Genomic DNA, 61,021 nt, shown 5'->3' on the forward strand with positions numbered 1-61,021 from the left:
AGGTGAGCGGTGTGTTGACACAACGGCACGCTACTAGTGGGGCAGAGGAGAACAGTGTCTCAGGTGTTCTGGGCTGGTGGGCTCCCTGGGGCAGGGACTTTGGGGGGGGGGGAACATGCCCCTTCATTTGTACTTGCTCCAGGAAATTGGAAAACAATCACGAGTCCAGAAGCCAGGCTGGTTTTGTGCTGTTCTGGCTTCTTTTTATCAGTCTGATAGGCCAGTCATTTGAACAGTCCACTAATTGAAAGAGGACACTGAGCATCCCTGACCCCAATGGTCGCAGTTTCATTTACTTAGGCTGTATGGGGAGGGGCTGGGGGCACAGAACAAAGGGATGGAAGGGCCCAGTGGTCTATGGTAAAGGATTCTGGGTATTTGGTGGGTGTGGTGTGGTAACACATCTAAAGATATGAAAGCCTGTACCCCTAAACAATGTTATGTCCATAAAAAATTTAGCACAATGAGACAGGTTCATAGGCTACTTGGATTAATGACAGCAGCCTCAGTGGGACTGGTAGATTAACCTGGTAGTTAGTCCTGGGCCTGCATCCTGCGGGCAGCCCCGAGGGAAAGCACAATGCCAGAGGTGGTTCCAAGATACAGCCAAACTGTCTCCTGCCTCAGGCTCTCCTATTTGATTAGGTCTCCCCTACTTGCCTCAGCCTAAGATTTCATATCACTGTGGCAGCAGGAGATGAGAAGCTTCACTTCTCTTACACATTCCTTTTCCGCAAAGTTATTACTGTGGCTAGTCCTCACCTACCTCGTTAAGGCCTGGATTTTGAAACTCAAAGGCCAGGAGATTATGTGTTCCCTCTGCATTCTGCATCCCTGAGGCAATGAAAAAAGTTCTGCTGACTTAAAGGGCTGTGCAGGATAAAGTGTAATCTAGAGACACTAGATAAACAGTCCCTGCCCCAGGGACTCATAGAACCTCACACAAAGAACCTCACACAGACAACCTCGGAGGGCCTGGGCAGGCCGTGTGCTTAGGAGTCAGGACTGGCTCCCTCAGGATAGCTGGGAGAAGTTTAGAGCAAGTGGCAGGAGATGAGACAGGAAAAGTAGATAAAAAGGGACTTCACACACAAAGTTTACTCACTCAGATGTCTGATTGCTTCCATATTATTTTTGTAAAGTGGGTGGCAAACTCTTAACTTTTTGAGTAATTGTCATCAATGTACTATTTTTTTTTTAAAGATTTATAAAGAACTGGGGTACAGGCCAGAGATGCGGAGGGTGAGAGAATTCACCAGGGACAGAGTTGGGAGCAGAATAGGCAGATCAATGAAGTACACTGCTGAGGAGAGCAGTGGGCGGGTCAGGAGAGGTCTGCCACGCCATGTGGCTCTCCTCCTGGGCAGGCTAGGATCGAACTCATGCAGAAGTGGCTTAAGCTTCTTTTGCAGTGCATTAACCCACTGCGCCACCAGGGAGGGCCTGTCATCAATGTACTTTAAAGTGATTCTTCAAAGGGTTTCAGAAACCGTGACCTGGAAGCCATGTCTATCACATATGGGAGGTCTTGCTCTCTCTACACAAAGTATCCAAGTCAACACAGGTTGAATTCATTTGAGGCTATTAAGTAAGCCCACCTTCCCCACAGACATCACCAAGCCTTCCTGTGTGTCAAAGCTGTTTTCTGTCTGTCCACCCCCACTCCAGCTCTCACTTCCCCACTTCCCCAGACTTCATCAAACTCTTCAAACTCTTCTTTCCCAATCATCTTTCTGACTCTACCCCTCCTTTGGTTTTCTGACCTTGACAACCCTGTTTTCAATCACAGATCTCCCCAGTGTCTGAGTGGGAGGCTGGAATTGATATGTTCATATATACTACCTCTAGACTGTTACGCCTTTTTGCATTCAAAAAAACAACCTTAGGGTTCACAATGTCAACCCCCAAGCCCTGTCTCTCTCCATGTCCACCTCTCTACCCCATTGTCCTAAGATAAATGTCTTTATGACTATTCTAACAATAGCTGGCTAAAGAGTTCCATGATGGCCCTCAATGATCTTCTCCCTCTACCTCAGTACCTCCTGAGTACTGCACTTCCTCTGAAATCTTATTTTCACCACCACATCCAACCATATCTGCAGTGGTCCTCCACCTTATCTCTATCTATGAACCTTCTCTGATCATTCCTTCCTTCTATATCCAGCCTCGAGGCCATTGTTGTCCCCAATGGGTTAAAAATAGTGCTATATTGGCCCTCCCTGGTGGTGCAGCGGATTAAAGCACAGCACAAAGAAGCTTAAGCCACTTCCACATGAGGTCGATCCTGCATGAGTTTGATCCCCACCTGCCCTGGAGGAGACCCACATGGCGAGGCAGACTTCTCCTGACCTGCCCGCTGCTCCCCTCAGCAGTGTACTTCATCAATCTGTGTGTTCTACACCCCACTCTGTCTCTGGTGAATCCTCTCACCCTCCGCATCTCTGGCCTGTACCCCAGTTCTGTATGAATAAATAAATAAATCTTTTAAAAAAAAATAATGCTAGATCACTTGTGACCTCATGACTATTCTGCCTGGCAAAGCCCTCAGACTTCTTCAAGTCTGTGCTGGGCTACTCAGGACGACTGGAGAGTCTGACGCACGGGACCTGTTGGCACGCCTCTAACTTCTCCAACTTCATTTGGCCCAGAAGCCTTACTATTTTTTACTAGAAGCTCCCACTGTTTTCCTACAAAAAGCATGACCAAACTTCAATGCCAAGAGCTGCTCCATAAGCCCAACCACCACCTGCCCTCAGAGAGCACAGATACCTATCTACCTGCACAGGCTTTTTGAATAACTTGAACCTTTCATCACCGTCCTTTCTCCAGATTCAAATATACAACCATCTTTTCATTGTTGCAAAATAGGAACCCCCAGCGATCTCCTTGCTCAAAATGGAGGGATGCTGTATTAATAAGAATGCACCTAGCATTAAGAGGTGAGTTCCATATCTTTTAAGCAGAGGAATAACAAGGTGAGCTGTGTATTTTGGAATGCTGTCAGCAGTAAATAGATGAAAGGAAATGGCAGGGACTGTCATGGGATTCTGTTTCAGGAGAGTGCTGATAAAAGCCTTAGCTCACAGGTGGTATGGAGAATATATAGCAAGTGGGAGAGAAGAGACTTTTAGAGAGAAAACAACTCAATATGTGGGCAGGATGGTGGGCAGCGAGCTGGATCTAGTACTTACATCATCCTCGTCAGTGGGCCCCCACATGCGTGCTGCTCTCCCTGGAAGGCCTGCCCCACACTGACCCTCTGAGGATCCTATTCCTCCACCATGCTCTCTGGAACTTTCCTTGATTACCTCAGGGAGAACAATTATTTGCTCACATAACACTTTGCTCCCTTGGGCAATGTTATTTATTGCCAACTGTATGTACACATTATTGATTTATGAGAGTGAAGGTGATGAAAGGGCTACTTCAATCTAGAACAGTTGGGAAAAAAAACATAATTGAAAGAAACTTTTTCACTGTCTTTACTGCCTTGCCTGGTAATTAGTCAAAAGCATCTCTCTTTTTCTGTTTGTTTTTTTTTTTAAACAAAGTTCTGGTGGAGGCAGGTTCTTATTTTATTCTGGTAAGATTTATATAGAGATTGTGGGTGACCCTGGCCTGCTCCTCCTTTTGGTTCTGGAAGTAAACTAACTCTGGAGTAGCCTGAGATACCACCTCTGAACTTCTAAGGGATACTTGCATTCTGGAAACCTGTGATCATCACATGCCAGTTCAGCTGGTTCTGCTTAACCTCTTCCCAGACTGTGTGCCCAAGCGTCAACCATGTCGCCTGATGGAAGGGGTTAGATTTTTTTTTGGAGGCCTGATCCAAAATGGTGTTCTAGCAAGACAACTAGGTGCAGGGGAGCCTGGGCTGGGGGCGCTGAAGGGGAGGCGGAAGGACCGGAGGCTTACCAGCAAATCATTGCGCTTTTTCTCTGGGCTCTCTCTGGCTATCTCTCATGGCCTTGCCTCTCGTGTCGTGACGCGTCCGCCCACAGCCGTCTTTCTGTCCCCACAACACTAGGCACAGCTGCGCACACTTGCACAAGCACCACATCCATGTCCAGGTGTCCACAATCAGGCACGTGTGCCCACACCCACGTGCCTTCTACGCTAACAAGATCAAGGCCGCAGGTGGTAGCCACAGAAGCCAATGGCATCAAAAGCCTGATCACCTTGAGTTACCCTACAGTAATATACCAACATACAGGCTCTTGGTTGACTTACACTGACTTCATAATTAGCTACTCTTAAATTTTCCCAGCATTCATGAAGAGTTAGTAGTGTTTTAGAACCAAAGCCTCCTGTGAAAGTACTCAAAACACTGAGGTCACGTCTTAGAGCAGCATCAGGAGTGCTCTGCCATCCAGTTCCAGCAGAATCCTAGTGATGCCGCAAGTCCAGAAAGACTACCTCCTTGGGAGACAGTGACCCCCAGATCCCGGCTCTGAGCAGTCAGTCTGTTGGGTCACCTTTACAATGCGCATACTCCTCCTGTGGTGTTTTTAGCATGAAGTCTTGATATTTCTATCTGTATCCGTGCCTTTATCTCTACCTACATCATATGCACCTTAAAGGCAGAGACAGTATTTGTGGTCTCTCCCTACCTATTTTGTCCCCTGCTCCCATACTGGAACCCAACACCATACTTTGCACTTAGGTGGTGTCTAGGGTTCCTGAAAAGCTAACGAAGGCACGCTAATCATAATTTGAGTCACTTTTTCCATGAAATGAGTAACCTGTCTTTGCCCGCATTTCAAGTCCTTCAGCCTCTTCTCCACCCTTCTCCTCCTGGCTCCCTAGAGCTCCGCCCTGCTGGGTGGTGTGTGCCTCTACAGGGCTTTCTCATTTGCTGCCACCCTGGCAATTCCACCATCACTCCCCCTTTTCATGCATTTTTGAAGCTGCTTAATGGCACTGGTTTTAGGAGTGAATACTTCATTCAGAGAGCTGTCCTATCACTCTGGTGTTATCAGGTGTCTCCACCCCACGCCCTCACCCCCAAACCCAGACAGCTCTGCTAGGAAGCCTTAACACAGTCCCTCAGTGAAGGAACTGTTTGTCCTGGAACCAAAGGCAGTTAGATGCAGTATGCAGCTCACCCCCTAAAATCTCAAAACTGAAGAACACCCTGCGTTCTCTTTCTGGGTTCTTTCTTTCTACCATCTTTTCATGCAGATAGTCTAGAAGGTTACAGCTGCCTCCAGATTCTGAAACTCAAGTCTGGAAACAGAGGGTTGTATAATGCACATTGGAGATAGCAAACCTAAACCCTAACTCTTACTAGCAAGATTCTCAGGGTGCTTTTCCCACCCACCACTCCCTCTGCTGACTGCATTCTGCCCCGAATGGTGGGTTAACAAGGCTATTAGGCCCATATTACAGATGCACAATCTGGGGCTGGGAGAGAGATTCTGTGATTTTCCTAAAATGCCACACCTCTACATGGTAGGGATTGGCTTCCTGAGACCTTCCCACTGTCTCATGCTTTTGTCACATTCGTTGTGAGCAGTGTCTGCTGCAGTCCACTTTGCTTCCTTGGACGTCTAGTCACCCACTTAAACTGGACCCCTATTTTTGTAATTTAAACTTTTCTAATTGAGTAAATCACATTTACAGTTGAAAGAGAAAACTACTCTTATAGCCCCCTTAGTTTTTGGAAAGCTTTGTAACAATGTCAACAGACCCTACTTCAGAACCAATTGATTCTAGATACATACTGAACTACTGAACACCTCCTGTTAGTCCTTTTTGCTAGATAGGCCCAGCCACTCTGTGTGTGTGTGTGTGTGTGTGTGTGTGTGTGTGTGTGTGTGTGTGTGTGTGTGAAGTGGGGAAGGAGGGTGGCAGGAGGACCCGGGGTCCAGCCCTAGCTCTACTGAAGGGGCACCTTTTGCAAAATTTATCCTCCCAGAGTGAAAGGCTTTTTCTAAATCATTCAACTGTGCTGCACCAACTAACAGGGGTCCTCTTGGGAGGAGGAGGAGTGTGGGAGAGAAGGAGGGTGGCTGGCAGTCTTAAGTGGAGAGTTAAGCCACATGCTTTAAAAGCCCCTGGGTTACACTGAAATAGAGATGTGCAGGAAAAGTGAGCAGGGATGTCCACCAAGGGCTGATTGTGATTATTCGCGATAAAGTAAAAGACAGACGAGGGAGAGGTGATTACAGGCTGGAAAGAACCGGACAGCTTTGCGGAGAGCAGAATATGACTTGGAACAAATGCAATCTGAGCTAAGAGGAAGGAAACATAGTCCCGTTCCTCAAAAGGGCCCAGAGACCTACCTAGTGCCTACTCAAGGAGCACTAGGTCCCTGGAAAATGGGTGGAAAACAAAATGTTAGCTACCTACCACAAAGGAGAGGAGAGAGGGGAGCAAGAAGTACCAGAAAAGAGAAAAGAGAGTTTCTAGCCTGGATCTGAGTCCTGTTCCACCACCCAGTGGCTGAGTAAATTACATACCAAGTGTTTAGAACAGGGCTTGACACAGAGGAAGTGTGCAATAAATGTTAGCTGTTGGTAGGACCACACAGACCTATGTTCACGGGTAGATTTACTGATATGTACACATATGTATGCAAGAAATGCCACCTATGAGCCAAAGTCCTATCAGGAGCTACAGAATGAGAGCTGTTATATTCGAAAGGACACCTTGAAAAGTGGGGGAAAGAGGACCTGACCTTCGTGTGCTGCTACTGTTTTCACAAGGATTAGCACTTTGAGACAACATTTGGAGAAAAATGTCGCAATGAAAACACAGCAGTTTGGGACTAATCTCAGCACTCTGTCTCAGGCCAAGGCCTTTTAGGGTTCCTCATGCCATGACACGGAGGCAAAGTTCCTATAAGCCACAACCTAAGAGTCAACAGCCCTGGAACTTTTTGGCTGCCTGGACAGGTGTCTGTAGTCCAGACCCTGGGACGCATGGGTGATTAGTTTCCTTGCTAATGAAAATGTGCAGAGTGCCTCTCCTCAGCCTTATAAAATCACCACCTGCTTTTCCCTGCCATAGACTAAAGAAGGGGACACACAGAGAGGCCTGCTATTTGGTCTAGCCCTGAAACGCAGTAAATTGGGGCTATCACCACATTCCACATATGGTGAAATCTGGCCTCTCTGATGAGTTGCTAAATCTCTCGAAGCCGTATCTATAAACTGGAGATAAGAATAAAATCTCTATGAGACCTATTATGAGGTTTTCATGTAAGAAGGGCAAGCTTGGCATTCAATAAGAGGTAGTTTTGTCGTTACGAATAGCTGACCTCCTGTAGCATTAATGCCACAAGCATAGAAATTGGGGTGGCCGCTGCTAAAAACACACCTGAGACTTATAATCAAAGCGACTGCAAAATTTATTGTCCAAACCAGGGCACTTTTGAGAACAAAAGGATGCTATTGATTATGGTGTTGAGACACCAGGTATAAATTAGGACTGTTTTGAGAAAACCAGTGCCTGAAACTCTACCCACAGCACCCCCTCCACCCCAGCCCCCATCTGTATGGCAAAGCTCTCAACTACCCCTCTTCAAAACATAGTTCTTAGTGGAATATTTTTCTTTTTCTTGACACCTTTTATCTTTTGAAGGATACTTATGGTCCCTTTAAGGTGAGTTATCACTTATTGGTACTAGATGTCTCAAAGGAAGGGAGCTCTAAAATCCTCACAATGGTCTTGGGAGGTAGGTGCCACCTTCTTTAAGCAGCTATGGAATCTGAGGCTTGGGGAGGTTAAGTAACTTGCCCAACCAAGCTTAATTGAGATTTATCACAGAGACCAAAGCCAATGACCTCCCTGGACTAAAATGTTAGCAGTAAGCCACAGATGACTTATGTGGAACCCTCACTCCCACCCGCACTTGCTGGCCTCATGGGTGGCGGCTAGGCTGCACATCTTCATAATGACACATACCAATCCCAAACCTTCAGTCGGAACTGGGGTGAATAAGCAGCAGCCGGATGCCCCCGGTTCTCCCAGAAATAGGAGCTCCACACATGTAGGTCACTAAACTTGCTCCTGGTTTCTTCTAAATGGAATCTTGAGTCAGCTTTATACAACTTACTAAAGACTATGCAAGGGCAATTTGGTAGGGCAAGCAGGAAGCAACAGATTTTATCCTTTTTCCATTTCAGGTCCTCCTAGGGTGGGGGTGGGGCTTGAAGAACCAGGTCTCCTTCAGGATCAACAGTGCAGAAACACTGACTTCGGGAATGCCGCCGTGGTAACACAGACACACTGCTTGAACCGCGAGGGCCCGTTGGTGGAAAACATGAACTCTGACGTCTGGTTCCGTGTGAACCAAGTTAAGGCTGCTAGAAAACCTAGGGCTCGAGAAAAAAAAAACAGCTGAACTATTTGGGCAACTTCATCATTTCTGGGGCCATACTTTTCAGGAGGTTGGTTCTCACAGTATAAGAAAATCACTGCTCTCCATAGTAGGACATGTTTGAGAGACTTCACACTTTACTCATCCAGCGATATCTACTGAATCTGTTACCTCCAGGGTATCTGTCCACAAGTAAACTGATTACTTACATCATCATCTACAAGAAGAACAAGTGGAAAGTTTCCCCTTGCACCCACTGGCTGGTTTTCTATGACTTCCATGTAACAACTTCCATGTAAAACTTGGAATCAAAAGTTGGCAAGTCACAATTTTTGTCTTCACTGGCCTTGGGCCACAGGGACAGTTTCTACCTGGGAAGGTTGAGGGCTTCCAAAGCTGTCAAAAGTGTAAGGCTGATGCCAGCCCTGAGGAGCAGGAAGACTCCAGAAAGTCTTCCCTCTTGCAGACATAACAAACTAAAAAGGAAATCTCAAATATCCTGTAAAGATTCCTCTGAGTTACCATAGTTGGGTTTTTATGGGGGGGGGGGAGCCCTATGTCATAATCAATTAATCATTTAATAAGAACTGGTGGAAATGTCAACTGGGGAGAGCCCAACAGCACATGGGGCAAGCCCCCCACTTGACTCCCCCAACAGTGAGCCATGTACATTCCAAAGAATTCCAGAACAAGGCATGTCTGCCCCCAATGATGGGAGTAATTATTGCATAATTTGGAAAGAGAGTGCTCTCCCAATTTTGGTAAGAACACTGTCTTCTTTACCATCAGGCCCTTTTTCCACATCATCCCCACTCCCTCCCATCGCCACTCCCTGGCCTTGAAAACACCTACCGCCTTTCAGACTCAGCTTAAAGTGCCCCTGGCATCCTCAGGGTGGTGTGGAAGTGGCTTTCATTACATTCTCTCCCAGGATCTCATATTCCCTTTGGGAAACCTGGACCCATTTTTACACTTACTAATTCAAGGCCTGCTTCACACCTAGGTCATGAGCTCCGGGGACAGAGCCAGGCCAGCTGTGTCCCTCCTGCCCGCCCTCCACCTGGCATGGACCTCGCCCAGGAAAGCCCCCAGTGAAGGAGGGGAACATCTGGGTAAATGCACCTGCATCTGGTCCACCGACTCTGGCACTTAGTCTAGGAGGGTCCCTGGAATGCTGACCTGAGGCTGGAGATGCTTCCTCTCGGGGCACACTAGATTGTACATTTTTGTTTTGTCCCTAAAGTCTAGGGGCATTAGAAGGGAACTCAGGCAAAATGGTGCCTGCCGCTTGTATCACTTTAGGGTTTAGACAGATATTCAATCTTAAGTCATCTCAAGTTACTACTCTCTCCATTTTACTAGTGAGGGAACTGAAGGCTCAGAGTGGTGTAACCTGCCCCAGAAGATGGGGCAGAGCTGGAAAAGGAAGTTATTCCTCACTCTGATGCCACTCCACTAATGTCAGAAAACTATAACAATGCTAATTATGTCTCCCAGTTTCTAGGTGATCGCAAATCACTTGAGGCCTTTTCTCATGGCTCTTTTTTAGTCTGCCTAGCCTTGTACAAATTTTGATTATTTTTATCAGAATCCTTACACTTGTTCCCAGTCTGCATGTTCTCCTCCACTCATTCTCTGAGATGCCATTTTTATTGCATTTGCTCCTTTTTTCTCCAGTTAGGTCACTGGCTGTCATGTCTCGCCAATATTAGTTCTTTTGGGATCTCTTGTCAGTATCTATCCCATAACGTCTCCTCTGTTTATCACATTCAACTCTGGACCCACTGGGGGTGGGGGTGGGATCTAGAGCTCCTCTGACATCCATGATGCTGCTTTGTTATCACATGACCAAACAGATGACTTTCTGTGCCATCTAACTGCTCCCAGTTCAAGGAAATCAGCAAAACATCCCCGGAGCCCTTTCTCTGAAGTTGCTTTCAGAAAGACTTATGGCCCCTTATTTATTTATTTTTTAAGATTTATTTATTTGTGCATACAGAACTGGGGTACAGGCCAGAGGCTCAGTGGTGGCGAGAGGCTTCACCAGAGACAGAGTGGGGAACAGACAGGCAGATGGACGAAGTACACTGCTGAGGGGAGCAGCGGGCTGGTCAGGAGAGGTCTGCCTCGCCATGTGGTCACCTCTGGGGCAGGCGGGAATTGAACTCATGTGGAAGTGGCTTTAGCTTCTTAGTGCTGTGCTTTAACCCGCTGTGCCACAGGGAGGGTATGGCCCCTTATTTTTACTATCTTCAGTAAACTTCTGGTTCAAGATGGTGGATTAAACACATGCTGCTGACTTTGTCACTCCGAACCTCTGGAATTGATAGAAAAGATATCTAAAAAAATTCCAACTATAAAACAAGGAGGGGAACTCTCCTTTGTCCAGAAATTCTGGTAGAAACCAATGACATCAGTGTGATAAAGGAAACAAAATGTACATAAGAGAGAGGAGTATCCCTAGAAAGGCAGATGGCTCCATGCCTGGGAACAGAGGACTAGGCAAGTAGGAGGAGACCCTGACGATCAGCAGATTGGGGAACTTCAGGAGTCGCTATACACCAAGCAGTCGCTTTCTCTTTACACCAAGCAGCAACTAAAGTGGGGGTTCTACCCAAAGAAGCTACTAGAAGATGCAGGCACCCAAGCCCAAAATCCTAACTGCTACAATATTTTGAATGGCCGAGTGTCTCCTCTCTTCTCATTCTTACTGAATACAGATGGAAGTATAGGCTGCAGCGGAGTGTCCTGCCTCTTCCTCGCCCCAAAAGGCCAGCTGATAGCAGGGAACTTCAGTCACAAGAATGAGTACATAATTCAGACTCCCCACACACTTGATGAGTGCCAATACCATGGAAGAGGATCAAAAACTGCAAACGAAAGAGTCTATAGCTGGGGAAACAAACTTTACTAATTAATCAAAACAAGATGCTAAAATATGTTGAATTAGTAGCAGAAGCTATGGCATCCATTAGAAATATAAGACAAACAGACATTGATATTTTTATTTTTTTGAAATAAAAATGTGTGGATAGCCAAATACCACTGAAGACCTGGGAGTTTTGGTCAAGGAAATAGCAGCACAAAAAGATAAGCTATGGGATTATGATGGTGCAGGCAAGAAACATGAAGGATGATGATTCATAAGACCCAATATTTGTCTAACTGGTCATCAAGGAAGCAAAAATAGAATAGCGGGGAGGTCATATTCAAAGACACATTAACCAAGAATACCCCAGAACTGAAGAGGACTGCCTGAACACAGAAAAGTCACATGCAGCTATCTCAGTGGGGCCAACTCTTCATTCACAAGACAGACTTGATGTGGAAAGAAGAGATGCGTCGTTTGAAGCCGGGGTGGTGGAAAAGACAGGATCAAACTCTGTTCTTATTGGCAATGAGACATAAGTCAAAGTATCAATAGATCTTTAAAAATATCAGTTATTTTGCCTACCCTGGCAGTTATGGTTGGTAGGATTTTTCATTTTCTCAAAACTTCTTTTGCATTTACTGTATAGGGAAATGTGGATGCTAATTTTCTGGCACAGGAGCACATAGATTAGAAGCCGGGGACAGAGAGCAAAGCCTGCCCTATATGTTCCCTCATCACCCCTGCCCCTACTCACAGTTCCATTAGCAGATATTTCTGCTTCCCAGTGGGAGTCTGTAATAGTTTCAGTCTAATGTTCCCCAATAACCTTTCATTCCTACCCTCAAGTCCTAAGGAAGCCCTCTCCTCACCATTAAAACCCCCAGCCATGCTTCAAGGCCCACAACAGCCCTTTCCTGCAAAGTGTTCCTTGGCCATATGTCTCTCTCTGTGTCGTCAACAGTATCTTGCTTACTGGTTTTTCTCTCCTCCAGACTGCAGGCTTCCACAGAGCTTGGAGAGTGCCAAGCATTTTTTTTGTGCCCTCCAAAGAACTGCTCCAGACACTTGTTAAAATTTCCCAAGGAGGGAGAACTTGTTGAAGGATTAGCTCCTAGGGACTAAATTTTTGGTGAGGAAATTTCCTCTGACTGGGGAGAAGAAAATGTGGGGGAATGACACAGAAAAGGAAGTGTGGGTGAAGAGGGCACTAGAGGCAAATGTCAACTATTCCACAATGCCATGCAGGCCCTCCGAGTCTCTCCCATGAACCCATATTCCCATGACAAAAGGCTCACGGAGTCACTGACCTGCAGACTATCCTACTCTCTCTCTCCCTCAGAAAACCCAAGAGATATGGTCACCTGACTCGTTAGTGACCCTGAGGATACTTCTCCAGGCCAGGGCAGAGCCTCTATTCTACCAGCCACTATCAGGACTGTCCCATGTTACCGACACCCTGGTTTGGAAACAGATGAAAGACTAGTAACATGTGCCTTTTATTTTTGAAAATTGTTTTTTGAATGCTGTGCTCAATATTCTATACTGTCCTAGCCTTCTCTATCACATTTTCCCTCATAGTTACCACATCACATACCAACAGGCACTATAGTGCCTGTTTTTCTGCTGAGGAAAATGAGTTAGAATTGCAGCAGTAAGTGTACACACAGGAGTGCACACACAATCATTTTGATGCCAGGAAGGCAAAAGGGTGAGGGGAAGATGCAGGTGTGAGTTCTCATTTCCCCTGTCCATTCTTTGCTCATTTGCTCAACCTCAGTGCTTCTCCCTCAGCTCATTACCTGATAGAATAACGTCTTCTTCAAGGCCTGCTGATGAAGCCACTCACATTTTCCAGGATAACCACTTTCTACTCTCTTCCCACAGCTGTTTAGGCCTCTGGTTAAATACTTGTTGCTGGACTTATATTAATGTAACATGGTGGCACCTTCCCACAGCTGTTTAGGCCTCTGGCTAAATACTTGTTGCTGGACTTATATTAATGTAACATGGTGGCACCTTCCCAAATAACCTGTAGCTCTGGGGTCCAGGTAAAACGTAAAATGTCCAAAGGAAAAGTCTTTTACTTTGAGCCTGGGAAGCACATTCTAATGCCCAGTAAAGGTGACTTTGCTCTGGAAATTCTCTGGGACTCTGGGAAAGTGAGGCCAAAGGTGGAGAAAGGAACAGCACCCAGGAGTTAATCTGAGGTCTGTGACAGGCCTTTTGGGCTACTGAGCTGAGTACTGTATTTAAAGCAGGGCATGGTGATTCCTGAGTGTGCTTCTCCAGAGTGAGTTTCCGATGCTTTCCTTAGGTTCTCAGAATGGATCTGGGGCTCTAAAGAGAATGAGAAGAGCTAGAGAGATTGCTGAAAGCTGGTCACTTACATTCCAGGCTTCCTGACATCCCAATTTAGCCTTGGACTTCCGGGCCTATCTGCAGCACAAGCTGCCCTGAGGCAACGGTGCAGAAGTAAAGAGAAAAATGAAGTGCGCAAGGAGGAGGGAGAGGGCTAGAAAGAATCACCATGATAAAGTGTGGGAAAGCTGGGCATCAGACATAGACTGAAGGGGTCATGTGCTCGTTCTCCTTGTTTTTAGATAAGGAAATGTGGGTCCAAAGAGGTTAAGTAACCCCAACATATGGGGTCAGTCAGTAGCCTTCTTGCCAGAGACTGGTCCTCCTCTAGGACATCTCTGTGACCTCACAGTTTGTTCACTAAACAACAGATAAGAAAGGCCAATGATGCTACTGTTATCTGACTGTTTGGGTGGTGGCTGTGGGCTACTGCATTGCTGGAACTTGGCATTTGGAACCACAGATAGGATAAGGAAAACATTCCTCTGGGGATATGTGAACACAGGTCTGAAGTCCTTAACATGCTAACTTCACTCCTTCACTTCACCATTTACTGAGCACTTACTAGAGAAAAGGCACACACAGCAGCCTCTATGGGGCTGCAGGGAGTAGTGACGGCGAGTCTTTGCAGTGGAAGAATTAAGCTGTGGTAATGGTGAAAGACACTGTCACAGCAGAGGCAGCAGATATGTGTGCAGGAGGCAGGCTTGTTATTGCCCTTAAAAGAGTTTATCACCTCTAGGGGAATGAGGCAAAGCAAGACCACCTGAGATAGCAGTGTTGAAAATCTTGGATGCCAAAGATGCAGTGTATGGCTAAGATTTTGCAACTTGCCATAAGAAGGAGGTTCTGGCTGGTGGCATGAGGGCTGCCAAGCAGCCCCACTTGGGGAATTTGCATTGCTGCTCTCAGAGCCAAGGAGTGTCACAACTCTAATGCCACAGAAACTTTAAAGCCTGAGGAGCAACAGCCAATACATGGTGTGTGGCTCCTGAGGTGTCAGAATGGTCCTCACCTCACCCCTGAGGTGGAGAGAATACCTAGCCCCAACCAGGACAGGGGCGGTCTCAGAGCTACTAGCCAAAGAGCTGAGGCCTAAACTCAGGCCCCCAAACCCAAATTCATTTCCTGTGATACTGTCACTCTGCCTTTTGCCACCTCAGGTGAAAATTGGATGGAACAATTCCACTAGTTTATTTCCTTCATGTTAGCATGACCAGTGTTAGAATGACCAGTGAAGTGGTAGGAAACCTGCTACATGAGAATGTTCCATGGCTGGGCCCTTTGTCTCCTCACCCAGCATGTTGAGTGAGAAGCTGTCAGGCAGTCCCACTGTAAGGCGGGCCCTGGCACCCCAACACCCACGCCCACTTTGGCTCATGGTCTGAATGGCCTATGGGAATCAAGATCCAGAAGGTTGGTCAAGGGATCACTGCTGACTATACATTAAAGCAAACTCTTGAGCAAGGCTATCAGATACAGCCCATTGGAAAAACAATGAATTAGGTCTCGAAGGGACAGCAGGGGCTAAGATTAGGAGAGCATAGATGAAGGCTGAAGTTAAAGGGTCCCTAGGGATGCTAGTGGTTGACCATTAAGCTGCTGTGAGAAGCTTTTCTACAAACATGCACAGAAGTCACATGACCTCAACCGTGAGCAAGCGAAGTCTCAGCCCGCCCAGTGCCCAAGAAGTTTGGGTGTGCATGTTCAGACCCAACTATAATGTGGCTTTGGCTGAAAGAGGAAAACACGTCTTTAATGTCTGCTCTACGCCCCTGAGCTGCCAGCAGCTGAGCTCGCTGGTGGGCCCCGAAGGGGAGTCCAGGCCAACCATGTGACGTTTAGCCCTTGGGCTCCTGTTGTGTCTCCAGGCCCAGAATAAGAAATTCCTTGGGATTCACTTGGAAGTTTGCTTGGAAGAACGACTAGAACCTCTAGTGTCATGTGCACCTGGGTAAACTCTTCCATTTTAAAGTGACCATTGGCAAGCGGCCTTACGTGGCTAGAGCTCACATGCTTTGTTCATTTCTCCAAGGAGAGAACTGTACTATGAGAAGACAGCAGTGTTTTTTTCCCCCGCTCTGGTAACTTGTGCCTGCTTGCTGTGGAAATTTGTGGGCAACGCGCTTTATCATCCTAGAGACCTGTGGTATCACGTCCTGACTGACAGCATGTTCCTGGGAACTTGCCTTATGCTTTTCATGCCTGTGTGCAGACATGAAAGAGTTGGATATATTGTTTGTAAGTTTCCTCAAGTCTCTCCCAGAATATGATGGGGCATTTATTCTTAAAAGTCTGCTGCTTCCTTTTCTCTCTTATCCTTCTAGAAGGTTAGTTCCTCAAAGCCAGGGGAAACTTATTATTCCAACTAGTTAAAGAATAAATGTTTGTTTAATGAAACTTTCCAGACTTGACTTAGAGTGACTTGGTGGTTACAAACAAAGAGTGGTGGGATTGCAGGATCCTCATCAAAGGGAAAGGGGGGTGGGGGATTTCTACTAGGTAAAAGGGAGCTCAGGGAAGGAAGGAAGGTAAGGGATGAGCAATCTCTCCCGGGAGACTGCAGGATAGACCCTGCTGAGGTGGAGAGTTCAGGAGAACTCAGCAGGCAGGCCATGATCAGGAGTCAGAGTGTGGGAGGAGACAATTGAGAAAGATGAGGGTGAATTTGGAAGGCAGGCAGTCAACTGGGAGCAAAGATGGGTTTTTAGGAGGCTGATGTGATAAAAGCCAGGTGGGAAAACCACCTGGCATGGTGTGCAGACTGGGCGACTGACTGAAAAGAATGGTCCCAGTGAGGTGACCGAGGGGAATACAAGCAGACAAACATAGACCTGCACAAACCGGGCAACATATTTGTTGTAAGAACACAGAGAAAAGACCTGGCTGCTGTTTTAGGAGCAGGATATAGTCACAAAGGAGACAGACACAGATCCCTGGCCTTGGGGAACTCACCTTCTAGAGGACAGGAGAGAGAAGGAAGGAGAGGACTTTTAAGAATGAATGCCCCAGGGCCTTCCCTGGTGGCACAGCCGGTTAAAGCGGTTAAAGCGCAGCACTCGAAGCTAAAGCTGCTTCAGCATGAGTTTCAATTCCCAGCCAGGGAGGTGATCCACATGGCGTGGCAGACCTCTCCTGGCCCGCCCATTGCTCCCCTCAGCAGTGTACTTCAATGATCTGCCTGTTCTGTTCCCTACGCTGTCTCTGGTGAATCCTCTCACCATCCCTGTACCTCTGGCCTGTACCCCAGTTCTGTATGCATAAATAAATAAATCTCTATTTTTTAAAAAAAGAGAGAGAATGAACGCCCCATCTTATTCTGGGAGAGATCTGAGGAAACTTACAAAAATATAGCCAACTCAGGAAGAGTAAATGTAAGTGATTTTATCTATTGCCCTGACAATACCTCTTTAGAGACCACAGAGATCCAGTTGCATATGGCTCATAGAGTGACTCTTGTCCTGGCACCAGAGCACAATCAGGCAAAGGCAGTTACAGAAAGGACACAGCTGGGTATAAGGATGCAGCTCCCTGAAGGCCATGCCATCTGGCTCAGAACCTGAGTTAAGGCTACAGGTGGACTGGACTCTAGAGTACGGCCACAGCTACTTGTCTGCCTGATGCTCTGCGAGAAGTGCTGTCTCCTGTGAGCTGCCAATCTGCCCACCTCCTCCACAGTCAAGTTTACCGGCAGCCCCTGCAGGAATCAAAGCTTGGGACTACCAAGAGGACCGAGCATCCACTGGATTTTTTTGTGTGTGTGAATTTTGAAACTGTATTGTGAAACAAAAGTTTTATAACTCCTGAAAACAATGGATATTCAAGAGTTTGAGGTGATTCGGGCACCAGCATCTAGAAGGCAGATTTGAATTTGCCCTCTGCTGACCACTGAGAAATTGCTTTGATCACAGACAGAGCACAGTATCCTGTAAAGGACTGTGAGGAAAATTATGATGTGGACCAGAAGGTAAAGAAAATTCAGAGAACTAAAAAAGAGAGAGAGAGAAAAAAAATTCAGGAAACTAACTTTAAGGACCAAACATGTTTAAGGACTACCCCAAAGCTCTGTGACTGGGGTGGGGGGTGGGTCTGGATAAGAATGCAAGGGCAAGAAGTTGACTTGATAACAAGAGTTTGAAGTGGAATGGCAGGGGAAAAAAGATGTGAGGAGGGTGGCATGGAAGGAGGAGGAAGCCAATGGGTTGGGCTTTAGACTAAATCAATGAGGTGTAGTGGTGACGTTCACTAGGCGCTTGGGGCTTCAGAGACAAAGACAGTGACAAAGGAACAGAGGCCCATGTGCATAGGCTGCTGTCTGCCCTGGGACTTGAAGTTTCCCCTCTTACGCCTGACAAGGTCCAGAGGCCTCTCAGCTCTTCTTCCACTCCCAACACCATTCCCCATCATTTGTTTTCAGCACAGCTAGAGAGATTTCAGTTTTCAAAATGCAAATGTGATTTTATTGACCGACCTCTTGCTTTGTCTGTCAGTGGCTTCTCATTTCTGTGAGGACAAATGTGCCCTAAGGACTTTGCATGTCTTTCTCTCACCATTTCCAGCCCAGTGCACCCCACACACTGCCTGAGCCCTGGGTCACTAGTCTCCTTTCTGTCCCTTGCTCATCTTTTCTGCTTGGTTTCATGTTTACTCCCTGCCAACTTCTACTACTACAATCCCCAGTACCACTCAGCAGCTCCCTATCAACAAGCCTTCCTGCCTTGAACTGGAAGTTCATACTCCCTTGCGCAACCCTTCAATAAGTCTGCACTTCTCCATCCAAAATCCAGTATATCAGTCCCTGAGGGCTGAGGTGAGATCTGTCAACAACCACCAGAGGCAGCCTCCTATGTGGGACCCAATAGAAGGTTAAAAGGTTAGCTGGGTAGATCTCATCTCTCATGGAATGGGTGTGACAGAGGGATGGGCCAGATGTGTAGAAAGAGTAAGAAGAGGGACAGAGTTTTGCACTTGGCTCTCTAAAGCCAGGTCATCTCTCTGCTGGACGGGTGGCCCTTTCTGCAAGGTAGGATCTGGGACCTTCTGGCCAGACTGTACTTCTGTACTTCACTGTGTGAAGGGTCATCCCTCCTGGCACTTTCCCAGCGTTTAGGTCCCCAGGGGTCTGCTATGACCCCAGTGGGCTTTGTCTCAGTTCAGACGGGGGACTCGAAGTGAAACTGGAATTTCCTCACCCTGAGGTTAGTGAGGCATTAAGCCAAGGTGTCTGAATGCTGTGTCTCCACAAGCTGCACAGCAGCACAAGCCTGGGTCCAGGTGGCCCACATCCTGTGGGGTGCCAGGTCTACAGTGGGGTGCCCCAGCAAGTGAAGAGTGGACAGCACCCTGCAAACCTGGCCACTTGCGCATTTGAAATGGCTTTTTAAAAACTATTTATTTATTTAGGCATACAGAACTGGGGTACAGGCCAGAGGTGCAGGGGCAGTGAGAGGATTCACCAGAGTCAGAGTAGGGAGCAGAACAGGCAGATTGATGAATTACATTGCTGAGGGGAGCAGTGGGCAGGTCAGGAGAGGTCTGCTACACCATGTGGATCACCTCCAGGGCTAGGGATGGAACTCATGCTGAGGTGGCTTTAGCTTCTTAGTGCTGTGCTTTAACCTGCTGTGCCACCAAGGAGGGCCTGAAATGATTTTTGAAGACACTCTGAAGCCATCCATGGGTTGCACAGTTGTATTTGTGAGTGAAGAAAAGTATTCCTGATACAGAACATATATAAGCAACCTCTGCGAAGTTCCAGGACCTTTCTACATTCTCTTAACATAAGTAAAGGCCTTTTTTTCCACCCTGTGAATGTGGCCCATCAGAGCATTCTACTGAACAGGAAAAGCAACAAAAGGAAGAGAGACTAACTCCAAAGATCTTTCCGACTGTGGCACTCAGAAGTCTTAGTAGCTTATCTCCTTAAAGGGAAGAATCTGAAGAGCCTAAGAATGAACATACATGACTTTCTTAGGCTGAGGCAATCCAATTGTAAACTGAAGGTTGCTCAAAATATTTTGATATTATGATAATACAAAAAAGGGAGTTCATAACTTAAGTTAGCGTGGAAAGTCTGATTTTTCAGAGCACTTCCGTCTCTATCCGGAATACGTCAGTCAGTAGAGGTTGCATAGCTTGTGTCAATACATGACTAAAACATTCCTAAATTTAGGAGCCAAATGAATCCTATAAAAAGCAGCAAAGTGACAGAAGTAAGAACATGGGGGTTCAGCAACAGAACACATGGACTACAGCAAGCACGCTGGGACTCCTAAGGCAAGCCACTTACCCCTACCACAGTTTGCACGTCTGCAAAAAACGGATAATCACACTTAACTCATAGGGTGACTCGCTTAATATTTGTAAAGTTTGAAACAACGATACATCACAAATATCTTGATAAGTGTTCAATTCTCATCCCGCTGGGACCTTAAAGGGTGCTTTTTGGGGGTCTCTATGACATATTTCTGAGGAAGATCAGGAACTAGGCTTTTTAGTGCCTTTAAACATTTAGGCATGCAGGCAGCCTTCACTTTGCACTGTGGTGAAACTGCAAGGCAATTTTTTAAATCAAGAGGAAAGTTACAACTGCTTCATGAGAGCTTTAAAATGTTTTTCAAAACACTAAACCCTTTCTTGCTGTTTTAATTATAACAGATTGTTTTCAAAAGAGGTAATTTAATATACCAAAATTTGAAACACTGAAACTCTTTAAGTGTTTCCTTTTTAAGATTATTTAATTATGTATACAAGAGCTGGGGTGTATGCTGGATATCCAGTGTGTGGGGGTGTGGGTGCGGGGTGGGGTGGAGGGGGTTGTGTTTGTGAGAGGATACACCAGAGACAGAGTGGGGAGTACAACAGGTGGATGTACTGAAACACACTGCTGAGGGGGGCGGCGGATGAGACAGGAGAGGTCTGCTGCCCGTATCTTCACAGTGCTGAGGCTAAAGCCTTTGTTCCAACAGGGAGGCCCTAAGTGTTTTTTCTTTCTTTGAAAAATTCCTCAAGTATTTAAGGTCATGGCCAGTGTCTTAACTTACCTTTCAGAAACACTGCCTTCGCTGTGCTGTCAAGGGAGGTCATGTGCCTTCATATAGATGCATAAACTTCCAGTATTTTCTCCTTTGTGTTTTTCAATGTTGTGAAATGTTTGGTGGGAAGTTTCCTGTTGGCATAACTTCCTCTGGAACATCTTCCTTCATCACTTTCCTCATTCATGCTTTTAACACTGGTTGCAGGTTTCACCAACATAAGCAGGACCCTTGGGGGTCCTTTCCATCAGGGCCACAAAGAACTCATTCAGCTCAACCTGTTCAAAGCAGCAGTTCCTCATTAGAATAACTAGGAGGTAGATGATAAAAAGACACAGTGATGACACGTCTGCTTCAAACTTTATGTATTAAAAACTGCATTTTGTATGTATATACATTTACTGCCTAAGGATCAGGCATTTTCAGTGCCTTGAACTCAACTGTTCATAGTTACTCACATTGGTAGACCAGTAGAGCAAATCAGGCAACTGTGTGAATTCAATACACTGTAAAATTTCTGTAGTTTCCCCAAATGGATCCCAGTACCAAGTAAGACCCAGGCAAAGTTTGTTTTGGGGCACCGGGTGGGGGGGGGGGTAAGTCATCTGCCACCGCACTCAATGGCTGCTCTCTGCTCAGTTTACAAGTTGTTTCCATCTAGGTCTCTTCAACCAACACCATCCCTGAAACTCTCCTGTGAGGTGTAGGCACTACACAGCCTTACTGAAAAAACAGACTCAATGATACATGGTGGGGAAAAATGTAACCAAAACCAGCAAATCAACCTGAAATTGCTTCTCTGCGGGAGGTTGCTCTTGTGGGGAGTGAAGCTGCCAGAGGCCCCTGAGCTGCTGTTGCAGGCATTCTCTGTCCTCTCTTCCCTGGGCCTTCCCCACTCCTCTCTTTTCTCTTCTCCCTCTATCATTCTTCCCCTGATCTTTGTTCTTACTACTCCTGACGTTGACTCCCATGGACACCGCTTACTCCAGCCCAAGTCCAAAAGATTTTAGAATCTCATTAATAATAATAATAATAATGTCCTGGGTGAGTTGCATTGAGCTCAGTAGACACCCTAATGGGAGGCTGAGAATGACTCAACAATGCACAAAGAACACCTTGCTAGAGAAGCTTATTATTTTGAAGGAAGTAATTTTGAGCAAGGAAGCTGGTTGGGGATGGCTTTTTTTTTTTTTAATTGATTTGGCTTCAGGGGAAAAAAATTGCCTAAACAAAATATTCTGATGAAGTCATGAAGTGACTCCACCTCTGGAATGTGCTTCGTTTTCTTGTATTTTGGTAAGAAATTTGGCTCTTAATTGGGAATTTAGTCACTCTACCCACTCAAGGGCAAGATGATAACGTTCTATCAGACCAAGCGTCTAAACGAACCTGAGACTCTACCAAGGTCAGAAATGCTGCAATTCAGGCCAAAAGATTTCTCTTGGGCTTGCTTGTTTTGACTTGTAACCGCAAATTTGTCTTGGCCATGTGGCCAATCACATTATAAAATAAAGCACCAATCTCTACAGTTAGCATCCTCTGAAGCAACAGGAGTCTCTGATGAGGATGCTCTCATTTTTTTCTGCCCCTTTGATTTCTACAGGACTTGAGATTTCTTTCCCTGGAATCCAAGATTACAAGATAGTTCTGGAAATGCTGACTCTAACTCACTATAACATCACCAGCATGGTGACTGAAGCCATGCCGGTGGCCACCATGCCCATCCTGCTGCTCACTGGCTTCCTTATCCTGGTCTGGAATTACGAGGGCACATCCTCAATACCAGGTGAGTCAGTCTTTAGTCCTAGGAGGTTGCTGATGTATGCATCTGGTCCCCGAGCATGAAGAGTAACATTGCAATGGCAATTTCGCATTTGCTCAAATAGAAATTTTTATACCAGTTATCTGCCTACTGTAAATGAGAGTATTTTAAAACTAGCTTAGAGAATTCCTTCAAATCTGCATCTCACTCTGGTAGACTTGACACAACTACCTTTTAAAGTGGTGTGGGGTGGGGTGGAGTAAGGTGAAATTCCAGGTGGACTTTATTCTTCTTCTTCTGACTCATTTCAATTTTTCTCTGAAAGTGAGAATGTCTCTGAGATGCCTTCTATATTCCTTTTCTTTTCCCTTCCATGTTTCCTGATTCATGCCTGATCCCTTTCTTGAGCTTAAACCAATTGTCCTTACTCTACTCTTTTCTTTTATTCTTGAGGGAATGTTATACAACCACAAGGGCTGGATGTGGAAGAAAAAGGGGGACCGCTAAGCTTCCCTTAGAATATCACCCCCCGACAGGATTTTCAGTGTGGTCTGTGGGCGAAAAAAAAGTAGAATATAATAGAATCATACAGATAATTTCAATAGAAATCACATGCCACTCTACCACTATCAGACTAATTCAGAATTATCAGAAATATCAGACTGTTTCTTTAGTTTCTTGTAGTTTAGTTTCAATTTTAATTCCTCAGGCCAGGTTTCTGTGCCCAGTCCCATAAGAGGTCCCATAAGGCTTTATTTCAAGAACATAGTCATTATACACTTTAACTCTGGTGGGCCCATTCACAGCATGGCGGTGGGGGAGAGAGTGGAGCTGATAAGAAAAAAATGCCCAGTCTGGATCTTTGAAAACTTTCCAGAGAACTACCTGCCTCTCTCTCTGACTTGGTCTTCAATTTTAGGTTACTTTTTTTTTTCTTAAGTTTTTCTTTTTTTTCATTTTAAGATTTATTTTATTTGTACATACAGAACTGGGGTACAGGCCAGAGGCTCAGGGGCGGTGAGAGGCTTCACCAGAGACAGAGTGGGGAGCAGAACAGGCAGATCTACGAAGTACACTGCTGAGGGGAGCAGCGGGCGGGTCAGGAGAGGTCTGCCACGCCATGTGCTCACCTCCGGGGCAGGCAGGAATCGAACTCATGCGGAAGTGGCTTTACCTTCTCAGTGCAGTGCTTTAACCCACTGTGCCACCAGGGAGAACCCAATTTTAGGTTACTTTAATGTGCAATTTAAATTTTAAAACTAAAATTTAAACTAAAAATTTTAGTTATTTTTGTTCTCTATTCCTTCATAGGGCTGATGGAAGACACTTCCATGGTCTTTAACTCGAACCCCTTCCCCACCACCACTAGGTCTCTCCTGCTCCTAGGAGGCTCCCAGGTCACTATCCATGAATGCTGGGGTGTTTTTGAACAAGTCCCCCCCAGATGTCTATGTTGCAAGTGGTGGTGAAACACCCCATAACCCTGGAGTAAGGAGATCAGTCTCCAGGGACAAGTGTGAGAACTGGATCCCTGGAGCTCCACTTTAGAGGGCTCAGTGGCAGTCCACTCTGTCTGCCACTCCTGGGCCGGGTACATCATACATCAGCATGTTGTCACGCACTGACCGGTGTAGGTCACATGGTATGGTGGTTCTCAGCCCTGTCCCAGATGGGAGCCCTATCATGTTTGTTTGTTTTTTTTTTCTTTTCTTTTAAGATTTAATTACTTATGCATACAAGAGCTGGGTGTAGGCCACAGGTATGGCAAGTGGGAGGATTCATCAGAGATGGTGGGAGCAGACCAGGCGGATCTACTGAAATACACAGCTGAGGGGAGCAGTAGACAAGACAGGAGAGGTCTGCTGCATCACGTGGGTCAGATGCCTGGCCAGGGATGGAACTAAAGCTGCAGTGGCTGCTGATAGTTTCACAGTGCTGAAACTTAACCCTCTGTGCCACCAGGGAGGCCCATGTAGATTGCTTTATTTTTTTTTTTTTTAAGATTATTTATTCATACAGAACTGGGGTACAGGCCAGAGATGCGGAGGGTGAGAGGATTCACCAGGGACAGATTGGGGAGCAGAACAGGCAGATCGACAAAGAACACTGCTGGGGGGAGCAGCGGGCGGGTCAGGAGAGGTCTGCCACGCCATGTGGTCACCTCCGGGGCAGGCGGGAATCGAACTCATGCGGAAGCGGCTTTAGATTCTCAGTGCTGTGCTTTAACCCGCTGCGCCACCAGAGAGGGCCAGATTGCTTTATTTTTAATCTCCCAGGTGATACTTCATGGCAACTAGAGTTGAGAGCCACAGATAAGAGTCCAACTGCTCCATTTGGCAGAAAGGGAAACTGAGCATGAGACTGTGATGTGCGTTGCCAGCACACCATTATGACAAGTTTGAGAAAGCATGGAGTTCAATTCTTCATTTGACAGAGAAGGGAAATGGCTTATGAGCTCCCCTGCTATGTGGGTGTGTGTCTGTGTGGGGGAAGCAACCAGGAAATTGTAAATCTCAGCTTGGTGGTCATCTTGCTACCCAGAGAGCTTCCAGTTCCATGTCTTCCCTCTGAAAATATGAGTTCTGGTCATAGTGGTACAGACTCTGAGACTCTGAGTCCTGGCTGGGAAACGGACTGAAAAAATTGGGTCTTGCAGGGATGCTCTTACTGACCAGTACCTCTGTATTCCTTTTGAATAATCTGAGGGAAGTGAGTACTTAGTTCAAGTCTCTGAGTTCTGAGTTCTCAGTTTTATAGGTTTGGGGAAGCTGAGAGTCAGTAGAAGCTGAAGGGAGTTAATAATGCATGGCTTAAAGCCTTGAAGTAAGCTATAATCTACAAAGCAATTTCATTACTATTGTCTCTGAACCTCTCTGGTATGTGTTTATGCGTATCTTGCAGGGGAAGAAATTGAGATTTAAAGAGGCTAGACACAGTGCAGTACATAAGTGATGGAACTTGGCCTCAGATCTAAATTTCTTCAATCTCTATTTCCTGAGAGGCCCTGCTCTATCATGTATGAGGTGGGTGTGGAAGGGGTTTGCAAAGATGACACACATTGTAGGTGAATTAGCCTAAGGACTCTTGGAGGCTGGAGGAGGAAGGGCCCATCCGGGCTTCTTCAGTTTGCAGGTCCCAGACAGTGGCCCGAGTTCCCTGTTCTCCCTCCATCCTCCATTACCTGGCTCCTGGTAGCTCCCCTGTCCGAAGGACACACAGCCACGCACAACTGCTCTCCCAGAGCCTCATCTCTGCTTGGGTATCAAACCCTCTAAGAGGGCGACAGGGGTAAAAGAACCTGAGAGCACATATAGGGTAAATATTACATGGAAAAGTACACAAAGATGTCATCACTGTCCTTGACAACAAACAGAATGTTTGCAGTGTTCACAGAATTCCTCTGTACCTTTTCAACCATTCCTTCTCTCGTTTCTATTTATGTGTCTCTCGCTTCTGTTTATGTGAACTCTTTTCGATTTGGTGACAATTACTTCCCTGCGTTTTCATTGTTTCACCACCTAATTTCATATCCCCAAACAATACAGTTTAATTAATTCTGGTTTTAAACGTTTTAGAAGTAAATCCTACATTACTCTTTAAGCTTGCCTCTTTTGCTAAGAATTGTGGTTTTAAGATACATCCCCACTGCAGCTGCAGTTGAGATGATATTCAGTTATATGAATGGCTTGTGGTTTTATTACCAATTCTATCGTTGACTACGAATGGGTATCTCCGGTTTGGGGCTATTGTGAACAGCATTGGTAGGAACATTCTTGGGCCCAAGTTTCTCAATACCTAGTGTGGAATGCAACAGCTTCCTGATTAGCACAGCTGGTGAAGCATCCCAGCTGTTTGGCTTCAGGGAGGCTGTATCTGCACAAAAATGCAGTGAAGTATTTACTGCTCTTCCTAGGGTGTGAAAGAGGCTCCAGCAATCACTGCATGCCTAGATAAGCATTCTCAAATCTGAGAAGCAGACAACTTAATGTTGCAACCAAAACATTTCCCTAACATGCTACCAAAGAGTTTCCCTCCTAGAGTATTTGGCTGTTCATCTGGAGAAGATATAAGTTACTAACGTAAAAGAAAAATGTTCTAATGATTTGCTTTTTTTGCTCCCCCCCCCAACACCATCTGTTCTTCACATACTCTCCTTTCCTGCCCAGGATTCTCAGGGTATCTAGCTGTGGTTACTGTTCCATCTCCCACCTTAACATGGAGCTAGCCTCTCCACTATGAGGATCTCTGATATGGAGAGAGTAAGCTGAGACAATAGTCACTAAAGACCCAAAACTCTGATTCTGCCTTGACTCAAACACCCAGCTTCTTTGCAGGTCTCTGTCTGCAGGTCCCCAACATACATGGGTCTTGCACACTGAGTAAATGCTGAACTGTAGGGAGAAACTGGATTTCACTGACTTCACAATCGTTACAATTACACCATCATCTATATAAGCAAGAACATGAGTGTTTTCTAGTAAAACTACATTACTGGACTCAAATGCAGGCTGGACACTAACCAGATTCATGGCCTAATTCCTCAGTTCTCAGTTCTTACCTTTATTATTTTGCCTACTGAGAACTAGCTTAAGATTCTTTTCTTAAAAAGAGTCCTTTAAAAAAAAAAAAAAAAAAGGGATGTTGGCCCTCTCTGGTGGCGCAGTGGGTTAAAGCACTGAACTAAGAAGCTTAAGCCACTTCTGCATGAGTTCCATCCCCGCCTGTCCCGGAGGAGATCCACATGGCGTGGCAGACCTCTCCTGACCCGCCCACTGCTTCCCTCAGCAGTGTACTTTGTCCATCTGCCTGTTCTGCTCCCCACTCTGTCCCTGGTGAATCCTCTCACCCTCCACATCTCTGGCCTGTACCCCAGTTCTGTATGAATAAATAAGTAAATCTTTAAAAAAAAAAAAAGAGGGGGGGGATGCTACTTACGTGAAGGTGGACACTGCCACTCAGCTGTGTCTCTCAGTTAAGAATAACACTACACTCTTAGTTCTAACCCGCACTTCAAACCAGAGTTTTCAGACAAAACTATGCAGCCAAACAGCCAAACAAAAGCAGATCTGTCAGCTGGCCACTTGTCCTGGTATACATTCTTTTTGTTAGATGATGTGAAAGCTTGAATTTGAAGCTTACTGACAATGTTCAACATCGCAAGACATATATCTTGGTGTATTCAGACTGGAAAGATTGAGACCCAATGGAACAAGTGTGGTGTGCATTCTGAATTAACTTTTACTCAGGGAGGCGTGAAGAGCCTTATGTTAAGCTTGTTGGGTCTTTTTTATTGTTTAATCATTTCTAAAGAGATTCACAAGAGCAGTGATAACTCAGAACAGTTGCTATTTTTGTGTCACTAAAATGCTGACTGTGATTTAATGACTTCCCTAGGTCCTGGCTATTGCATGGGGATTGGGCCCCTCATTTCCCATGGCAGGTTCCTGTGGATGGGCATTGGCAGTGCCTGCAACTACTACAACCAGATGTATGGAGAATTCATGCGCGTCTGGATAAGCGGAGAGGAAACACTCATTATCAGCAAGTGAGTCTGTTAAAAACCAGAGGCCCATTTTTAAAAGCAAGGTTGGGGGGCGGGGGTTCTTATTCAAAATAAATTTAGCTAGATGTCTTTATTTCCAAGGCAGTGCTTTTACTACTTAAAGTGCATGATGCCCAGGTAAAAATCTAACACTCAAGACAAATGTAATAATTGTGCTTTGCTTGTAGTCAGAGGCATCTAGATAAAAGATTCTGGAAAGCTGGGAAAGTATTCAAAATCTGAGCCATGATTGTGGAAAGTCAGAATCCAGATGATTTGGTAAAAGAATTTCAGAGACATTATCTTTGCTGCTTTCCCACAATTTTGGTTCTATCTCCACAAACAATGAAAAACAAAAAGAAAACAGGACCCTTCCTGGTGGTGCAGTGGGTTTAAGCACAGCACTCAGAGGCTAAAGGCACTTCAGCATGAGTTTGACCTCTCCCCAGGAGGTGACCCACATGTCACAGCAGACCTCTCCTGACCCACCCGCTGCTCCCCTCAGCAGTGTACTTCATCATTCATCCTGTTCTGCTCCCCACTCTGTCTCAGGTGAATCCTCTCACCGCCCCTGCTCCTCTGGCCTGTACCCCATTTCTGTATGCATAAATAAATCTTAAAAGAAAGAAATGACCTCTTGAGACAAAAACATCTGACTGTACACAACTTACTAATGTGCTTCTCTAAGGCCAGGCTGGAGGGTGCCTCTTGCGGGTGGACTGCAGAAGCAGCACCCATTCACGAACTCGAGGGTTGTATCTGACTGGGTGCCAGGGTCCCAGCTGGGTGATACAGAATAAGTCAGCAACTATATGCCTGTTAAAAGAAATTATGCCCCCTCCTCTGCCACACCTGTGCACTGCTCAGGTTTCTGAATAACTTTAGCAAACTCAAGTCCCTCCGGGTTAACCTAATACACCTCTACTGAGAAGTAACTGTGTGAAGTAGTAGTTTTCTTTTGTATTGATCTTAGAAAATTGAGAATTTCAAAGACAGCCTATTTATAGCTCTCATCAGTCTAAGTGTCTCATCAAGTCTAAGTGATTTTGACTTGTTCTCATTTTCAAACTCCATATTTTGTTCCTATTTGCTACTAGCTACAGTCTTTAAAATGGCCGTGTTTATGACTTTTGAGCCGGGGGCAATGGGACATTTGTTCCTCCTCTCTTACCCCCCCCCACCCACCCGAACAGAGCAAGGTAGTAACCTTCCAGCCCTCCACAGCTGAGCATCTACCTTCCCTGCCACTTCTTTCCCTAGCAGACAGGGGAAGGGACGAGGAGGGAGCTATCCGAAAGAATAACTGTAGCTCAAAAGTGCTTCGCTCCCCAGCTGCACACTGAAGACACCCAAGGAGATTTAAAACACCCCAGTGCCCATGCCACACTAGGCTGGGTAGTGTCTCATGCTCCCCAGGTGACTCCAACGTGTTGCAGAGCTCCAGAGGGAAGGGAGCTTTTCCCTGGGCAAGAGGAACAGCCAGTGGTTGTGTCTTACTGTCTTCTCCTGAATCTAATTCAGGTAGTGGGCAGCACTCATATAAGGGATGGTGCATGGAAGAAAGGACCAAAACAGAAACTGTCCAGAGATGTGATACTTAGATCACCAGGTAGATTTTCTGGGACCCCAAATCCTACTTCAGGAGCCTCATTATAGTGAGGGGCAGCTTCTGGCCTCTGGGCTTAATTGAGAAAGTGATTTGTGCAACCCGGGCCGGATCAGACACTGATTTGCCCTGAAGAAGTGGACACAGAGCCATCTGTCCCTTCCCCCAGCGCCTCAGATTGTTTTCTCGTCCTGTCCTCACAGGCTTTCACTGGTTAGAGTCTTTGTGTTCTCTTTAATTGCCTCCCGGCCACTCAATTTTGTTGTTAAGGGCTGAGCTCCCCGGGAATAGGACATGTTTGTCCCCATCTCCTTCCCTTGTCTGCTCTTCAGGTACCTTCCAGAACTACCCGTACCTCTTGAAAAGACCCCATTGGACCTCAGAAAGCTTTTTATTTTTTTAATTTGAATTATTTACTAGATTTTTTTTCTCTTGAAATTTTGAGATCTGTAGTCATTACAGCTATGTAGAGCTCAGAGCCCAACTTTTCCAACTAGCTTACTCCTGAAGTGGTGGGGGCTGCATAACTTAAGGGGGAGGAAAAGAGGCCGACGTGCCACGTGGGGCTGCGGGCTGAGCCATCAGCGCCTTGGGGGAAGGTCCGTCAGACGGTCTGTGGTGAAGCAGTGCACAGTTCCCTAGGCGGGACATGCTAGACAGGTGTTGTATGTGACACTATGTGTAATATGCATTTTTGTCACAAATACAAAATTTAAAATAAGAATATGGGGCCTCTCTGGTGGCCTAGGGGTTAAATCTCAGCACGACCACCACAGAGGCCCACCATGACAGCCTGAGTTCAATCCCCGCCGTGGAGCTGACCCACATGGCGCAGCAGCCCTCTCCTTGTCTCGCCCACTGCTCCCCTCAGCAGTGTATTTCTATAGATCTGCCTGTTCTGCTCCCCACTCTGTCTCTCTCTCTGTCCTCACACTTCTGGCCTACACCTCAGCCCTTCTATTCAACATAAATGAATAATCTTAGGGGGGAAAAAGAATATGGATAGTACCAAATGGGAATCAGCAATTAGTATGCTAATGAGGTTCATATTCGTACAGCTCTTTTAATCGCCTATACATTTACAGGAGATTCATTCATGTATTTTTTTCAGCATATATTTATTATTTACCATATGGTCCTAACACATCGTAGCTCCCCAGTTATTCATTGGACCTAACACATCATTGGCTCTCTAGTTATTCATTAAATATTGAAAATTTGTGAGTGACCAAATAGGGTTTTCTACTGCCACTCAGAAAGCCAACCTCTGAACCACAAGAGTATCTTTGCACATAGGAACTGCCAGAGGTGTAGCCTCTTGAGCAGCAGACAGGACAAGACTGAGAACCTGGGGTTCCTTGGTGCTTGAGGGTCTATGGGGAGGAAGGGAAAGGCGTAGGACGGGGGCTAGAACGACTGAACTGGCTTACATTTACTACGTTAAGGCACTTATTGACTGCTGTCTGACTGTTTCTATAGATTCTACTTCTTATTATATTTTGGCTTTTTTAAAGAGTTCTTTTTATTTATTTATGCATACAAGAGCTAGTGTATAGGCCAGAGGTGTGGGGGAGAGGGTATGAAAGGATTCACCAGAGACAGAGTAGAGAGCAGAACAAGCAGATCTAATGAAACACACTGCTGAGGGGAGCAGCAGGTGAGACAGGAGAGGTCTGCTGCACCATGTGGCTCAGCTCCCTGGCCAGGGATTGAACTCATGCCACAGTGGCTGGCAATAGCTGGATAGTGCTGAGACTTTAACTTAGCCTGCACACCAGGGGGGGCCCGAGAAACATTTATTTATTTATTCATACAGAGCTGGGGTATAGGCCAGAGATGCGGAGGGTGAGAGGATTCACCAGGGACAGAGTGGGGAGCAGAACAGGCAGATCTACGAAGTACACTGCTGAGGGGAGCAGCGGGCGGGTCAGGAGAGGTCTGCCACGCCATGTGGATCTCCTCCTGGGCAGGCGGGGATCGAACTCATGCTGAAGTGGCTTAGGCTTCTTAGTGCAGTGCTTTAACCCGCTGCGCCACCAGGGAGGGCCCGAAACATATTTTTATTATACCAACAATAAGTAAGTAAGATTATAGTCTACCAGTCAGGTGACCAATGGCCTCAGTTAGCCTGGGATGGCAGGATTTCTCAGGATGTGGGTGTTCAATGGTAACTGGGACAGTTCAGGTACACCAGGAGGATGGCTCATACTCTGATCAGGTAGCTGTAGCTAGAGAGAGAGAGAGTTAAAATGGAAAAAGGGGATGAGGAGGGACAGGTGCAGGGGTAGGGTACAACTGTAAAAAGGAGGTCTAAGCAGGCCTCACTGAAAAGACAGCATTGGGATAAAGACTTAAGACAGTGAAGGGGTGAGTCAGGAGAGAGCTACAGGAAAAGCCTATCTGAAATGTTCAAGGACAAGAAGGACATCAGTGTAGTAAGAGTAAAACTAGTGGAGCTGACCTTAGAGAGGGCACTAGGCTACCCAATCATGTTGGGACTTGGCAGGCCATTTTAACAACTCTGGCTTTCACCCCACGTGAGCTGAGAAGCGACTGAGTGAGGAGCCTGGGTAGAAGAGTGACACATCTGGCTTATTTGTATCTCCACAGAGTCATTCTCAACAAGGGGTGGGTGCTATGAGATGTGATGGTGGCCAGTCGGGGGGGTTGGGGACGGGAGAACAGTGGAAGTGATAACATGAAGTGACATTGTGGCGCCAACGGGTGCTGACAGACGGAGGCTGGAGATGAGAGCCCCACAGGTCAATGGGGGTCATTGAGGCACAGGCCAGTTTTGCCTTGAACATTTGGGAGAATGTGGACATTGTCAGCGGGCATGGGCAGGGAAGTGTGGGTAAGAGAGACACCAGGATTCCAGTTCAGTTATTTTGACTAGTAGAAAGCTGAGTGAGATGTCGAGGAGAAGTCTGTCTCAGACTCTCCTCTGCAGTTAGAAACTTACAAAGGAGACTGAGAATGAGAGCCGGCCAGAGCAGGCAAAGCCAGGAGAACACGGTGAACTGAAAACCAAGTGATGCCCGCACAGAAGGGAGAAAGGAGCTGTCAGCCATGCCAGATTCTGCAGTGTGAGGGAACAGAGAACTGAGTGGTGCATTTAGCATAAGGGAGGTCAGGGGTGATCCTGGTAAGAGCAGTGTCAAAGATGGAGTGGGGGCAAAAGTCAGACTGGGGTGGAGAATGAGGAAGAAGAATCGGAGGCAGCAGGTGTGTGTAGATAGCTCTTCCAAGTAGTTTGCCATGAAGGAGGCAGAGAAATGGAACAGAACTGGACCAAGCAGTTTTACTGTTTAAAATAGGCGATGCTGCTACTTTGCCCTTCCTGACAATGACCTAGAGAGACCAGGTTTTACAGGGTGGCCCACATTCTGATTTTCTCTCATTATAGTGCCATTTAACATATGTTTCGTTAACAGGTAATATCCCCTAGTCCCTGCACTTCTTAAAACCTGGACATGGGACTCCACTGTACTCTGGTTAACTGCTTTTATACTTCCTCGGTAGCAGCAGGCATCACATCAGGTGACAAGGAAAGACAGTCCTGCCATCAGTGTCTGCAAACCTGAGCCTGTGCTTAATCACAGTCAGGTCTCATTTTTCTCGGACAGTGACCCCAGTATTTGGGCTGGGTAAGTGAGGACAATAAAAGGGTATAGGACAATGAAAAGGCAGAGGAAAGAGGGAAGTCTCAGGCACAGAACAGGTTTACACTAGGCACGCATTCCTAACTTTTTGGTGGCAGTTACTCCGTTCATCGGCTCCTGTGTAGCTAGCTTAGTGCTCATCCTTCCTGAGCTGCCTCATACACGTGTGGGTCCTTTCTGCTCAGAACTGGAGCGTGACTTTCTCCTTTTCATCTAAGAATTCACTTCTGGCTGCTTTTAATTTTGAGTGGAAAATAAGGTTAGCCTTTTTTAGAGAAGTCTTTAGATTTCAGTCCTACGTAAAGAGCATATGACTCCAGTGAGCAGTCAACTTACACGACTCACTACCCACTGTGGCTCCTGAGAAGGGATCACTGAGCCCCTACTCAGGGGAGAGAGAGACCCTGACTCCCGAACTGTCCATCTAACACCTCCCTCACTAGTGTCACGAGCTGGCCCGCACACCAGGAGTGAGGTCTACACGGTCCTGCTTCACTCGGGGTGGATAAAGGGAGCCTACTTTGGAAAACGACTTTGTTTTAAATTGCTCGTTGGCACCCAGTCAGTCATACTTTGCTGGCTGGACTGCTTCTTGCCTTGTCGACTTAGTGCTTTGCAAGTTTATCCTGACTCGAAATAGCTGGGGTGTTGGCGCCCCCTACTGGACACTTTGATTTTTAAAGTTAGCTTTTTTTTTATTAATTTTTTTTTTTAAAGATGTGGAGGGTGAGAGGATTCACCAGAGACAGAGTGGGGAGCAGAACAGGCAGATCGACGAAGTACACTGCTCAGGGGAGCAGTGGGCGGGTCAGGAGAGGTCTGCCACGCCATGTGGTCACCTCCGGGGCAGGCGGGAATCGAACTCATGCGGAAGTGGCTTTAGATTCTCGATGCAGTGCTTTAATCCGCTGCGCCACCAGGGAGGGCCTTTTTTTATTAAATTTTAATTAGGTTTGTTTTTAAGTTTGAAGTGTCCTGTCTTTTTTAACAGTGATTTGTAATTCCTCAAAATAAATGGGCAGGGCAACATGGATAAAGTATGTGGTCATGAAGCCCTAGTGGTCAGAGCAGAAAAAGGGTAATGTTTATGCCCTAAGTACTTAAAGATTTCTAGATACTAATTTGTGAAAAGAGTGTACAAATTATTAGCTTTCTGCTTTGATTTTTTTCTGCTTTCATTATATAATGATATAGCAGAGGGTTAAGAAAAGTTAAAGATTTCAACCTTAGCCATTTTAGGGTTTTTTTGTTTTTGTTTTTGTTTTTTTGTAGTGTGACTTTTCTATAGGGAATAAAATTTTAATTTTTGTCAGCCAAATTAAATTCCCTGGGTAAAAACAGAAGCATCTGGGTTGCTGTTTTTGTTTTTGTTGCTAAGAAGAGGAAAACTTGTCCAAAACTTGCTATCATCTGATGACTATTACATGGACTCTAATTAAAAAGAGAATATTTATCTTAAAAGTGTTTGGATTTGAAAGCAAGATTTTTTCCCCCAATATAAATGTTAATACATAATTTATTCATGTAATAATACTGTTTTCATTTCTTGACACTGCCATTATCTCAAGGCCTTTTTTTTTTTTTTAATGAACGATGAAATCCATCAGAAATATAGGGTTTGGCTAAAACTTGGCCTGCAGTCTCATCTAGTTGGCCAAAGCAAAGTTCTCTAGGTCCTGTGTCTTCTGTGGGAATGTGTTTTCACAGGCATTAACTGAACAAGCTCATTACAGCAGTCATACTTTCAGGAGTTAAGTGTCAACTTTGGGAGGGAGGAGCCAGTGTTGCGACCCGGCTGCAGCCAGTGTAAGAACCAGCTGCATGTGGTAGGCACCCCACGTCTGAGGGTTATGTGTTCAGAAAACCCTAAAGTTGGAGAATTTACCGCAGAGGAACAAAATGTCAGTGAAGTGGGAAGGAAGAACCAAAACTGAAGTGAAGACTTGAAAACTTACATAAAAACTAAACTCACCAAAAACCCATCCAAAATAAAGATCGCATCAGTGATCTTCCGCATCTTAAAAGTTACAGCATGCTAGTGCTGGCCATCACGCTCAGGGTTTCCCTCCTGTGCAGTAGCAAAGAGATATTTTAAATACATTTTGCTTTTTTGCTTTCCTGCAAAATGTACACACTTTTTTTTTTCTAGTCTGCTCAAATGTTTACCCTCTGTCTAATTTTATCGTGTGTTCCCCTGAACTCTGCCCTGGTCCTGGAAAGAGCTGATTTCTAATCCTTGACTGGAAAAACCTCATGTGGGTGGGGAGGGAGGGTGCGGGGGTCTATTTTAACTTCCCTAGCAGATGTAGGTGCTTTAGTTCTCTCTTCTCAAAGACAAAGGTTATGTCGCTCCAGTGCTGCCTATGGAAGATCCCACTGAGACACGTGGTGGGTGGGTGACTTTTGTATGTGACCTGGCTCCTGCCCTGCTCAGACAGCCCAAATGCAGACCAACAGCAGTTACCCGAATTCAGCTACAGAGGTTCTGCAGAAAACTTCTACTCTACTAACCACTCTGCCCCTTTTTTTTCAAATGTCCAAACCCTTCTCCTGTTTTCTCATTATCTATAATAGATGGAGATTTTTTGAAGTTTCAGAAAAATATGTCAAGAGCAGTAATCTGCCAATGCCTCCTTTTACTAAAGGGAACTTGTATGCGGTGCTATTCTCCACATAGAAATGCTGTGACACAGACCTTTAACGTGAAACTGCTGCACTCATGCCCTGCAGTGGGGTCTGGGTAAAACATGTTAGCAGAGGGAGACACAGTGACCAGGGAAGCCTTGGCTGTGTGTGAGCCCAGGCTCGGTGCTTACCTGTGTGCCCTATGCTGTCTACTCGGCAGCACAGAAGCAGAGGACCCCTGGCCCGGGGAGCATGATCCATTTATATGGAGGCAGGTGGTTGAGATGTGACCTTTCTTTCTTCACTGAATCATCACCGTGCAGCTCTGTGGGTAAGGATTTTGGGGTCTGGATGCCTGTACCTCCCTCTGTCCTGTTCTGCCTGCCTTGTGGCCTCACTGCACTACTCTCTTCCATATCCCTTAGATAATCTCACCTGATTGTGCCTAGTGCTATTTGTATATGGTCTACATCTACAATACAATATCAGTGTCGATGAAAGCAATGGACATACAAATATCACAGTCCTGATTAGCACCCTCTATCTTCTGATAAACACCATCCCATCAGTCTTCATGCGCCCATCATCTTGCTCACCATACAGAGGGTTAGTTAGCCACACAGCTTATTAACTCATGACATCTGAGACTTCCGGTTTCCCGATCCACGCTCTCTGGCCACAGTCCGCTTGGCCCCTCACCAGGCAGCCTGCTTCCCTCCCAGCCCTGTGCTAACCTACTTTCCAACCTTGGCCCCTTTCCACAGGAAATGCTGTCACTCATAGCATTTCTTAATTTTTCTCTAGTAAGTGAAAAAGAATTTACTCCATCCACTCCACAATTCTCAATTTCATAAATTCTTAACATTTCTTTTCTCCACGAATCCTACTTTTACTGAGCAGTGAACCAGCAGTCTCCTCCCCAAATCCTTAACACACAAAACACTCATCCCAACTCTTTTCCCTCTTCTCTGTGCTCGTGTTCACCGTCCACTACACCTACTTCCACCCTTTATCCTGAAGACACCAATATATCCTTGCATCCATTATTCTTTCAAGTTTTGATTATTTAAGTGATCCATTTATCCCTCCAATGCCATGTACTAATGTACAAACAGCCTGCATGCACATCTCAACAAAGTTAGTCCATCTCTACAGAATTGTGTGCTTACTGTCCTAACAAGACACCATTTCCCTCACACGTGCAGGCCCCTGTGGCTTCGTCAGCTAGAGTTTTATAACACTTTATAACACTCAGTATCTCATCAGGTCCAGACTGAAGAGATGTGGGGGCAGGAAGCAGCTCCTAGATGAAGAAATAGTCTGGGACATGAGAGACAGAGGAGCTGCCTCCTCCTCCCAAGTTCTTCTGAAGGCTCTTCCAAGGCTTTCAAAGCTGGGCGTGGTGGTGGGGATGAAAGCAGAACCCAGAGGAGCCAGGAATTTCAAGGAAGTCTGAATTATTAGCAAAGTCCCAGGCTGGCCAGGTCAAGGGCTGGCTAAAGGCTCATTTCCAAAATCCTGAGATAACTCTATCCCTGGAGGCGCCCTGATGGAAAGCAGAGCCCAAGATAGCTCTGTCACCACCACAAAGAGCATCCAGACACAGCCAGCCAGCCAGCCACGCCCAAGGCCAGAGGACATGCTCAGAAGATAAGAACAATAGCCATGGGGGGTGGGGTCTGACTGGATACTGGGAAAGAGTGGTACTAGGTATAATTGCTGGAGCCAAACTAAAGAAGTGAGACTTCTCAATTTCAGCCATTCCCAGTGGGAAGCTCGCTCCTGCCTGGTGGCACTGTCTGTCTGCAGTGTGGCTGGAAGGTCAGTTCCTTAAAGCCTTACAGCTCTGACCCAGGCAATTTGGAGTTAGGCAAGAAAGGGATGGTGGGTGTGTGTGTGTGGTGAGTGTGCGCACTCTATTTTTGGTGGTGTTCACACAGGAAGCTAGAAGCGGTTCAACTGGAGCAGGATATTTTTTTCATAATTTTTTTATATCATTGTTGATTTTTGTACAATATTTTATTTCTCCCCTCTTCCAGGTATAGTCTCCATAATTCTCCCACCAGCACAGTAACAGTACCTGTGATCCATCACCAGAGTCCCTTGTGCTCTTCCCTCCCCTATTTGACCCTTCTCCCTCCTTTTTTTCCCTGCTGGATGCCTCAGATCTGTAGTTAGCCTGCAAGTTTTGCCTTTTTTTCTGACCCTTTGTTCAGTTTTCCTACATTCCACCTATAAGTGAAACCATCTGATATTTTTCTTTTTCTTTCTGACTTATTTCACTTAGTGTACTCCCTTCCTTGGTGCAGGATTTTCTTAGACTAACAATGTGTGAGCACGGGAAGTCACACATTGCATTTAGATTATATTGCATTTACAATGAGAACCCCCTGCGTGGTCAAAATCATCTCCATGCATTCTCCTGACCCTTAGAAAGTTCCCACCAAGGTGTGCTTTCTCTTCAGGTCCTCTAGCATGTGCCACGTAATGAAGAACAACCACTACAACTCCCGATTTGGGAGCAAGCTCGGCCTGCAGTGCATCGGCATGCACGAGAACGGCATCATATTTAATAACAACCCGGACCTCTGGAAATGTATACGGCCTTTCTTCATGAAAGGTAATCAGGTGCCTAGATACATTCTGCTTTTTTGTCAGTGAATGTGGTTGGAGGGTTCAGTTTCTTAAAGTCTGAACTTTTTAAAAAATCTTTTAAAAATTCTGTTGCCTCACAGGTTTGAAATTATAATGCTAATGAAATATATATATTTACTATCTAGTAGGTACTGTTTTAAAATCAGGTATCTGATTTTTTTAAGATTTATTTATTTACGCATGTAAGAACTGCGGAAAAGGCCAGAGGTGCAGGGTGGGGTGGTGGAGGAGTGGGTGAGAGGATTCACCAGAGACAGAATGGGGAACAGAACAGGTGGACTGACTGAAATACACAGCTGAGAGGAGCAGCGGGAGAGACAGGAGAGGTCTGCTGTACCATATGGGTCACCTCCCTGGCCAGGGATCGAACTGGTGCTGCAGTGCCTGCAGATAGCTTAATAGTACTGTACTTTAACCTACTGCCCCACCTGTGAAGGGCCCAAGGACCCTTTATTTTAATTCCACAGCAAGCTCTTGTGGAAAATATCCTATTGCCTACATTTTACAAATGATAAAAACGAGTCATGAAGAGATTAAATAACTTGCCCAAAGCTCACATTAGAAAATGGTAACCCAGGTCATGATCCCTACATTTTTTACCACCACAAATTTTGTTCTTCCTATTAATACACTTAAGAACTTAACGTGTTAGTAAGACCATGTATTTGCTAAATCATTGATCAGATACCTTAACAGAAAGAAATTTGTGGATAAAATTAGAGAACTTTAGCAGTAAGGACTGTGCATGTTGTCTCATGCAGCACCTGCAGTTGAGGAAATACCATGTTAGAGTTAGTGATTTTTGTCCAGGCAACATGTCAAGTAATAGAAGAACAGCAACTCGATCCCAAGCCTCCTTATCTACTGATACCCCCTTTTCTGTGTTCAGCTGGAAATGGAACTGCTGGGGAAACACAGGACGAGTGTGTGACATCAGCATCAAGAAAAGTAGTTATGGTCTGGGAAGTCCAGAAAGAGATGTAATCTAGGCCTACATGGATTTTCGGACTAGCTCTGCACCACTGATATTCTGCCCTCCATTCAACCTCTCCAGCGAGCCTGTATGGCAGCTGAGACAGACAACTAGGGCCTGTCCCAGCTGAGTGTTGCCTACAGAACTGCCTGTGGCCACCACTCAGCACAACACTGTTGCAGATGCCACAGTGTTAGCTTCCAACTGCTGCTGTACAAACATTTCTTTCTACAAACTCAGGGACTTAAAACAACACACTGGCTATTTTACAATTCCGGAGGTTAAAAGACTGGTGTGGGTGTCAGTGAGCTAAAAAGGGGGTACAGTCAGGATGGTGTTCCTTTCTGGAAGCTCTAGGAGAGATGTTTCCTTGCCTTTCCAGTGTCTAGAACTGGCCCAGGGCCCTTTCAAGGATGTGCCACTTTGAAATATGGCTCCAAGTTCTTAGACACTGCACATCAGCCTGGAAGTAATATTCAAAGCCAGCCCTTCCACTCAAAGGGCTGCCTCAGGAAGGAATTACAGAAGCAATGACATCCTGCCTGCTCATAGCCGCTAATCTCTTTCCAGTCAGCAAATATGCTACCAATGCAGCCTTCCCTTTTATATATAAGTAGAAATCTTAGACTTCTAGGATCACTTACCAGGCCTCTTATTTGCAAAGTTTGCCTTGGGTTGGGGTTCTGAGGCACAAATGATGTGGGTTTTTTTTTTTTTCCATTGTGTTTCTGGAATTCTGGCTTTACCAGCAAACCTGAATAATAGAAGACATTAAAAAGAGAAATTAGTCCTCAAGAAAGCTTAAAGAAAGTAGAGCAAAGAACAAGGGTAACTTTAGAAGTTAAACTCTCAGGATAAACCACATACCACTAGCTGCTCAGACCCTTAGGTTCAGAAAAAGGTTCAGAAAAGAAACAGGTCACACTATCTGATTTCATTCATTCATTCCTTTATTTGACAAATATGTATTGAGGGCCACCAGTTTTTATGGACTTAAAGGACAATGCTAATAGGAGACTGTCACTGCCTTTAAAGAATTGCCAGTCTGATGGGAAATACTGCACAACAAACAACATTGCTTAGCTGTTAAGACATTGGTTGAATAAAATAAACCTGGAAGTAGTTTGAGGAGAAACCAAAATTAAATTAAGAGACGGTAAATTATGAGATAAGCACTTAATCCTCATTAAGTACAATTAACAGGAAGTATTTTAGGTCAGATTTGACTGGTTATAGAGCAGGATCCTGCCACCAGTTAAAACAAAGAATTATTGGGCCCTCCCTGGTGGCGCAGCGGGTTAAAGCACAGCACTAAGAAGCTAAGCCACTTCCGCATGAGTTCGATCCCTGCCTGCCCGGGAGGTGACCACACGGCGCCACAGACCTCTCCTGACCTGCCCTCTGCTCCCCTCAGCAGTGTACTTTGTTGGTCTGCCTGTTCTGCTCCCCACTTTGTCTCTGGTGAAGCCTCTCACCCTCTGCATCTCTGGCCTGTACCCCAGTTCTGAATAAAAAAATCTTAAAAAAAAAAAAATACAAAAAACACCACTTGTAAAAAAACAAAACAAAACAAAAACAAAGAATTATTAACACTCTGGGAAAATTCAAACCATTAGAGAGAAATACGTGCATAAATAAGAAAGATCACTGATTGGCGATTTACAATCACAGCACTAAATGTTTCATTTGCAATCTCTTAAATGATACACCAGAGCATGAAAAGAAAATTCGAATTTCGAATGGCTTGATATTTATTTTTTCATTTATTCTTAACCATGAAAGTAGACCATTCCTTGTAGAAAATTAGAAGAACACAGACAAGTAAAACAGATTGTGGACATTTCCACCCAAGTAGAGACTAGAGCATTGTGAATGATCAGCTCTAAGCATAAAAGGGCAAAGTCACCTGACCATGTGCCATGGAGAGCAGGGCAGCTCACTGTCTGACGTGTCCCCTTCAGCTCTGTCGGGCCCAGGACTTGTGCGCATGGTGACCGTCTGTGTCGACTCCGTCATGGCACATCTGGACAGGCTGAAGGAGTTCACCAGCAAGTCGGGCTCTGTGGACATAATGAAATTCATGCGGTGCATCATGCTGGACACCTCCAACGAGCTCTTCCTGGGGATTCCCATGGATGGTACCAAAATTTTCATTCTCCTGACTTGACATTCTGCCTTTTTTGAATAAGGGGATGGATGAGTGGGGCAACAGAACCAAGTAATTAAATGTTACATTGTACATTGCTCTTGTTTAAACAGTTCTAAGTATTGCTTTGATATTTCCCCCCCCAGGCTATCTACCTTATCCTACTCATTTAGAAGATGTAAATTCCCATAATGTAGGGGGCATCTTCTATTTCTTGTTCTAGGTCTCTTACCCACAGTCAAAACTTAACAAATGTGATTAGTTCATTGGGTCATTGATGTCGTGACATTGACCAAACCGATGCATGAATCATTTCCAACCATTCTTTTGAACATGATGTATATAAATATATATATGTATGTATATATATATATATAAAATATGTAAAACATATTTTCTGGATTTGCATACAAACACACTTTCTCCCTTATAGAAATATACATAGATAACCCTTCCTCAAAGCTATTAAACATGAAAACTGTGACTCTGTATGTGAGCTGCTATTACAGGATCCTATGTGATAAGTGGTATACAAAGTGGTTTTATATACGGTTTGTCATTTATAACAAGATTTCATACTCAAAAAACCACCTTCTTCACTACACTGCAGTAATGAATATTAAAGAATGTACATGCAATTCTACTACCACCAAAAAAATTACCCTTTATATAAATTATTTTCCACTATTGACATTATATGTAGCTTGATGCTGAACTGATTTATGGCGGAGTTCATTGATTCCCTATATTCATTAAACAACTGTTTGCTGACTGCCCATTTTATGCTATGCACTGTTCTAGCTTCTGGGAACAGAGCAGTGAACATAACAGATGAAGTTCTTCGCTTTGACAAATTTATGTCAGTGGGGAAATGAAACAAAAGCAAGTATCTAGTCTATATTAGGTAACAATAACTGCTTTAAAGGAAAAACAAAACAGGGCAAGAAGATAGTATAGAGAGAGGTGAGCAGAAGTGGACAAGGCCTCTGTGGAGGGGACATGTGAACATAAGCCTAAGTTAATTGAGGCCACAAGTCACCTACAGGGCTGAGGGAAGAAAATTACAAGCATAAGAACAAGGTGTTGTAACTCTTGCCCAAACCAGTGGAGCAAAAACACCTTCTGCCTGCTTTACCACACGTAGACAAGCAGACAAACATCCCCTTTCTCTCCTCCAGCTCTCCTTGCCCCATCTCCCTTGCTCTTTAATTACTGCTTACAAAAGCTATGGAAACCTCATCTGGTTGCCATTTGGATGGCAGTCCCCTTTTCCTTGCAGAGATTACAGTCATACCCTCTTGCCTGAGCCCCTTCAGACAGGAACTGCAATCCCAGCTTGCCTGGCCCGCCCACATCTCTCCTGGAATTAGGTAGGTACAGATCTCCCCCACTATCTGAAAGTAGAGTATTCCTCTGAAACCCTTCATAGCAGACATGAAGCAAAAATACACTTACCCTTAATTCATATGGCAAAAAAAATTAAGTACACTGAGACACCCTCCCAAAAAAACCCTACCCAATCACATCAAATAAAACATAAAACATAAACACACTAATGCAGAACAAGGGCAGGAAGAATACACACACAGAGCTGTGGAAAGCAGCCTCCAGGAAGGGATACCACAGGACCTCTCTTGCTGTGCAGAGTGCAGCTGCCTTTCTAGCTACTGCAGCAAACCATTGCTGAAAGCCTCTTGTCTTCTGTCACAAAAGCAAAAATCCTCTTTGGACTGCCTTCCATTGGTGAAAAGAGGTGTCCAACGCAAAGCCTTCATAAAAGCCAAGTAGCAGCATGACACGAAAAGCAAGGACTACCTCATTATGGCAGGTCCTCAGTAACATCCTTTCAGGCAGCAATTTTTTCCTTATAACGTTGATGAGAGAAAAGGAATCCTGGCCTCTTGAATGAAATAACGTAATGGGAGGACCCAGTTTCATCAAACATAGTTTTGCTTGAAGTTGAGTTTCTAAAAAACCTAACCACAATGGTAGGTGCTGGCTGGATATATTTTATAAGTCCCTATTCCTTGGTTCTACACTGGCTTTGATTCTTAGGAAAGTTAATGTACAGTTATTTTTTGTTTCCTTCTCCTCACTGGATCCTTATTATACTCTCAGTTTTCCTAAGAGACCCAGTGCAACAAAGAGGAAAGGCCATTGTACTGAGGTCAAATAAAACTAGGCTCCAGCCTCAAGGCCTACCCACCACACTGGCTATATGGTGCAGAACAGGCTTCTGAATTTCTATGAACTGTGGTTTCTTCGCCTTCAAAATGATAATATGATTACTCCCCTTACAAGATTGTAAAGATTAAATGAAGTCATATCAAGCAGTTGAAAGTAAGTATCTATCCCTTTCTCTTTTGTGTAACTTGAGGGACATAAAAGGCTCCTTTTCCCCCAGGATTCAATTAAAGACCATTACATTTAATTTTAAAGTCTTTTAATTAAAGACCATTTACTAAGAGTAGATCATACATGACGTTCAGGACAAGGCATTGAAAATACTAAGGTGAATTCCATATTCTGGACCAAGTATAAGTGGGAAACTTATGTGATGAGTGTTATAAAAAAATATGAATAAAGAACGATCATGTGAGAATATAAGAGTTATTTATTAGTTCTATAATCTAAATAGATTATCCACTTACTGGCTCTGGTTACCCAACACCAAATGAAGCTGAAACGCAACTGTTGACTGCCTTCCAGGAGAGTAACTCCTGCCCTCCTTGGGAGCAGAATTGAGATCAGAACATGCATAATTACTTGTGCCCTTCTTATTTCCCACTGCGTGGGGAAAGAGCAAGAGACTCTAGGCTGTCTCTCAAACCCAAACTTGAAAGCAGGCAAAAATCTCTGATTAACACCATCGATTTAGATGCAAAGCAGAATAAACTAGTGTTTGGTTTGCCTAGTCATGTTCATGTGGCTTAAAATACCTGCTGAAGCTGGAAACGTGCCCAGTCAAGAACACCAGTCTAGCAGGAGACTCTGCAGGGAAGGGTCTCTGATCATGGTGCCCTTCTTTGGCTCACAGTTTTACTCAACTGCTTTGTTTATTGTTTGTTTCTTTAGAAAGGGCCGTCGTGATTAAAATCCAGGGTTACTTTGATGCATGGCAAGCTCTCATTATCAAACCAGACATCTTCTTCAAGATTTCTTGGCTATACAGAAAGTATGAAAAGTCTGTGTAAGTAACACAACTTTGGGAAATCTGCTGGTGAGATTTGGGTTCATTTTGTTTTGTTTTTCATTTGTGTCTGTTGTTCTTTGTCTCTCCTCTGCAAGTATTCTGCTCTCCAGATCCCATGAGGGAGCAGTGGATTAAGTTGCTGATGAAATACTTCTTACAGCAATTTGGCTGCATGTGGCCAGACCAAAGAGAAAGAGAAGCCTTTGGCTGGGGCTATTTCTCAGTGTGGGGGCCAAGTGAGTTGTCTCAGAGCCCATCCTTGGAAGTAGAACACTGCCCTGCATATGGAGTTGAAGAGAAGGGTTGGCTGAACTTACACTGTTATGTCAACATGGAAACATGGAATCACTTTATTCTTGTGTTGCTTTTAAATGAATTTCAACACAATTCAACTTGTAGGAATTGATGGTAGTCTTGAAAGCATTTTTCATAATGAAATTAATGAGTTTTAATTCAACATGTACATTTTTCAGTTACATATTTTAAGTCACTGGGGGAACCAGAATTGTTATTAAATGGCTTTAAAATAGTCCATTGAATGACTGAACAAATATCTAATGGCTGATAGGGTGGTCTGTGGCTTTTTCAGAGTGATACAACCACTAAAAATGGCCACTCCTAATCACCAGTGGAATGAGGGGGCAAACAGATTTGTTTTGTATCCTGTCTCTACCACTTTGCAAGTAAATCACCTTCAGGAATCAATGTAAAATATAATCTACCTTCTAAGAGGGAATAAAGGCCAAAGAGATTAGATATGTAGTGCAATGAGCACAGAGCATGGTATAGAGTAGGCACTACGTATGTTCATTTCCCTGTTCTTAACTCTCTATCTTTAAAAGTTCCCAAACTTGTTTGAAGACACAACTTTATCCTATTTGTAGACTTTGAAATTCAACCTTAGTTTCTAGAAAAGCAGCCAACTTGCTGTTGCTTGATATAGATATTCTCATGTGGTTGATGAGTATTAGGTTAATGATTTCGATGTTTGGTTCTTTTTGGATTTCATTTGTGGATTTGGTTTTTTGCACCTTTAGTTTTGGAACATTTCTGTAGGATAGTGGCTATCACACTCACCTCATGCATTTAATTTTGCTCCCACCAGATCTTTTGTATCTTTAATCGAAACCATAAAGGGTTCATTTCTTCACTGTGGTCAGAGCAGGTGGTGGCTTATATAGTTCGTGGTCATTAATTTAGCTTCAGTCTTGGACAGCAGGCTCGTAAAAAACTTGTTATATGAGATTATACAGTGGTTTCTCCTAGTTTTCTGGAGTAATTAACCCAGAAAAATTCCCTCTCTACAAAACATTTGCAACGGTCAGCGCACTGCTTTATATCTCCCATATTGCAGAAAAGTAGAGGTCTAGAGAACTTTTTAGAATTATCTGCCCCCCACCACGCTGTTATTAATATTGATACACTTAAAAGGCATTTATGGAAAGGATTCTGAGATATCTCTCCTCACTTCCATTCAGTTTCATAATTCTGCTTTTTTATTACCAATATTATAGCAGTGTTGCTTTGTACATTTTTTAGTCAATTTTAAGACCTTTTAGCCACCAATATTAAATGGGTGCTTGTGACCTAGATTTGTACTCTAGCCACCAGTGTTCCACTGTAAAAATATATTCTGAGTTCCAACAACAAACTCACATCCTTGTAATACATGCTTTTAAGTCAGTGACTTCCTATTTCCTGAAAACTGTCATTGAACTCAGTTTTCCAAGATTTTAAGGGCATATACATTTAGATGTATATTGGTGTAAGACCAACCTGAATAGGGAAGAGCCCAATGGACATCCACAGAAGTCCCCTGATTCTGGCACAGGGAGGAAGCAGATACTCAGAAGTTGCAGTTTCATCAAGGAATTCATCTATGAATTTAGGGACTTTTGCTAGTTGTTTTAAAATGTGCCATTCTCACTGGTGTGAGATGGTAGGTATCTCATTGTGGGTTTAATTTGCATTGCCCTTATTACAAGTGCTGTTGAACATTTTTTCATGTATCGGTTGGCCGTCTGCATTTCCTCTTTGGAGAAGTGTTTTTTTTTTTGTTTGTTTGTTTTTTAGCTCTTCTGTCCATTTTTTGATGCGGTTGTTCACTTTATTTTTGTTGAGTTTCATCAGCTCTTTGTATATCTTTGTGATCAATCCTTTACAAATGTTGGCGAGAATTTGGTGAAAAAGGAATTCTCCTACATTGCTGAAGGGAATACAAACTAGTACAACCACTATGGAAAACTGGAGGTTTCTCAAACTGCTAAAAATGGAGCTTCCATATGACCCAGCAATCTCACTCCTAGCTATCTACCCAAAAGACACAAAAACACTGATTCAAAAAGACACCTCCACCCCCATTTATTTATAATAATAGGAAAGACATGGAATCAACCCAAATGTCCAAAAGTAGATGACTGAATTAAAAAGATGTGGTACATATACACAGTGGAATATTACTCAGCAATCAAAAAGATAAACACATGCCTTCTGCAGCCATATGGATAGAGAAGGGGATGGGATCAAAAATGAGGTGGGATAGGTACATGGGACTATGGTAATGGCACACAGGTAAATTGGTGGTGGGAAGTACACAGGGTTCACAACCAAGATGGAAAAATGAACAAAATGAAGACTGATGTAAGAATAAATTTTAAAAAATAAAGTCTATGGACTTTTAACATCTCTCACACCCTCACACCGTTTGGAGGCCACTGTTTAGGTAGAAATGCTCTGAGCATTCAAAGCCCACTAACTGAGTGTTATGTACATGGACTGGGCAAATGCTTGATGAACATATGAACAGTTTGTGAAACAATGATCTGAGTCTATCCTCAGCACACATCTGGAGGTCTGTGTCTATAGCATACTCTCAGATTTACACAATAGGTACATCCTCATTTAGAGTGACATAACTACTATGCTAACCTAAAAACTATCTCTCAAAATGTTTAAATATTTTCTGAGCTGACCTAAAGAATTTTTTAATGGGAGGAAACTCAAAGCATCTTTCCTTAGTTTTCCTGTGGAATCGGAACAAACTTAGAGGTTATGTATGTCAGTAGCATCAATGGGATATGTAGGTGCATAGGTGACTACATCAACAAGAATTTGAAAGACTTGTTGTGCACTGAAAGTAATGTGGAATACAATACAGAGCTCAGGAAACAATGTGTTTCTACACAGACACATATATTTAAAGACAAAGGAATTATCTAAATTCTCAACAGAATTTAGATCTCAAGATGCCTTTTTGTTCATCTTGTCTGAATTCTTCACTTTAAAAGAGAGTTAAGACTTAGAGACTTAAAGTAGGTTATGTAGAAAGAGAACCACCTGAACTAGAACTTGACACTCTATCCAGAGTCTTCCCTCAGACATACTGTCAAAATGTCTAGACGCGCTTTTTTTTTTTGCAGCCAACCATTCATTCAACAAAGACTTAATGTTTACAATGTGACAGAAACTACAGGGTACACGAAAAAAATAAGACTAATACTCCATCATTTGAATTTGCTGTCCCGAACTGGAGTCTCAAATCTAATAGACTTCAGAGGTAGGCAAATAAAAGTTAACTGGTGGCTAGAAGGCAACAGGAAATAGAGGTGAGCATATCACAACTCCTCTAAAAGCTTCTACTAGTTTTTGTTTTTGAACATAAACACTGTCCTAGTCAAATAAAAACGTCAGAATCCAGTATTGGATTTAGTATTTAGGTACCAATTTTTAAACATTAACTGGAAGTTGCATCCTTGATTTTACTGCCAACCCCTAGAAATCTCAGCTAACTCTGACTCCTTAATATGAAATATATAATGTACATGCAATTTAAGAATATTTATGAAGAAGTAAGATATAAATTCATTACTCATGAGTACTAATGGTTTCAATTTAGGCAGGTCATTTTGTTTAAACAAATGGCAAAATGAAAAAAAAAGCTATTTAGGTTGTTCTAGATAGCTTAAGTGAATACAGAGAGATTATATTCTGACTTTTTTCCCAGCAAGGATTTGAAAGATGTCCTGGAAGTTATGATAGAAGAAAAAAGACACATGGTTTCCACAGCAGACAAACTGGAAGACAATATAGACTTTGCCACGGAGCTGATTTTGGCCGAGGTATTGAGCTGGACCGTATGCATATGACTATTTCCCACAAATGTGTATGACTGGTGTGTAAATGTTCCTATTTCTGCACTAATTTTCTCTAGTTCTTCTACAACTCCCAACCTAAATAGTCCACTCAGTAGACCTAAATAGCCCTAAGTAGTGTCCAAAGATTTGGTCATTGGTTAAATTGTGCGGCTTTTAGCTGCAGGTGGTCATGAAAAATGTTTATTCATAGTTATTGACAGAGAACTGAGATTTCTATGATTTCCTTTTGTTGTGATTGTTGATCCGTGACTGTCACCTCCCATCTCTTTTTGAAACTTTGATTTGCTTGGCCAATGGTTCTCCTCTCTTTCAATTATTGAGAAACGTGGCGACCTGACAAAGGAGAATGTGAACCAGTGTGTATTGGAAATGCTGATTGCAGCACCAGACACCATGTCTGTCTCTGTGTTCTTCATGCTACTTCTCATTGCAAGGCACCCAAAGGTTGAAGAGGATATAATGCAGGAGATCAAGACTGTTATTGGTAAGCCTTAACTAAATAAATCAAAGCGCTTAAAAATAATTCCTTCTAAATGCCAACAATGTCCTAAGCATCTAATGTCAAACATTAGAGAATAATACAATGTAAATTTTCTCACACTTTTTTCCCCATTTTTTTTGTTTTCTTACTGTAAATTTTCTCACACTTTTTTTCCCTTATTGTGTTTTTTTTTTGGTATGCTATTTGATATCTCCTGTCACACTTTAATTATGCCATACAGTATTGAACAGAAAATTAGAGTTTATTAGGTTATAAAAATAGCACATACTCAATTTTTAAAAAATAAAATAGAAAGATGCACAGAATGGGAAAGTTACTTCCAATCTCTTCCACTGTCCTTAGGCTCATTCTCATTCTCCAGGGAGAATCACTGTTTTTTGCTGTATATTCTTCTCTTTATTTATTTATTTATTTATTGGTGTTTGTGCACATATACCCATACACATGCTTGTATTTCTTAAAACAACAACATGGGATTAAAAAAAAAAGTGCTCTGTCTGCTTTCTGGAGCAGAAGACTTGTGGGTCCACATTGACATTTGCAGCAGTGTTGTTAGATCTCAAGCAATTCATTCACAAGTGAACTTTCACTTGGCTGCAAAAGGAAGAAGAGAGTCTGACAGCAAAGGTGTGGGAGTGATCAATTTCCTTCTCCCTGCCAAACTGTTCTTCCCACTGTCCTTTCCTCCTCTGCAGGGGAGCCCCCAAATTCTGCCTCTGTTCTCCCGCCACACACACACACACACACGCACACGCACACACACACACCACTTCTTCCCTGCTTTGCTTCTGCCCCAGTATCATTCTGCCCACTAATCCTGATGCTGCTGCCTTTCCATAAAAACATGCCATTTTTAGAGAAAAATCAGAATTTCCCTCTACAAGAAAACAGAATTCCTTACTTGGAGCGCTTTCCACCTGGATAATCTTTTAAGCAACACATTCCTGACACATGCAAAGAGATTGCCACATGGTGGAGATTGTTCTCTTGACTCTACACCGTCCCTGCAAAACAAACCGTTCTGTGGTGGAAAGGCACCATCTTCTTGAAATCATTTGAATGCTATCTGAAATAGTTAATAATTGGAGAAACTGAATGGTGGGCAATTGCTGGGAGAGAAACCTCCACAAGCAAGTTCAATGGAATGAAGAGTCAGAGAGATGGAGTCCAGGGGAGGATGGTTCACCTTGAGATCATAAAACTTCACATATAATTTTAACACAACTTCTTTGAGAGATGAAAGTGTTTGTGCCACAACATGGTCTTTAACAGATCTCTACTAAGTGGAAAAGCAGCAGAATCGTTGGGCATTCGTAGCTGCCCTCCCCCTAGAGACACACACACTCTAATTCTTTCCTAGTGGCAGCTTTTGGTTGCCTTCTTGGTCATCTACCCTCTACCACCTCACCCCAGACAAACATACCCCACCAGACCCTCGTGTGCACAAAGATAAGTATGTGAGTTTCCTCCGTAGATGAGACTCTTCCTAGATGGCCTGCTGTATAGGAGACTGGGCTATCTCAGAATGTTGGACACACGTAGTAACTCAACTGAGGATGCTGTGAGGCTTTGCCAAAGTGGGAGTAATCTGAGCGTCTCTGATGAGTGTCAGGGAGACTGTACATGTGCTGTCCTGGGGCTGATTTGAGGCACCCATTTTGCTGTAGTGAAAGAGGGAATCTCTTGCCATTCTACTGCAATAGGTGGTTCTTAACTAGATGGGGAAATTGCCAGTGATGTGTTCTGTGCTGATGACTACATAGGTAAGCAGAGGAGAAAATTTCACTGAAACTGGTTAAATGTTCTATTTCACTTTGACTAAAAAAGGAACAGATTTTCCCTACAATTTAGAGTTGGGGACAAAACTCAAAGACCTCAGAGGCCAGGCAGATAAATGTTTAAAGCAAACTGGGTAGATCGATGAGACCTGCAAGAAAATACCCCTCAAAGTCTCACTGGCTACTCAACTTGCTGCTATGAGGGGATGTGGGTCCAGTATTACCAGGTTTTCATAATTTTCTGTAAGTCCAAGCTTTTCTATGAAATCCCTCAGGTTTAAAGCTATTTAGGTTTCAATGGGTTCAAACAAGACATATTTGAACCAGGCCAATGGTTTACATTAAAGTTATAAATGTTTTTAACCAAAACAAATTGATCTGTGAAAGCTATAGGAGCTTATCACATATTGAAACTAATATTACCTTCCTTGTTCTTTTAAATCTATCTTCACAGGTGAAAGAGACATAAAGATCGATGACATACAAAAATTAAAAGTATTGGAAAACTTCATTTACGAGAGCATGCGCTACCAGCCGGTTGTGGATCTGATCATGCGCAAAGCCTTAGAGGATGATGTTATCGACGGCTATCCAGTGAAAAAGGGGACAAACATCATCCTGAATATTGGGAGAATGCATAGAATCGAGTTTTTCCCCAGGCCCAATGAATTTACTCTTGAAAACTTTGCAAAGAATGTAAGAACCCTTCTTTCAAACAGACTGTGCCACTTTTGAAAATATCAGTTGCTGGATCCATTCTGGTTCTGTGTTTCCACTATGTACATTCCATTCTGTTTACTCGTTCCCTCTGCTTCCTTACACCAGGCACACACGCTTCTCCATGAGACTTTTATATTCACCCTCAGGTTAAGGGTGCTGAATCTCCAGCACTGGGAAGTGTCTATGGTGGCTACACAATAGATTAAAATGTGTAACAGCCAGGCCCTCAATTTAACTAAAAGAAACAAATTTTCTTTAACCTACTAACCTTCTTTTTCATTTAAACTTACACTGTCATCATGTAGATTTTGCTGTAGGATCCCTCTAACAGAGGAAGTCCACTTTTGCTTTAAGTGGAAATCCTATGAGATCCAAAGATTTGCCTTCCACAATCTGTCTTTCATTCGCTTCGTGACCCACAAACACTACATTCCACTCTAAACAGGACTCAGTAATTCAACTTTTTCTATCATTGAATTACACTGGGGATTCTACCTCCATGATGTCAACTTTTAGGCAATGATGGCTCTTAACCTGAATTATCCAAATAATAGTTCCCTCAGTGCCCTTAATTTCACATTTGTATATAGTCTATAGTAACTTTAATTAATCCAGTCTTCTAGTCATTCTGTTTCTACATGAGAAATTCTTGCCAAGCTAGCAAGTGGTCAACAAAAACCTGAATGTCTACCATGTCCTCGGCGCTCCATAAGTCCAAAAAAAGGACAAAACAGAGAGATATGGTGCCAGTTAATTTTTTGCAGAGCTAGAATATTTGGTTATTTGGCACTAATAGGCCAGGAATAAACATCTTTGTCTAAATTTATCCTCTATCTTCAAGTTCTATACCAAGGCTCAAAAACAATCTCTGTCTAAATGAAGGTTTAGAATAGTAGTCTAGAGGGGTCCATCCCACAGAGCTACTTAAGTGAAACAGCAAAACTGGGGAACATCCAAGTTTGGGAGTAGATCACAAAGGGAACACCAAACTGACTGGAGTGAAGGGCTAACTTGAGGGATAGTTTCTCACTTCAGTGAAGGATGGTATGGCTGAGACCCAGGAACAGACTGTTCTGGCTGACCAGTGTTTTCAGGGTGAACCCAGCAGAGAGGTGTAGGTCTCTAGCCTTTAATGCTCTGGATAACTGTCTGATCATTTTCACAGGTTCCTTTCAGGTATTATCAGCCATTTGGTTTTGGGCCACGGGCCTGTGCAGGAAAGTACATCGCCATGGTGATGATGAAAACCATACTGGTGACTTTTCTGAAACGATTCCAAGTGAAGGTGTTGCAAGGAATGTGTGTTGAAAACATTAAGAAAAGAAATGACTTGTCCTTGCACCCTGATGAGACTACAGGCATGATAGAAATGGCTTTTGTCCCGCGAAACTCAGACTAGTGCCTCCAACACTAAAGAAGGTTAGTTATGGTAGAGGGCTGTGGGTGCCTTGGTGGTGGGTGTCATGTGTTGACACACGTCTATAGAGGTGGGAACCCAAACCTCTGAATCACAGACGGTGTTGTCAATCAATGTTACCTCAACTCAAAAAATTAAAAGGTACTCATAAATAATTAAATAAACAAATAGCCATTGTAGACAGAGGACTTCCCTAAAACCCTTTAGAAAGCTTCCAGGAGGAATTCTGATTGCCCAGTTTGGTTTTCATGTTCATGTCTCAAATGATGGTGGTGGCCAATGGTATAGGTAGCACGACTTGCTGAATCTAGACCACACACCCACTGATGTGACTGTGGTGAACGAGTCAGTGTTGGGCCCATCAGAACCATGGTGGGGGGCGGGGGTGTGAAGCTCATAGTCTAGAGGCAAAGACTCATTAAAAGACTGAGACCCAGTTACAGGATTATAGATTATGCTGCCCTCCTCTCAACAACTGAATTGCAGCATTCTCAAGATTCAAGGGGTCATGTCTGAGACCCAGCCATGCAAATGCTCAGTTCTCAGGAAGTCAGGGAATAGAAAATTGATCCAAGTGGGCATTTGACTTTAATGGTCCTAAACCACCACAGCCATTGTATCTTCACCCCTGTTCTGCTTCACACAGGTCTCTGAACCAGCACTTCCTTCAATAGACGTTTGAAATGAAAACCACACACAAAAAAGGTTGGTCAGTACCTACTGGTGCGTTTCTCACAAGTAATTCTCCTGGAAACCATCCACCTTTGCCAGACAGCCTCATTCTCACAGCGGACATTTGGTGCCTATGGTATCTTGCAGGCATCCTTCCTTACAGGCTGGCTGCAAGCCAGGAGACATCTGATCTTGTCACAACCAGAGAACCAGACTGCAAGAGAAAACACCAAGGCCAAGAATTTGTAGTCAATAAAGAAACTGCACCTTAAAAGCCCAATCTCACAAAACATGCTATGGAAAAGACAGACCATCAGCAAAACTTATACCTGGCTCTCCTGGGCTCCCCCCCAGAAATCAATAAAAGAAAAGGCTCTGCCCACCTCAATATTTGCATTTTAATGTCGGAGGCAGAAGTACTCAATAGATAGACAGACCAAGCTGATGTCTGCATACATGGCACCAAATGCACCTGCTAGTTTGAATAAAGCTGCTTTGGGTTGGTTTTCAGTGGTTTGGGCCTCCAACATTCAGTCATTGGAGAAATGTCTACAAGGTCAGCACATGATGCTCCCTATGAATCATAATCAATGAACTCTTATTTATCCACATGTGATTTGTCTGTAGCAAGAATTAAACTGGATACTATCCTTTCCAGCTTTTCAATTCATGCCTCAGGCACTTGCTATAGGTATAGATTCAGAGGATACAGATAACTTAGTAAAAGCCAAATAAAATAGAATTAGAATTATAAATTTGCTGCAAAAGAAAAAAAGTACACAATGCATTTCAAATTCAAATAAAAATTTTTTCCATGTGTGCATTGTTGTTTAGCTCCATCAGTGCAGTGATCTGCGGGTGGGACGTCTGTATCTGGCTGCATCTAATTCTACAGCCCTGTGGGGTTAAATGTCTAAGGAAGCACCTCCATCCCATTATCTTTCTCATTCGATACGTCTCTCTCTCCAAAATCCCAAAAGTGAAAGGCAACAGGTCAGTAAAGGATGTGGTCAGGATAGAACCCATAACCATATTTTATCCTACCTCAGACTTAATAGAGATTTAACAGTCACCTCATTTATGGTATCATCATATACAGTCATACACATCCTGGAATTAGTTTTCTAGAGGGAATCGATTAGATGAATTCACTTTCCCAATATCACTTTACTTATGTAATCAAAGCTACTGACTATGTCTACCTGAAAACCATTTCAAAACTGAGAAATTTAATTCATTGACAAATCTGTAAATGTTTGCCATTGACTCAACTACCACCTCAATATTTGCATAGTGTCTTCATCCTATTGTTGGGGAACAGCTGAGTATAAAATGAAAATGTAAGCTCCTTGAGAGCCCTTGTCTTCCTTTGGTAACCTATCCCCAACCCCCACCCAGACTCTCCATTCTGACTGCCAGAACCAGTCTTGAAGAGACAATCTTGCTCACAAGACACTCAAACAACCCCAGAAACCAATGAAAGAAAAGGCAGATGTTCTAAGGATTCAAGGATAGCCATTAGTTAAAAAAAGGAAATATCTGAATTTGGAATAATTTGGATCATCCACATGACGTAAACACACATGAAAATATGACCGTGTGCCTGGAAATATCTGTCTTGCAGGGATTAGACAATCATCTAAATTATTGAGATCTATGAAAGCAAGTCCAAGACAGAGGATCCAAATTAATCTACTGGGTGATTACTAATACACAACTTACTTTGCTTCTGACTAGAGCTGCATAAAGAGAAACAGACTTTGAGTCAGTGCACTTCATCCCATGCCCTTGGAACATCCACTATATTTTGTTTGTATATATGTGCCAATGCCCATGTCTATATAGACAAAATTAAATGGAAGTTGAGTGAATGGTAATTTGGATATAGTCAAAATTAAATGGGAAGTTAATGTAGTTGTATGTAGGTAACGCCAAAAATATGCTGGGGGAAATTGGGAGTGGTGTGGGGTGGGAGGCAGGAAGACGATGGGAAAGGTGAAGGTTGAATGATCCAAGAAAACTTTCCCAGAATCAAATTACTTGGGTAACCGTCCAACTTTGTACTCTACTTAGATTGTATTGATGAGCTTTATGTGTTTGTACAGACCTAGTCTAAAGAATTTGAAATATGTGAGATAATGGAAAAACAAATATTGATCTTTGTCCCTGGCTTCTGAAACCCTTGTAATTTCCTGGGTGATAGAGGTGTCTTTTGTTCTAATGAGGAAACTATGGTTGGGCTTCTGGCTGGATCCTAGATGGGGGATGGTCACCAGAAAGCAATCCATGATTAGAAACCTGCAATTTTCAGTCCTTCTTCCATTCTCAGGAGAAGGAAGAACAGTTAAAAATGCCTCCATGGTGAGGCCTCCATAAAAATCCCAGTAGTAATTAGGAGTTTCCAGGTTAGTGAACACATCCACACCAGGACGGAAGCTCCAGCATTCAGAACCCCTCCTAGACCTCGCCCTATGTGTCTCTTTATCAGACTGTTATCCTTTATCATATCCTTTAATAAACTGGTAACTGTAAATAAGTGTTTCTCTGAATCCTGTGAACTGTTTAAACACATTAACTGAACCTGAGTTGGGCACCCTAAAAGCTCGGTTTTGTTGACCTGTCAGAAGCTGTGGGTAACCTGGGTACCAGCTACTCATGGTTAGCAAGTGAAATGGGGTAGGGTCAGTTTATGGGACTGGATGCCTGTCTTGTGGGACTGCATGCCATCTATAGTGAGGTAGAGTTAGAAGTGAGTTGAATTGTAGGATACCCAGCTGGTGTTATCATTACTAGTGGAGAGGAAAAGCCTTCTTACATTTGGCCTGCAGGAGTGTCAGAAATAAAATGTCTTGTGTGACAGTTAAGGAAAAGGACACACAATGGGGCAGAGCTGAGTTTTTGGGCTTTTCCTTTACTGAAGAGCATTGACTTTTCAATAGATTGATGAACATGTATCTGAAAAATTCTTCTTCTATATGCAAAATTTATCAGATTTCTGTGTCATTGTTAAGTACCTAGTTGTCATTCTTGAATGTGCTGCAGATTCTGCTGTTACTGCTCCAAAGAACTGGGATCTGTAAATGATCCGTGAAATGCATGTGTATATGGGTTCTGTCACTGCTAACTTGCGAGGACAACTGTGCTCTCCTATCCTCAGGGGCACCTGACATTTTATTCTCCTTTCACTGACATCCCATTTTCCATCTCCCAAGTGAAAAAGAATCACATTGAGAAGTCCCAGATATTGGTAAATGCCAGTTGGAAGTTCTCCTTTCTTATTTCTAAGCAGCACCCTTCTCTGCTGATAATAATGCGTGGCCCTGACCTACTAGATGGAATGCTAGCTGGACCCCCCCCAACTCTCCTGTTTCCGTTTCACTCTGGGGCTGATCTCTCTTAGATGCTTGCAGAAACATATGCTAAGTTAAACTTAGTCCGAGTAATTAGTTGACTGAAATATGAGGTACTTCCAGTTAGACTTAGCTCAAGAAGCTAGGTCTGGCTGAATCCTTTAGGGCTCGACCCAGACAGAGCTCACCCAAGTGAACTCCCTCATTCCCTTCCTGCAGCATGGCAGGTGCTGGCCTGATGCATTACTGGCCATCCCATTTCTACCAGGCCAGCAAGGCACACAGGCACACTCGCACACTCAGACAAGCCCAACCATTAGATATACCTGGCCCCTTTCTTCCATCGAGAAAGCACTTCAAAGTACTAAACTAGAAAGAATCATTCTAGGAATTACCATAAATATAATATTCAATTCTCTTTAACCATAATCAAAAGTCAGTGTTTCACAAACCACAATATTTTGATTAATAAAAAAAAAAAGTTTGCAACGAAGCCCTTAAGTTAATGAGACAGGTGGCTCAGGTGATTTTCAAAGTTTCTCTCAGTTCTGCAAGCTCATAAATAAGAAGGCAATGAAGCCCTGAATCTGGGCTTATCCTTATCTCAAGCATATAATTTGGGCAACCTGTGTAATCCTCCATACCTTGGTTTTCTCATCAGTCCACCAAAGATAACAATTAACATGCAAGGTTGCTGTGAGGGTGGCAAGGGATGATTTATGTGGGGCTCTTAGTGTGACATAGGGCAACCTGTCACTAAGCTTCCAGAGATGAGTTTTGAGTATGCTGTGGCTGCTCAGGAGTTAGCCTATTTTCACCCAGTAGAGAGGGCAGCTGTGCCAGAAGCTTCCACAACCATGATCTCATTTTAAGAATCATGAAACTCTCACCTTCGTATGATTGCCCCAGTTAGTCCCCCATTGTATCAATGAGAAGACAAAGCCCACAGAGTTTGGGGGACTTCCCATCAACCAATCATCCAGTAAAGGAGAAGGCTGGGTTCTAGTGGCGTCTCACTCCACAGTTGCTGGCCCTGCCTTCGTGCCCCACCTCAGCCACAGGACTCCCCGCTGCAAGGCTGAGGAGATCAGGCTGGGTTTCCCAGTGCCCTCCGTGTGATGCTAGTCCATGCTCTTTCAGGTTGTGTTCGTTCCCTAACTTGGTACCCAAGAGGTCTGGGGCAGGGTATATCTCAGTGTCTTCCTCCATAAAACCTGTAGTTGTCTACCAGCCTTGATACCCCCTATTATGCATGGAGGATCTTTCTGAAAAGAGATAGTGTAAGGGAGGGTGCTGTAAACTTTCACCCACTCGAAGGTGGTAGTATTAATGTGTGGGTTCCATCAGCTGCCGCATCGGGAAATTTTAAGTTTCCATTAGGCCATTATCTAACCACAGGAATGTTTCTAGTTTTTCATTTTAGAAGTGGTACATTAGAAAAATGTGCTCAGAAAAAAATTATAATTTACGATAATCACATAGTGGGCAACCCAAATTTATGATGGCCATAAAAGTGCCTCCGTTTTGGCTGTGATGGACTAGGCATTTCTTCATTTGGCAAGGATCCCAGATATGAATGAAGTGTTCAATCCCTCATATAGTTATTTTCAAGTGATTAGGTGTTTGGCATGGAGGAGACACAGCCAGACAAGGAGAACATAAGCTTTGTCACCCAGCCCAGTGAAGCATGGACGGGTGAATAACAGAGAATACAACACCCATCTGCCTCTTTCCCATTCCAGTTTCTGGTGAAAGGGTGGTTATTCTTTTAGATCAAGAAAACAATAATAACTGTAGTTACTTTCTTACTGAACCCTTCACATAACCATTTCATCTACTCCACCCCACAGTACCACCAGGCCAGTATTATCCTACTTGGAGAGATCAATTCCCCCACCCACCCATCTATCATTCCCAGTCCTTGCTACCCGTTGGTCTAATTTCCCCCTCCTACCCACCCATGCCTCAAAACACCTGGTCAGTCTCTCAGGTGGAAGCATCAAAACCTTTTTGTCACATTTTCTTCTTAATCTGCCAAATTTATCTATTCAGGTTATAAAGCATAACTGAGATTCAAAATGTTACCCTCCCTTCCAACACAGATTTTTGCTTTTTTGGGGGGGGGGCGATTACAGGCATCAGTAAGCTGGGTTTGTGGAAGGGGGATGGAGGTGGGATGGGGCAGAAGATGGGCATGAATTTCAATACTCCTAAAGTGATATAACCTATTTCAGCATCCCATGAAGCAGGTCCTATCTATGCACAGAGTATAAGGTTTCTCATGTCAGGACATCTAGAGGAGTCAGGGAGGTAATCAAATTATCAGGCTGGCTGTAAAACAGAGTCTGTGGGGGGAAAAGGGAATCCCTGGCATAAAGGCATTCGAGTTCAATGTTCTTAAAATACAATGCCAGCCAAGCTAGTCATCCTTAAGCTAGATTGGGTCTGGGATTTAAAATCTCTACCCATCGGTCCCCTTACATCCATCATTCCATTTGTAGCCCCTGCCGATCCTCTTGAGGAAGGCAGAGAAGGCTTCATTTCACTGCTAAGAAAAGAGAAGTACAGGGAGGTCAAGTGCTTTGTCCAATACCAGGAATTAAGTGCCTTGTCTAAGATGTCCCGCCCGGGGATACCAGCTCCAAGGCCAACAGTTGTTTGGTTTCACCCAGCCCTACTTCCCTTCAGAGCTGTGCATATTCTGAAGATTACTTTGGTGTCCTCTCACTGATGTGAACCTTGCAAACTCCTCTGCAGATATGGAGAGGCGCTCTACGGTCATTTCTGATGCTTTGATTCTATTATTATTTTGCTTCATGAACATAACACCATTTCTCCCATTCATACCAAAGCCCTAATAACAAATTGATTGTGTAAGGCAACCCTACTTTCAGAGCAAATGCACAACCTGGTCATGTATGCACAATGTGGGCGGCCACTGAATATCAACTGGCAGACCGCAAGCCCTAAAACACTAATATGCCTGTGCGTAGCCCTAACTTACTGCTGCAGGGCCGTGGGGATATTCATGGAACACATTTCACCCACAGATAATCACGTTATGCTCTGCTTGAAGTTGTAGGCAAACCACTGGATTTGTGGAAGCAAATGACCTCCTTTTGAGTGACCTTGGTTTCTTATGCACAGTAACTGGATCACTAAGAGCTTAATAGCACCTCCTTTCCCTGCTAGAAGTAACATTTTCCTTGACTATCAAGACTTTCACCCACTTTCATATCACCTTCCCAAATGCATCCCACTGCTTTTATTACTCATATAGCTCTAGAAACCACTGAATTCATGCAAAGAGAAATGAACTCTCCTTTGAGAAATCCCTGCCTGTGATAACATAGGAGTGTGACATATCTTTGAGTAAGCTACCCAAGGGCTTACCACAAGTTATCTCATTTAAATCTCCCAAAACTCGAGCTTTCTGGCACTACTCTGCACTCCTGTGGGGAAGGGGAGATCCCACCCCCACAACAGAGGCCCCAAGAAGACTTGGGAGCTCTCAGTGCTTAGAGTGTAAACAAAGCCAGTCACCAACTCAACCAAAGGCCCAGCTCCAGGGAGAACTACAACACATCTAGTTCATCATAACTACCACGGGCACACCAAGCATAGAGGGAACCTGGGACATCCGAAGGCTACAAAGATCAACAGACACCTTCCAGAAA

At 44.0% G+C, this 61,021-nt stretch overlaps 1 protein-coding gene across 1 annotated transcript; it reads left to right on the forward strand.

Annotated features, from left to right (window-relative positions):
• The first annotated feature begins 22,240 nt into the window (after window positions 1-22,240).
• Window positions 22,241-53,304, forward strand: LOC101621664 (aromatase). Its single transcript, XM_012728576.1, has 9 exons — window positions 22,241-22,373; window positions 27,744-27,894; window positions 38,250-38,404; window positions 41,374-41,550; window positions 44,634-44,748; window positions 48,755-48,869; window positions 49,227-49,389; window positions 51,640-51,881; window positions 53,071-53,304. The coding sequence occupies exons 1-9, from the start codon at window positions 22,241-22,243 to the stop codon at window positions 53,302-53,304; spliced, it is 1,485 nt and encodes a 494-aa protein (XP_012584030.1).
• Window positions 53,305-61,021: the final 7,717 nt, after the last annotated feature.

Source organism: Condylura cristata, unplaced genomic scaffold (genome assembly GCF_000260355.1).
Source record: "Condylura cristata isolate star-nosed mole 26May11 unplaced genomic scaffold, ConCri1.0 scaffold00023, whole genome shotgun sequence".
Lineage (NCBI taxonomy): Eukaryota > Metazoa > Chordata > Mammalia > Eulipotyphla > Talpidae > Condylura > Condylura cristata.

What these genes read in the sequence shown, in the direction of transcription:
- LOC101621664 (XM_012728576.1), top strand. Translation starts at nt 22,241, where the DNA reads ATGCTGACTCTAACTCACTATAACATCACCAGCATGGTGACTGAAGCC. An exon ending in GGGCACATCCTCAATACCAG is followed by an intron (nt 22,374 to 27,743) that starts GTGAGTCAGTCT and finishes TGACTTCCCTAG; the next exon opens with GTCCTGGCTATTGCATGGGG. An exon ending in TTGAAAACTTTGCAAAGAAT is followed by an intron (nt 51,882 to 53,070) that starts GTAAGAACCCTT and finishes TCATTTTCACAG; the next exon opens with GTTCCTTTCAGGTATTATCA.